Below are 57,645 nucleotides of genomic sequence, written 5' to 3'. Positions count from 1 at the left end.
TGGAGGGGGTGCGGTGTCCAAGGGTTTTCACGGGGTTGGAGGGGGTGCGGTGTCCAGGGGTTTTCATGGGGTTGGAGGGGAAAGCTTGGGATGAGGCTTGATAGTTAGGGAGGAGCAGCCAGTGAGAAGTCAGGGCGGGAGCTGGGCTAGCTGTCTTCCAGTGGGGACAGGCTTGGCTGGGAGCAAAGGTGGGCCCAGCCGGGTGTGGTGCGTCAGATGGGGGGAGGGGAGGAGGGGAGCTGGAGACCTGGGAGGTCACCCTGCCTGCCTGTTGCTTGGGGCTGCAGCGTAAGGGGTGGAATTGGACAGCAGGAAGAACTGGGCTGAGAACTGGAAGGTCGCCTGTGAAGCTGCTTCTGAGAGTCTTAGAACACAGGGAAGGGCGGCTGGGGTGTGTGTGCTCACGATCCTGGCCTTACCCGAGGAAACTTCCAGTCGGAATGGGAGTTTGAATCCCCGCATGTGATCTCTGTTGGACTTGTAGGAGGGCAACTTGACCCAGCTGCTAGACTTGGTTTTCTCCAGAAATTCTTGGTACAGGCTCAGCAGGTCCGAGCACCAGCTGGCATTGGGAAGGGCATAATCCTTCAAGTCTGTCTTCTCTGAGCATAATTTTGAGACCTGGGCAGGAAAAATCAGAAGGACGAGACAGCGTCCTGGAGAGGGGCTGCTGCCTGGGCTCGGGACCTCTACACAGCTGTTCCTGGGTGCTGGGGGTTCTCAATCCCTTCTGCCAGAGGAGAATTGACCCAAGGGAAAGGGCCCATCTTCCCTGCAGGGGGTTTGAGGACCCCTGTGGGTGGCAGGACACAGGGGCTCTAAATAGCAAAGGAAGGGCAGGCAGTAAGTGGGGCCGGAGATGATGGGCATGTTGCTCAGTGCGGTGTGTTACCCTTGTCCTGCTTAAAACCTGTGAGCAGTTCTGTAAAGCCGACAACTGCTCATATCAGCCTCGCTGTACAGATGGGGAAACTGAGGGAATATGGCCAAGATTGGTAAGCACGTGACTGTGAGAGCTGGTGGTTGCACCATGCTGTCTCCTCTGCAGGGCAGGGTCACAGTTGTGGAGGACCACTCTAGTCACCCTGCCTCAGGGACGACTCCAGCTCTGCCCGCTGCTGTGGGCCTACCTGGGCAGGGTGGCACCTTTGAAACACATGTGGCTCCCACAGAGGTGTGGTGCCGCGTATGGGGCACAGACTATGTGCCCGTTTGTGTGACATAAGGAAGTCCTCTGTAGCGTCACCTGCTTGCACAGCAGTCACAACTGTGGGCAGCATGCAAGCTGCTTGCCAATACCACAGAGAGGGTCCTCCGTCAGGGGATACCCCAGCTTTGCTGCAATAGTCTGAGTCCCATAGGAGGAAAGCGATTTGTTGGTGGCCACACAAGGCTCAGAGCAGGATGCAGGTCTCCTGGTGGTTTTAGTTCAGAATCAGGGCCGCTTGGTATCCCAAGGCACCTTCCCTTTGCCAAATCAAATAGCTTCTCCAAATACTCTCCACCTACCCTGGCCATGGGCTGGGAAGAGGAGATCTGGGGTGCTCCTTAAGCCCTAGGCTCTTGGGAAAAGGCTGCGCATCTGGCTGAGCTGGGAACTCACTCACCGGAGAGTCTGTGGAGGATCCAAATGCTGAGGCAGGGTTGAGTCTGGGCAGGACACGGGGGGCCCCAAGAAGGCCTCTGTGGTGGCCAAGTCTTGCCATCACCTGGAAGCCTCTCCTTATCATGGCCAAGTGCAAGGATCTGGCCCTGCTTGGACGGAGGGTCTCGGCTGACTCCTAAGGAGTGCTTCAGCTGCACTTGGGGCCGCTTCTCTCCCTTCTGCCGCAGGCTTTCTTTCAGAGAGCTAGGCAAGGCTAGGTTAGCGTGCTGTGACACCTGTGTATGTTCACTGCCTTTCACTGGGCCCAGGACCCCACCCAGTGCTTGAGGAGGGGCAGATGTTGTTGGGCACGAAAAGGCAGCAGGACTGACTTGAGTTGCGAAAGGAGTGGGAGTGAAAAAGCACGTAAGCAAGGAGTGTGGGTACACAGAGCCTTGGAGAGTTGCCTGCGGGTCCGAGGGAAAATCCAAGAGTATTTCCAGAAAGGTAAGGAAAGCTCATTTCCTGATTGGAGGATGCTGGTGGAGTGTTTGCGGCATATGCTCTGCAGTGCACACCTGACTGAAAACTCTGGTATGATTTTGAGACTCAGAAAACCAACTCACAGCCTTAGACGCCTCCTTTTTCTTTTTTTTTTTTTGAGATGCAGTTTTGCTTTTGTCACCAGGCTGGAGTGCAATGTCAAAATCTCGGCTCACTGCAAACTCTGCCTCCTGGGTTCAAGCGATTCTCCTGCCTCAGCCTCCGGGGTAGTTGGGATTGCAGGCGCACACCACCACGCCCAGGTAATTTTTGTATTTTTTTTTTTTAGTAGAGATGGGGTTTCACCATGTTGGCCAGGCTGGTCTCAAACTCCTGACCTCAGGTGATCCTCCCACCTTGGCCTCCCAAAGTGCTGGGATTACAGACATGAGCAACTATGCCTGGCCTGAACCAGTTTTTTTTTTTTTTTTTTTAAATCTATTCAGGCTCTTGGCCTAAGCAAAGATATTTGAATGGGTTGCCACCTCCAGATAAGTAGGAGCTCCAGCAGCAGTCATGTTCAGCCCTGGGCTGCAGCTGTTGCTATAGCTGGTACCTTGTGCCTGTGGCTTGCCCAGGCCTCCCTGGCACTTGGTGTCCCTTGATTTCCTGGGTCCATCCTTGATCTGGAAGGACAGACTTGAGGAGAATATAGGATAGAAAAGAAAGACCGTAAGAAGGATAGGAGAACTGGAGAGGAGCCAGAGGAAAGGCAAGTGGGGGGCAGGAGGGGCTCCTCAGGTGGCCCTGACAGCTGAAAGCTGGTCCCAGCAAGGTGGCCCCAGGACGAAAGAGCTGTCCTCCTAGGAAGAGTCAGTAGGGCCGGGCGCAGTGGCTCACGCCTGTAATCCCAGCACTTTGGGAGGCCAAGACGGGCAGATCACCTGAGGTCGGGAGTTTGAGACCAGCCTGACCAACATGGAGAAACCCCATCTCTACTAAAAATACAAAATTAGCCAGGGAAGGTGGCACATGCCTATAGTCCCAGCTACTTAGGCAGGAGAACGGCTTGAACCCGGGAGGCAGAGGTTGCAGTGAGCTGAGACTGCACCATTGCACTGGCAACAAGAGCAAAACTCCATCACACACACACACACACAAAGTCAGTAGGTGGCTGGATGCAGTGGCTCATGCCTATAATTCCAGGATTTTGGGAAGCTGAAATGGGCGGATCGCTTGAGCCCAGGAGTTCAAGACCAGCCTGGACAATACAGTGAGACCCTGATTCTACAAAAAAGAAAAAAATTAGCTGGGCATGGTGATGTGCACCTGTGGTCCCAGCTACTCAGGTGGCTGAGGGAGGAGGATCACTTTAGCCCAGGGGTTTGAGGCTACAGTGAGCCCAGATTGTGCCAGGGCACTGCAGCCTGGGTGACAGAGTGAGACCCTGTCTCAATTAAAAGAAAACAAAGTCAGTAGTTGAACCTGGGAAAGGAAATCGCTGTTTCACTGGCTGAGAGCCGCTTGGGAGCTGGGCGTCCTCCAGCCACTTCCCCATGTGATCCCAGTGGGGTCTGAATCTCTTGTTGCCTCCTATGTTGGTTGTTTGACGATCTCTGATTAAATTGACTTTCAAATATTTACATAATTATGATTATGTCACTTTTGCTCTCAGCCCTGCCACATACTACAGTTACATTTGTTCCCTGTATAACTCTGTTTTCTTGAGTGGATAATCACCAAGGTTCAGCTGGATGATGTGGTCCAGGGGAAAACAGGGGAAGGGAAGGAGCTGGCGAGTGGTCGAGGTCAACGTTCACTTCCTTGCTAGGAGGGAAGAGTGTCCAGCAGGGAGAAAATAAAAGAGACGAGGCTCTGGTGCTGTCTGTGATACTGCAGAGCATCTCTGGTTGGATCAAGGGCATGACAGATGAAAGGAATTAGGATATCTGAGAAGAACATCCATGGCTGATGGTACAACCATGGGCGTGGCCCCGAATTAGGCTGGCCGGAGGAGAGTGAAGGAGGTTTCCAAGGCCATCTAGGAAGAGAAAGATTAGGATTATTGAGAAAGTGCTCCTTTCCCCCTTTCCAGCTCTTCCTTCCACCATTCCACACATCTTGTGGATACTTTCTGCAGCACGGAGCCCTTCCTGGATATGGGCCAGTTGTCAGCTCTCCAGGGAGGTGGAAAGGTGCCCAGCTAATACTTTGAATGGGTTTTGTGACAACATGAACTTCAGCCCTAGCCCTTCTCTTCCTGTATAAATTTAGCTCAGAGAAAATAAAGAAAATTCAGCCCAGAGACAAGAAAGCCTCTCTTCAGGCCTGGGGTCTCTGGAGAAACAATCAGGAAAAGGAGGAAGCCAGTGCCCATTAAGTGTAGCTGAGAACTCCTGCTGAGTTTTGGTTTAGCTTACTGCTGGCCTGGTTCATTTCCAGCTTGGGATCCATGGGTGGACGTTGAGTTCGGAAGCTTCTCTTCCTGGGGTACGACCTGTGCCCAGAAGCCAGTCCTATGCCTGATCTGCCCATGGTCCACAACAGAACCAGCACGTGATACGCGGGCAAACATGTAACAGTCTTATGTGGGACTGGGGTAGGTCGGGGGAGCTCTGATTTGTAGCATTTGCCCATTTCTGCAGTGTAAACACTCCCATGGTGGCTGATTTCTAGCTGTCAATATGAAGTCACTGTGCAGTTAAGGGGAGGTGAGCCCAGTCAGCTTTTGTAAACCAGTAGGAGCCGGCTCCAGCATAGCACTGGGCGAGGAATCTCTTTGGCTCGGAGTGAAAGAGCAGGCGTAACCAAGGCCTTGGTGGGTTCAACACGTCAGCTCTTGGTCCCAGATTTAAACTCACTTGTACTTCTCTATCTTTTGGAGTTTCCTTCCCTTGGAAGGCTGACTATGGAGTACCCAGTCTCCCCAGCTTGTCCTCTTTGTTGCCCCCTCAAACAAATTCACAGGACATGTTTTGTTCAAAGACATTTATTGTTAACCACTAAGAGGAAACAGGAAGATGATTAACATTCCCAGAAATCTCCCAAAGTCCTCCATGTCATGGGTGGCCCTGGGGGCCCTTCTCAGATCACGCTGGACATGTGCTGAGCTCCCCTGATGTGGACTGACTGGCCCCCTGCGGGATGGTGGGACTCCCGACACTTTGGAATGGTGCTGTCTGGGCTGATTCCCATCTGGCCAATCTGGATGAGGAAAGACCTTTTCTAGACATCAGATCCCACCTGAAGATTCAGCCCCGCGGGCTTACCATGGGCAACTTCTGGAGGGCAACTCCTGCTGAGGCTGCCCTGCCCTCAGGAGAGCCGAGTTCCTTGACTTGCAGAGCTAAGGGTCAGAGGCAAGCTGGGCAGGAGGAGCTGTGCCTAATAGGGGTGGTGGGCAGACCCAAGGGGTCTTGGGGGCAACTCTGGCCTCACCCCATGTGGGAGTTACCTTGATATAGGCCCAGTTGCCGATACCTCTGCTTTTTCAAGAAAAGGTGGTGCCAATCTAGACTTGTATGTGAAAACTCCTAACCTTTAGATGCTGCAATAGTAACTTATAAAAATACTGCCTGAAGGAAACCAAATGCCTCTGACTAGATCCTGTCCTGTGAGTTGCCGGTCCCGCCCCCTGGTTCTCAGCTCATTCCCAGGCCCTCCAGGAGTCTGCTGCTTATCTGCCCCAGATCTAGTCTCTGACGCTTTCCAGATTAGCCAGTTTTTCCTGGTTCCCTCTGGGAAGGACCTTCTTGAGATTCATTTTACACCCTGGACACCCAGAGAGGACTCTGAAAAGGAAAGTAATTGTTACATGTTGAAACGAATAAATCGGCTGGCTCTATGGGCCTCAGGCTTTGTCCAGCTTGGGGAAGGGAACAAACCCACCCTCAGACAGTCCAGGGCAGGTGAGGACTCTCTGCAACCAGGAAAAAGATTGTCTTGACAAGACATGGGGCACAGGATGGGAGCTAAAAGAAATTATGCAGCCGGGGAAAATTTCTCTTTCATTAACTCAGAGTCAACGTTGTCCTCTTCACCATCATTTTGCCATTCTCCTCATGAAAATCCACTCAGGTTACCATTGAAACTAAGAAGCAAAATAAAATAACTAATTTTATTTTATTACGTAATACAATGAAATAATGTAATCTACTCTTACATTATGACCCTTCATAGGGATATTTATATTTTATTTTATTTATTTAGTGTAACAGAGATGGGGGCCTCACAATGTTGCCCAGGCTGATCCTTAAACTCCTAGCTCAAGCAATTCTCCCCCCTCAGCCTCCCAAAGTGCTGGGATTGCAGGCCACTGAGCCCAGCCAGAATATGTACATTTTAAAAGAGAAGGAGAACTTTATCAATTTCTTTTTTTTTTTTTTCTCCTAGAGATAGGATCTCACTCTGTGACTAAGGCTAGAGTGCGGTGATGTGATTATGGTTCACTGCAGCCTTGATCTCCTGGACTTGATAGATTCTCCTGCCTCAGCCTCCCGAGTAGCTGGGACCACAGGTGCATGCCACCACGTTCAGCTAATTTAAAAAATTACTTGTAGAGATAAGATCCCACTGCGTTGCCCAGGCTGGTCTCGAACTCCTGGGCTCAAGCAAGCCTCCCGCCTTGGCCTCCTGAAATGTTGGGATTATAGGCGTAAGCCACCATGCCTGGCCTAAAACTTTATCAATTTCTTGATCAGGGTATTATTCTTTATAAATACAAAGTTTTCAAAATCCCAAATTGGAAACTCTGGCCTTGTGTGCAGTGATAAAATAAATATCCCTTCCACCTCTGCCTTCTCCAGGATCCCTCTCCACTTACACCATTGCACCTTTACACACTTCTGTGTTAGTCATCACAGAGGGGTAGTGAATCCTGATGCTGGAAGTTTGGAATCTGAAGTCAGGAGGACCCAGAAGCAAATCCCAGGTTTGCCTCAGCTTCTGCATCTATAAAACGGGAATAATAAGAGTACCTCCTTCGTAGAGTAGCTAGCTGTGTGATTTTCGGAATTTGCCTAAGCCTCACAAAGTTTGCTCACATGTAAATTGAGGCTATCAATAGTATCCAAGGAGTAAAGAAGGTGACACAAATAATGGGCTTACACAATGCCTGGCAAATTGTAACTGAGTAATAGCTATCACTTTTTTTCTCCACAATTAATTACTTATATTGCAGTAGGTCTGAATGGTTCAAGAGAAGCAGTATGGGCCAATTCGTCTATTTTTTTCGATCACAGATGCATACTGCCTCTTGATAAACAGCCTCTGTATGTCTTCTTTAATGCTGATTCTCCTGAGTAGGGTAAAAGTAAATCTATTGCACATATGCTCATGAAAAGGTTCTTTTTTTTTGGCCGGTGTGGTGGCTCATGCCTGTAATCCAAGCACTTTGGAGGCCGAGGTGAGCGGATCACCTGAGGTTGGGACTTCAGCCTAACATGGTGAAACCCCGTCTTCATTAAAAAAAAAAAAAAAAAAAAGGGGTTCTTTTTTTTTTTTTCTTTTAAAGATGGGGTTTCACCATGTTGGTCAGGCTGGTCTTGAACTCCTGACCTCAGGTGATCCACCCACCTTGGCCTCCCAAAGTGCTAGGATTATAGGCGTGAGCCACCATGCCCGGCCTGAAAAGGTTCTTTAAGGCCAGTGTAAATTGCTGCCCCCAGAAGTTGACACTCCTGTTTTTTGTCTCTCCCCTTCTGCACTGGGCCAGACTGCTGTGCTCTGGAAGCACAAACCTGAAGACTGGGGAGGGTTGGCAGGAGGCGAGTGAACTGCCACAGCTCAAGGTTGGGCACATGTTCCAGGGCAGCCAGTAGGGACCTTCATTTTCATTAAAGTCATTCATAACTGTGCATACACTATTTGGGGTGTGAATGCTGGTCTAACAGAAGGTGCCCCAAGTTTAATACATGAGCTGCAAAGCCACCTCCAACCTGCGCAGGCAGGCAACGTGTCATATCTTTCCCTGCCCCAGGGTTGCTCCTCCTGGCCTCCTGGGGACAGCCTAAGAAGCTGGGAGCCTCCAGGGCCAAGGGGGCAGCCCCAGCTCGTCACATGGAAAACAGGGTGGGAGGCTGCTGAGGGGCCATGTTGATGCTGGTGCTGCTGTCACCTCTGCCATGTCTCCAGTGGTTCACTGTGATGACTGAGGCATGTCTCCCACTGAGCCTGTCTTTCTTCCACGCTGATGGCCACCCAAGCACACCCTTGCTTCCATGATGACAGCCACCACTGCTTTCTCAGAATGGGCTGAGAAGAAGTTCCTCTCTCAAGAGTGAGGCTCACCTCTGGGTGCTCCCACCAGGTGGGCCTGGGTTCCCACTGCTACGACACTTCACAGGCAGACACAGTTCTTCAGTTGTGCCCACACGCGGCCGCTCCTTGCAGTTCAGACTCCTCCACCCAAAGGGGCTGAATGGGGCCCACGTCGGGTTGAGCCACTTCGTGGCCCTGATTCTACAAACCCCTTCCCCTTCCAATTCGTGTCCACTGCTCCGGCCTCTTTCTGAAGAAGCCCTCCTCCTTCCTGCTGCAGCTCCCTCATGCCACCTAGGTACTTCTAGACATGTTCCAAAAACTTTGAATCTCTTCTCTTTGCCATCTTTTTTCCTCCTGTGGAGCTGCTGCCATGAAGGTCAAACTGTGCAGTTTCAGCGGGTACAAGATCTATCTCAGACACGGAGGCGCCATGCCAGGACCTACAGGAAGGTTTTCCAGTTTCTTTTTTTTGTTGTTGTTGAGATGGAGTCTTGCTGTGTCTCCCAGGCTGGAGCGCCGTGGCGGACCTTGGCTCACTGCAACCTCCGCCTCCTGGGTTCAAGCAATTCTCTGGCCTCAGCCTCCCAAGTAGCTGGGACTATGGGCGCACGCCAACACGCCCGGCTTATTTTTTGTACTATTTTAGTAGAGACAGGGTTTCACAGTGTTGCCCAGGCTGGTTTCGAACTCCTGAGCTCAGGCAATATGCCCGTCTCAGCCTCCCAAAGTGCTGGGGATTACAGGTGCGAGCCACCGCACCTGTCGGTTTTCCACTTTCTTAATGCAAAATGGAAGTCGCGGTTTCTTTTCAAGAGGAATCCTCAGCAGATAAACTGGGCTGTCCTCGACAGAAGGAAGCACAAAAAGGGACAGTCGGAAGAAATTCAAGAGAAAAGAACCTGCCGAGCAATCAAATTCCAGAGGGACATTACTGGTGCATCTCTTGCTGATATAATGGCCAAGAAGAATCAGAAACATGGAGTTAGAAAGGCTCAACGAGAAAAAGCTCTGAGGGCTGCTAAGGAAGCAAAAAAGGCTAAGCAGGCATCCCGGAAGACCGCGGCAGCTGCTGCTAAGGCACCCACGAAGGCAGCACCTAAGCAAAGGATTGTGAAGCCTGTGAAAGTTTCAGCTCCCCAAGTTAGTGGAAAACGCTGAGCTGGCAGATTAGATCTTTAAATAAAGATTGGACTATTCAAAACAAAACTAAACAAAACAATCAGTTTGAATCTTGGTCCCTTCCCTATCAGAAAGATCGTAGGATTCTTGTTCAAATTCTTCCCCCTCCACCTCTGCAATTCCTTTCTAGGCTCCACTACTGGTAGCTAAAGGGTGTGTGTGTGTGTACGGGTGGAAAGAAATGCGACTTGGGTCCACCTCGCCCTCAGCCTGCCTCATGAGATTCCAGGAGACAGAAACGAGCATAAGTTCCTCAGAAATGGCTAAATCTCTCGGGAAAATGTTTTGACGTATTTAGTCACTAGGCATGTCTCTGTTGATTATTTGTTGAGTTTATCTCTTCTGTAGGCTTGTAAGTTCCCTGACCACAGCTATGCTTATTTAATATTTTTTTTGTTCATTTGTTTGTTGTTGTTTTTGAGACAGGGTTTCTCTGTCACCCAGGTTGGAGTGCAGTGGTCTGAGCATAGCTCACTGCAGCCTCCATCTCCTGGGACCAAGCCATCCTCCTCCCTCAGGCTCCCAAGTAGCTGAGACCACAGGCACGCCCCACCATGCCCAGCTAATTTTTCTGAATTTTAGTAGAGATGAGGGCCCACTATGTGGCCCAGGCTGGTCTCAAAATCCTGAGCTCAAGCTATCTGCCTGTAGTCTCACCTACTCAGGAGGCTGAGGTAGGAGGATCATTTGAGCCTGAGAGGTTGAGGCTGCAGTGAGCTGTGATTGTACCACTGCACTCCAGCCTGGGCAACAAAGCGTGACCTTGTCTCAGATACATACGTATATACATACATACGGGGGAGCTTTTTGCTCGTTAGCTTGTTAAAAAAAATAGAGAATTAAGTAAGATTCAGGTCATAGTACTAAAATATTTTAGAGAGTTAAAGATAAGTGCGATGAGTTTGAAAAAGTTCTGCTGGTGAAGGGAATGTTTAGGAAGCACCTGAGAAGGCAGGAATGGAGAAAAAGAAGGAAGTCTTTTCAAGGTCTCTTGGTTGGGTAATTTAAATTTCTCCTAAGCAATAAACACGATCTACAAAACACTTTAAAACAAAATATCACACACATGAGATTGGTAACATTTTCCAGACCACTTAATTTTAACAAATAAAAGTTTTATTTAGTATCAATACAAATAATATTTTTGCTTTCAGTAGAAAAATCTCATAGTATTTAAAGTGAGATCAGTGAAACTGAGCATGTCAGTTGCTGTTTTATCTTTATAATGTGGCTGGGAAAGGGGTCCTGGTAGTTCAAGTGTCAGCTCTGCCATCTTCTTATAGTTTGCTTGTACTTGCATTTTTTTTTTTTTGAGATAGGGTCTCACTCTGTCACCCAGGGTGGGGTGCAGTGGTGTGATCTTGGCTCACTGTAACCTCTACCTTCCAGGTTCAAGTGATTCTCCTGCCTCAGCCTCCCAAGTATTGGCCTGTATTAGTCCATTCTCACACTATTATGAATTGCCTGAGATTGGCTAAATTTACAAAGGAAAGAGGTTCAATTGACTGTCAGTTCTGTATGGCTGGGGAAGACACAGGAAACTTACAATCACGGCAAAAGGGAAGAAAACATGCCCTTCTTCACATGGCAGCAGGAGAGAGAAGTGCTGGGCTAAGGAGGAAAAGCCCCTTATAAAACCATCAGATCTCATGAGAATGCACTCACTACCACGAGAACAGTGGGGGAGCTGTCCCCATGATGTAATCACCTCCCACAAGGTCCTGCCCCCACCGCATGGGGATTACAATTTTGATCACAATTCAAGATTTTGGGCGGGGACACAGCCAAACTGTATCAATCACTAATCCACTTTCTGTCTCTATGGAGTTGCCTAAACATAGTACTGGTTTCTTTCACTTAATGTAATGCTTTTGAGGTTTATCCAAGTTGCAGCATGTATCAGTATGTCATTCCTTTGTATGCCTGAATAATAGTTTGTCATGGGTGCCTGTGTGTGTACCAAAATTTGTTTATCCATTCATTCATTGATGATCATTTGTGTTGTTTCCACATTTTGGCCATCACAAATGCTGCTATAAACATTAGTGTACAAGCTTCTGTGTGGATGTATGTTTTCATTTCTCTTTTATTTATACCTAGCAGTGGAATTGCTGGGTCATATGGCAATTCTATGTCTAACTTTTTGGGGAACTGCCATGCTTTTCCATAGCAGCTGCACCGTTTTATATTCATCTAGCAATGTATGAAGTTTCTATTTTTTTTTTTTGTACATCCTCCTTGAGACTTAGTTTTTAAAAATAAAAAATTATAGACCAGCCTGGCCAACATGGTGAAATGCTGTCTTTACTAAAAATACAAAAAAAAAAAAAAAAATTTAGCCAGGTGTGGTGGCAGGCGCCTGTAATCCCAGCTACTTGGGAGGCTGAGGCAGGAGAATCACTTGAACCTGGGAGGCGGAGGTTGCAGTGAACCCAGATTGCACCATTGCACTCCAACCTAGGCAACAAGAGTGAAACTCCATCTCAAAAAAAAAAAAAATTATAGGCATTTCAGTAGGTGTGAAGTGGTCATTGTGGTTTTGATTTGCATTTTTCTAATGATTAGTGACATTGAGGATCTTTTCATATACTGTTGGCCACTTCCATATCTGTTTAAAATTATTTATTTTTAAAACTTATTTTATTTTTATTTATTTATTTTTAAGACAGGGTTTCACCATGTTGGTCAGGCTGGTCTTGAACTCCTGGCCTCAGGTGATCCACCCGCCTTGGCCTCCCAAAGTGCTGGGATTACAGGCGTGAGCCACCGCGCCTGGCGTCGTTTCCGTATCTTTTTTGGATAAATGTCCATTCAAGTTCTTTGCCCATTTTTAAATTGAGTTCTTTTTGTTATTGAGTTGTAAGAATTCTCTATATATTCTGAATGCTAACACCTTATTGGATATATAATTTGCAAATATTTTCCCCATTATGTAGGGCTTTTTTCACTTTATTGAAAATGTTCTTTAATGCACAAAAGTTTTTAATTTTTATAAAGTTTTGTACCCTGCAACTTTGTGTTAGTTTTTTTGGTGAATTATTTGAGATTTTCTATATAGACACATCATCTGCAAATAGAGATCGATTCACTTCTTCCTAAATTTGCAAGTTGTTTTTGTTTTTCTTGCTTAATTCCTCTGGCTAGGACTTCCCGTACTACTACATTGAATAGCAGTAGTGAAAGTGAAAATCCTTATCTTGTTCCTAATGTTAGGGGAAAGCTTTCTGTCTTTTATCACTGATATCAGCTGTGCATTTTTCTAGATTATGTTCAGGTAGTCCTTTTCTATTCCTAGTTTTCTGGGTGCTTTTTGTCATGAAAGGGTGTTGGATTTTGTCAAGTGCCATTCCTTGCAGCAATTGAGATGATCATGTGGTTTCACTCTCTTTGAAGTATTAATGTGGTGTATTACATTATTTTCTTACATTGAACCTCCTGTGCATTTCTGGGATAAATTCCACTTAGTTGTAGCATATAATCTTTTAAATGTGTTATTGAATTTCGTTTGCTTGTATCTTGTTAAGTATTTTTACGTCTGTACTCATACAGGATATTGATCTGTAGTTTTGCCTTTTTTACCCCTTATGGTATCTTTGCCTGCAGCCCACTTCATTTTAAATCTATAATTGGCGGGGTGCGGTGGCTCACGCCTGTAATCCCAGCACTTTGGGAGGCCAAGGTGGGTGGATCACTTGAGGCCAGAAGTTCGAGACCAGCCTGGCCAACATGGTGAAACCCCTGTCTCTTTAAAAAAAAAAAAAAAAAAAAAAAAAAAAAAAAATTCTTTTAAAAAGAAAATCTATAATTAAGAGAAGGAATAAACCAATTCTTTAATTTTTTTTTTTTTTTCTTGAGACTAGTCTTGCTCTGTCGCCCAGGCTAGAGTGCAGTGGCGTGATCTTGGCTCACTGCAACCTCTGCCTTCTGGGTTCAAGAGATTCTCCTGTCTCAGCCTCCCAAGTAGCTGGGATTACAGGCACCCGCTGCCGTGCCGGGCTAATTTTTGTATTTTTAGTAGAGACGGGGTTTCACCATCTTGGCCAGGCTGGTCTCAAACTCCTGACCTCGTGATCCACCCACCTTGGTCTCCCAAAGTTAAGGAATTATAGGCGTGAGCCACTGCGTCCAGCCACCAATTCTGTAATTCTAAACTGGTCAGAGTAGTGCCAGACCAAGAATACTATCAAGTGAAACTTCAAACTTTCCGGAGACATAAAATTCGTGACTTATTTTGTTACTTAAATTTGAAAGATTGCCGCATTGTCTCCATCACAGAGGATGTTGTATACTTGGCCCTGAAAAATGTTTGACTAGGGTTCCATAATGGTCATGTTTAGGTCAGACAATAATTTGGACTCATAATTCCCCAGAAGAGAAGGTTAAGGGTCCCAAGAAGATAATGGGGCACGGAATATAGGAACGTGTAGGATATGAGCTTCCTTAATATAGAACAAAAGGTTTTTTCTTAACTTCCTGTTTCATTCCATCTTCCCATCAGAGAAAAAAACTTAATCTCACTTTGCATTTAAAAAAATTCTTCCAACAATGTATTTCTGTACGTGACTCTCATTTTATTGTTTCTCAGACATTTAGAAACCTGGGAGAGCAAAAATTCATGGCATAATTGTGTTTACACTGATAGTTTCAAGTTACTCTAACACTAACCAGCATCAATTCCTAATATTCATTCAAAATGTTAGCACTGGTGCGAAGAAAGGAATAGGAGGCCAGGTGAGGTGGCTCACACCTGTAATCCCAGCACTTTGGGAGGCAGAGGTGGGAGGATCACTTAAGCTCAGGAGTTCAAGACCAGCCTGGGCAACATGGCAAACCCTGTCTCTACAAACAATAGAAAAATCAGCCAGGTTCGGTGGTGCACACCTGTAGTCTCAGCTACTTGGGAGGCTGAGGCAGGAGAATTGCTTGAACCTGGGAGGTAGAAGTTGCAGTGAGCCAAGATCATGCCTCTGCGCTCCAGCCTGGTGACAGAGCCAGACCCTGTCTCAAAGGGAAAAAAAAAAAAAAAGTAAAAAGGAAACAGGAAATGAGAATAGTTCCATTAGGTCACACAGCAAGCCAGTGATGGAGTGGAGCTGGCAACAATTCTGATGGCATCTCCTTCCTTCTTCCTGCCCCTTTTGCCATCTTACATACTTGTGAAAATATAACTTGATGAAGGCAAGAGCGCCACGGCATGGTGAAGCCTCAGTCTGCCGCAAAGCAGGAAGCCATTTTTCCCTTACTGGCTATGGGGAACCCTATGTAACGGTGACTGAGCTTTTTCCTTAGTTGCTCTTGTGCAGCATCTCACTCATATGATGTAATGTAACCTGGACACGAGCAAACCACTGTGAGAAATGAAACTGTAAAAGTGGATAGAAAGGGGGCAAAAAAAGTGGATACAAAGTGAGGCAGGCATACTTAACAGGAAGAAAAACTGGTAATGTGGCACTCTTTCAGTTAGGCTCTTTCACTTGGGTGGAGGTCTGGTGTGCCATAGCAGTTCTGCAAGCCCGCCAGAGAAATCCAGCGATGGGAGTACAGTACCTTCACTGTCTAAACTTCCTCCCGACCAGTGAAGTGAACGTAGCTAAATGGGCAGCGCTGGCTCGCTCCTTCAGTCGTATCTTTTAACATGTGAAGTACCGTTCTCATACAAGCCCACTCTTTGAAGTTTCAGGATTTGTTGGAAGACGGAATAGAGGGTGGCTGTTGCCAGACCTGTAACTTGTAGAGTTGTGAGCCCAGCCATCTCCTGGGCTCTTTCTCAGGTTCTCTCAGAGTTTCCGGGAGAAGGAACTGCCAGCTTCACTTCTGTAGTGCCCCTATGCCTACTGGGCCCTTGTTGCAGCTTGGGAACTGGGGGTGGGCACTAGAGACAGACCTTCTAGGACCTGGGTCTTCTTCTGGCTTGGCCACCCCAGGTCAGTCAGCTCTGGCAATGGAGGGCTCCAGCTGATCTTCCGGCTGCGGAAGGATGACTAGGCAGGGTACCACAAGGCTATCCCTAAGTTATTAGGTTGGAAATTGTCAATATTTGATCATTCTGACCTTCAAAATAGTGATTTCATATGGTTCAGCTTAAATTCTTAATAAGGGTAAAGAAAGGAAAGAAACGGAAGCTCAAATAATCGATTGCCTGCATTCGGAAGCTGAATATGTTTTCCAGAACATAGTCTCTCCATTCATTGTTTAGTCTTGTCGAGGCTCTTTTACCAGTTGAATTGTGTCCTCCCAAAAAGGTATGTTGAGATCCTAATCTTCAGTATCTCATAATGTCACTTTATTTGGAAATACAGTTTTTATAGAGGTAATCAAGTTAAAATGAGGTCATTCAGGTGGGCTCATTATGACCAATTTCCTAATAAAGGGGGAGATTTGGACACAGAAATAGGTATGCACAGAGGGAAGACACTGTGGAGACACACAGAGGGAATGCCATGTGAAGACAGAGGACTGGAATGATGCATATAGAAGCCAAGGAACACCTGAGGCTCCCAGAAGCCAGGAGGGAAGCACGGACAGCTACTTCCCCAGCACCTTCAGAAGGATAATGGCCTTAGTCAACACCTTGATTTTGAATTTCTAGCCTCCAGAACTGAGAGACAACGAGTTTTTGTTGGTCTAAACCACCCGGTTTGTACTACTTTGTTATAGCAGCCCCAGGAAATGAACACGGGCTCCTTCCAGTGATGAAAACCTATGCTGTTGGTAAGACACAACAGCACAGCCTGTGCTAAAAATGGCAGTGGTTTAATCTCTAGAATCCTAGACAACAGATTTGAGGTATCAATTCCTATAGGATCTAGTTGTGCTTCCTACTCTGACAAAAAGATTCACGTGTTCAGATACAACAAACCTAGCTTTCTAACTTTGCATACGCACACGCCTGTGTGTACTCCCACCGTGTATTTATTCTTCATGCCTGGTTTTCTAGCATTTTCAAGTTTGCAGTAAAAGTTTCAATACACATTTATTTCTCCAGTCCGCAGCGGAGCAGATGTTACACACGTACAGCAAGAGCCCACTGAAATCTCAGGAGAAGCAGACGCATATCCTAAGGGGACACAAAGAGGGTTTTTTTGTCTTTTTTGAAACGGGGTCTCATTCTGTTGCTCAGGCTGGAGTGTAGTGGCATGATCTCAGCTCACTGCAACCGCCACCTCCTGGGTTCAAGCAATTCTCCTGCCTCAGCCTCCCAAGTAGCTGGAACTATAGGTGCACACTGCCATGCCTGGCTACTTTCTAATTATTTTAGTAGAGACGATGTTTCACCATGTTGCCCAGACTGGTTTTGAACTCCTGAGCTCAGGCAATCCACCCGCCTCGGCCTCCCAAAGTCCTAGGATTATAGGCGTGGGCCACAGCGCCCGGCCTGAGTTGTTGATATGCTCGCAGGAAGTATTTCTGTGTTAAAAAGTTGAGAAGGTGGAAACGGAATCTCCTTCTATTCGGAATGCTGTTTCAGAAGGTCATTGCTGGCAGGCTTCTCCCTACAGGGATTCGGCAGTGACGAAGCAGAGTATTAGGGGGACAACCGCGTCTTTTGGCGGGGAGAGAGCCTTACGCAGGACGGGATGGAGTTCATCAGCAGCTCTTTATGTCAGACTTAGGTTCCAGCTTTACAAATAAGCCTAAACAAACAAAATAACAGCAGATGATTATATGTCAACTAACTTCAATCTGAGGGACTACTTTAAATAGAAAGACATATACAAAAGAAGGATTTGAGAGTCACATTTGTACCTTCGGTCTATCTGTCCACTCTCATTTTTCAGCCAAATCAAGAATCAACTTTTGAAGATCACAATACTGTATTACCTCTCCCTGGGTAACCAGGTTCTCACCGCTTGGCCATTTCATGGTTGATTACTACTTCCATTAGAGATAGAGAAATGCAAAGAACTAAAATTACAAGTGAACCATCTGGCACCTTTATGATATTGAAAGGTTTAGTGAGACAGAAAGTATAAACTGCAGCCTGGAATGGAGTTCTTAAATTGACTGTGGATTTAAATTATTATTTACCACCTGCTCCTTTTATCCATCATTCCTGCAAATGCTTGATACTTAAGAGGAAGTTACTTTCTTAAACAAGATATAAAGATACAAAAAGCATTGGCCATAAAGGGAAAAATCTAATAAATGCAACTAAATTAACATTAAAAGCTTCTGTTCATAAGGAAGATATCTTAAAGCAAATAAAAGACAACTTACACACTAGAAGGATGTATGTGTAACAACTTATATATCCAACGAAAGAATTGTTCTAATATAAAATATATAAAGAACGCTATAAATCAGTCAGAAAATGAGAAAAAAATTGAAAAAAAAAGGTAAACAAACAAAAATTTCACTGAATGGGAAAAAATATAGTCAATAAACACATGAAAAGACACTCAGTCACATAGGTAATCAGAGAAATGCAAATGAAGATCACATCGAGAAGCCATTTTATAACCATTTGACTGGCAAAAATCATGAAGTCTGACTTCACTAATTGCTAGAGAAGATGAGAATCAAAAGAATCTCATATATTGCTGGCGGGAGTTTAATTGGGTACAGCCTTAAAAAACAATGTGGCATTCCTCTGTAAAGCTGCTATACACTCACAATACCCTGCTACCCAGAAATTCTACTCCTAAGTATACGCCAAGCTCTCGCCCATGCACACCACCAGGAGACATGAACAAGAATGTGCACAGCAGCACCATTTGTAATAGTCAGAGGCCTGTCATCGGAAGAGAGACATTCATTGTGGGAAAGTCACACATGGAGTGTTACACGGTAGTTCAAATGAGTGAATACAGCCAACAACATGGATGAAACTCAGTACTCCTGGGAAGTACACAAGTCATGTGTGTACTCATGATTTTCCTGAGACAATCTACACACACATAAGTGTAGACACATTTTTCTTATTTACGGCATCACAACATTTCACAATTTTTTAATGGCACACACATATAATATAGTTCATAGGTGAGCTGTAGTTCTTTAACCCGTCTCCTATTGATGGATAGCTATGTTTTGTCAATCTTTTGCTATTGCAAATAATGTTGCATGAGTGACAAGCACAAATCCTATAGCAGTCTAATACATCGTAATTTTGCACAGTTACTATACCTGTGAGACAAAGTCCTGGAGGTGGGTCAAAGGGCACCTCACTTTGTAAATTTTTTTTTTTTTTTTTTTTTGCAAAAGGTGGCTGTCACCCAGGCTGGACTGCAGAGGCATGAATTCAGCTCACTGCAACTTCCGTCTCCCGGCCTCAAGGGATCCTCCCACCTCAGCCTCCCAAGTAGCTGGGACTACAGGTGCACACTACCATGCCCAGCTAATTTTTGTGTTTTTTGTAGAGATGGGCTCTCGCCACATTGCCAAGGCTGGTCTTGAACTCCTGGGCTCAAGTGATTCTCCCACCTCAGGCTCCCAAAGTGCTGGGATTATAGGCGTAAGCTTCTGCACTGGGCTGTAATTTTGATAGATGTTGGCAATTTGCCCTTTACTAGCAATGTATAAGAATATTTTTTTTGAGATGAATTTTCACTCTTGTTGCCCAGGCTGGAGTACAGTGGTGTGATCTTGGCTCACTGCAACCTCCACCTCCCGGGTTCAAGCGATTCTGTTGCCTTAGCCGCCGAAGTAGCTGGGATTACAGGCATGAGCCATCACGCCTGGCTAATTTTATATTTTTTAGTAGAGATGGCGTTTCTCTTGCCGGGCGCGGTGGCTCAAGCCTGTAATCCCAGCACTTTGGGAGGCCGAGGCGGGTGGATCACGAGGTCAAGAGATCGAGACCATCCTGGTCAACATGGTGAAACCCCGTCTCTACTAAAAATACAAAAAATCAGCTGGGCATGGTGGCGCGTACCTGTAATCCCAGCTACTCAGGAGGCTGAGGCAGGAGAATTGCCTGAACCCAGGAGGCGGAGGTTGCGGTGAGCCGAGATCGCGCCATTGCACTCTAGCCTGGGTAACAAGAGCGAAACTCCGTCTCAAAAAAAAAAAAAAAAAAAAAAAGAGATGGCGTTTCTCCATGTTGGTCAGGCTGGTCTCGAACTCCTGCCCTCAAGTGATCTGCCCATCTTGGCCTTCCAAAGTGCTGGTATTACAGGTGTGAGGCATCACACCTGGCCAAGAATATCTTTAACTTTTTCTTTGCATGACAGGGAATGAAGAATTTTTGGGCATGTATGGGTTATAATACAAAGGCAAAAAACCAAAGCAAACCAAAATACCCCCGTCCCCCACAAAACCCAAACCAACCGATCAACAAAACTGACAACCCAACCCAAACAAACCTGAAGAAGTTCAGACCAGCTACTTACTTGTTGCCTCTGAGTATAGGGTTTTCTCATCAACACTTTGAACACTACAGGAGATAAAAATTTTCCTTCCTTCAACTTTATCAAGTTGGCAATTTATCACAACAACAGAACAAAGAGGGACAGGTCTGCAGAATAAAAAGAAAAAGAAAAAAAATATCAGTTGTTATCAACAGTAAAAGATGATCAAGTGCATGACAAGGGGTAGAAATTTATGACACCTGACAGCAATGAGCACTGACTGCCTTAGACAACACATTCCTCAAGGGCTCTGACACCAGCAGCCTCTCATGTCCCATTTCTCCCAACCACCACTGCTCTCAGGTGGCTATTGGGCTGCAGTCTCTGGATGCCTCTCTGGGCTTGTTTCAAAGGGATCATCAGGAATTCCAGCTCTGTGATGGCAGAGACTATCCTATCTGGAGATCTACTGCAAAGTCCTAAGGGAGCTAAAATCCTTTAAAGAAGTGAAAACAGTTCCAACACATGGTCCCAGGCAGCTTCTCTCATTTCTTCTGTCATATCAACATTTCTCATCCAATTCTGAGTAATGGTCACTATAAAGACACCTGATAGCAACAAATTGCTGGTAACAGCTTACTGCACTAAGCCAGTACCGTCCAATAGAACTTTCTGTGATTATACATATGTTCCATATCTGAGCTGTCCAATATGGTAGTCACATGTGCCTAATGAGCACTTGCAATGTGGGTAGCATAACTGAGAAGCTGAGTCCTTAAATTTATTTAATTTTAATTAATTTATACTTTAAATAGCTACATGTGACTAGCGGCCACAGACGTTTCTGGGAGTCCTGGAGATACATATCACACTGAAAAGGGTATGTCTTTAAAGGTGAAATTTCAGCTGGTAGAAACAGAAGGTAGAGCACAGAAATGTGTTTTGTGCCCCTGTGGTACCACCAAGTGGATGACAGAACTACTCCAGGCAGAAAGGAAGTTATCGCTGTGATGATCTCTCTGCCCAGTTTTCCTTTCAATGGCCTTTTAATACTTCCACTCCCATTAGCTTTTCCTTTGCTCTTTTGCTGAGCCAATTCAAGGTTTACCAAGACCCAGAGAACATTAGGTGTTCTCATCTGCCTAGGATCTCCCTTTTTTACTAACATGACTCTTTTCATTTATCCACCCCCTACCCTCCCTTCATTCTCTCTTTCATACACTCATGTACCCCTTTTGTCACAGAACCACCTCTCCCTCATTCTTAGCCCATGTAGGTTGACTGGCATTGAATGATGATCCCCCCACTCCACATACACATAGTGATTGGTTGTGGGGGTGAGCACACTCTAAAACAGCGAATCCTGGACTTGTGCTGGAGACCTTGGGGCTGGGTTCTTTTCCTCTGAGGCACTAGGGTTGCTAGACACAAGCCTGGCTGGTCTGGCCATTGTGCCACTACACTGGGAAAGGCTATGCGAGGATGAAGCAGATCTAGAAGGAAGTGTGGCTGAGATTCCTAATGACATTGCTGAATATGCACCCAGCCACACCTGACTTCTCAACCATACAAGCCAATATATTCCCTTTTTTGCTTAAGCTAGTGAGAGTTGAGTTGGCCTTGCAGCAGAAAGTCCTAGATTAGTATAGAGACTAACAGAAAATGTTTCAGAAAATACAAAATAATGTAACAACTATAATGTATAATTTTCGAAATGTAACTAATATTTAGGCACAGATCAGTTTGATTGGCATAGGAAACTGGCTTTAGCTCGTTTTCCTCAGTCTAGGTTTGCTAGACAACTTAATTAGATTTGTATTAGAGGCAGAAAAGTGGTAACAAAGATAAAAGCAACATTTAAAAAGAAAAACCATATATTTGTATGTTTATATATGTCTATATACACGCACCCACACATATACATACACAATAGAAAGGCATAACAAAGCCAAAAGATAACTCTTTGAAAAGACTAATAATCTCTGGCAAGATAGATCAAGACAATGAGAGAGAGCATACATAAATACTATTGTGGCCAAAAAGGATATAGATTTAGCCGAAATTTTTAATAATTGAGAATTTGTGAATATTATGAATAACTTTATGTCAATTCATTTGAAAATACAGATGAAATGGAAAAAATTTCAAAAATGTTATTAAAACTAAGAATAATAATCCCAGCACTTTGGGAGGCCGAGGTGGGCAGATCACGAGGTCAAGAGATCGAGACCATCCTGGCCAACATGGTGAAACCCTGTCTCTAGTAAAAATACAAAAATTAGCTGGGCATGGTGGCACGCGCCTGTAGTCCCAGCTACTCGGGAGGTTGAGGCAGGAGAATTGCTTGAACCCAGGAGGTGGAGGTTGCAGTGGGCCAAGATCGTGCCACTGCACTCCAGCCTGGTGCTAGGTGACGGAGTGAGACTCTGTCTCAAAAAAAAAAAACCAAAAAAACAAAACTAAGAATAAAATGATTAGAAAGCCTGAATAGTTCAATAAAGAAGACACTGAGGCTCTAAGAGGAAGAAGTAGTCACACTCTGGAAGGGGTCTGGGTCTCTCAATCACTTCGTGAGGGCAGGAGAACAACATGGGACTATTAGGTAAACCAAAAAAGCCTACAGGTTTAGGATAGTGAAATGTAGGAGTTACACTAGCTAGTGTTACTCTAATTTACTATGGATTTTTTTTTTGAAGTGATTTTATTTTTTGCCTCAAATTTAATGTGGCCACAGAACTTTGCTTCTAAGATTCTGATTCTGAGGCTGGGCGCGGTGGCTCATGCCTGTAATCTCAGCACTTTGGGAGGCCAAGGTGGGTGGATCACCTGAGGTCAGGAGTTTGAGACCAGCCTGACCAATGTAGAGAAAACCTGTCTCTACTAAAAATACAAAATTAGCTGGGCGTGGTGGTGCATGCAAGTAATCCCAGCTACTCAGGAGGCTGAGGCAGGAGAATCGCTTGAATCTGGGAGGCAGAGGTTGTGGTGAGCCGAGATCATGCCATTGCACTCCAGCCTGCGTAACAAGAGCAAAATTCTGTCTCAAAAAAAGAAAAAGAAAAATTTATTGAGACTTAATTTATAAACATGATCAATTTTTGAAAATGTGTGCTGGGTAAAAAAAGTATGTTTTTCTGTAATCATTGGATACAGAGTTCTATGTTCGTCTAATAAACCATTCTTGTTATCTTGTGGTGTTTAAATCCTCCATTTTCTAATTGCTTTTTCTTTTTTTGGAGACAGGGTCTCAGTATGTTGCTCAGGCTGCAGTTCAGTGGCTATTTACAGGCGTTATCATAGTGCACTGCAGCCTTGAACCCCTGGACTAAAGTGATCCTCCTACCTTAGCCTCCCAAATAGCTGGGACTATAGATGTGCACCACCTCACTTGGCTCTGATTCTGTTTTTTTTGTCTGCTTGACCTATCAATAATTGAGAACAGGCCAGGCATGGCGGCTCATGCCTGTAATTCGAGTACTTTGGGAGGCTAAGGCAGGTGGATCACGAGGTCAGGAGTTCGAGACCAGCCTGGCCAGCATGGTGAAACCCTGTCTCTACTAAAAATACAAAAAATTAGCTGGGCAAGGTGGTGTGCACCTGTAGTCCCAGCTATTCAGGAGGCTGAGGCAGGAGACTTGCTTGAACCAGGCAGGCAGATGTTGCAGAGAGTCAAGATCGTACCACTGAACTCCAGCCTGGGCAACAGAGCGACTCTGTCTCAAAAAAAAAAAAAAAAAAAGCAAACAATGTGTTGGAATCTCCACTATATAAAGGTGAATTAGTCAATTGCTCCCTATGATTATACCAATTGTATTTAAACTCTTTGACTTTATTAGATGCATATTGATTTAGAATTATTATTACCTACTATTGAACTGAGTATTTTATTATTACAAAGTAGCCTTCTTAGTCCCCAATATTACTTTCGTTACAGCTCATTATTTTTTCTGATACCTGCTTTCTTCTGGTTACCTTTTGCCTAGCATATTTTCCCTTCCTTTCAAACTTTTTGGTGTCACTTAAAAAATATGTCTCATATAGTTTCTAGTTTTTTACATTTAAAATTCAATTTTATAATCTGTCGTTGAACTGATGGTTTGGTCTATTTATAGAGTGCCATTACTGATTTATTTAGAATTATTTCTATCATCTTATTTTGGCTTTTTATTTGACTTGCTTTTTCTAACCCTTTTTCTCCTTGCTTTTTTAGAGATTGAGTTTTACTACTTGTTTGATCTTGTACTGTTTTAGACATTAGTTACATACTCATTTTAATCATTCTCCCCACTGAAAAATATGATGTATAAATATTAACTCTGTTCATCTCCTCCCAAACTACATGCTATTGTTGTCCAGTATTTTAGCTGTCCTTTTGTTAGTCACTATGGCTTATTTATTGTAAATTTTTACTTTTTATTCCTTTTAGAGATGGGTTCTCAATCTGTCCCCCAGGCTGGAGTGCGGTGGCGCAATCACAGCACACTGCAACCTTGAACTCCTAGGCTCTAGTGATCTTCCTGATCAACTTCCCAAGTAGCTAGGACTACAGGCATGAGCCATTGCAACATGCCAATTCTCAGAATTTAGACATCATTATTACTTATAAAGTCTATTTAGATTTCATTTATCTACATGTTTACCAATTCATTTGCTCATGATTCTTCCTTTCATTTTCCTGCCTGTTGGGATTGCTTTCCTTCTTTCTGAAGTTCACCATTTAGGAGTTCCCTGGGTGTTGTCCTGCTGTTCCGTAATTTCTCTCCATTTGTTTGAATGAAAGCACCTTCATTTTGCCCTGATTTTTGAACTTCAGCTTTAGTTTAGACTGACATTTTCTTTTGGCAGGTGTTTTATTGTCTTCTGGCTTCTGCTGTTGCTGTTGAGAGGTTGACTGCCAGTATAATGGTGCCCTCATGCTTCTAAAAACCAAGATTGCTCTGTAATGGCTGCTCCAGCCTGGCTCTGCTTTTAGGATCTCTTTGTCTTAAGTATTCTCCAATTTCTCTTTAATGTCTCTAGATATACTTTTAAAATCTAGCTTGATATATATTGCTTTCTATATTGTCAATTTGTGATTTTCTTTAGTTCTCAAATATGCTCACCCATTATTTCCTTAAATACTGAATCTCTGATTATTCTATTTTTCTAGGACTCTAATTAGAGCATATTTGATCTTTTTATTTGTCTACTATAGCTTCAGCTACATTTTCCATTTCCTTTTTTCTCTGTGCTGGATTCAGGGTAATTTCTCTCTCTTTCTGCTAAACCTAGATCTGAAAATAATAATTAAAAAGCTTCATTTAACATATTAAGTTGCTAGCTCTAAATACATTAACTCTGATCCTCTAAATATATCTTTAAGAAAAGTATTATTGTCTTTGGTTAATGGATGAGGAAACTGAGGCCCAGAGAGGTTAGGTAATTTGCTGAAGCTATATGGCTATTTTGTGGGACACGTGGGATTAAAATCTCCATTGGTCTGATACAAAGTTCCATTTCCCATTTTGCATTTCAGCTTGTTCCATCTGCCAAATGACTTAGTTGAGGTGGGCATGTTGATCTACTGATGGGATATATCTCAATACTAAACTGGAACAATCGAGCTGGTAACTAATTTAGTGTATTTACTAATACAACTACCACCACCATCACTGAGCATATGGATCTGACGAATGAACACCTGATTAAATTTCAGTGGAAGGGGAAAATAACTTGTAGGGAGAAATGATTTACTGGGCTGTGAGATTATAAAAATCATGAGAGTTTGTTTTATTTTGCTTTGAAGCTACCACAAAGAACTACCTGAGACTGGGTAATTTACAAAGAAAAGAGGTTTAATTGACTCACAGTTCTGCATGGCTAGGGAGGCTTTAAGAAACTTATAATCATGGAAAAAGTGATGGGGAAGGGGAAGCAAAGCATATCTTACATGAAGGCAGGTGTGGGGAGGGGTTATGCCAAATGCTTTTATTTATTTATTTTTGAGATGGAGTCTGACTCTGTTGCCCAGGCTGAAGTGCAGTGGCACATTCTCAGCTCACTGCAACTCCCAGGTTTAAGTGATTGTCCTGCCTCAGCCTCCTGAGCAGTTGGGATTACAGGCATGCGCTGCCACGCTTGAGTAATTTTTTTGTATTTTTAGTAGAGACAGGGTTTCACCCCGTTGGTCAGGCTGGTCTCGAACTCCTGACCTCAGGTGATCCACCCACTTTCGTCTCCCAAAGTGCTGGGATTACAGGCGTGGGCCACTGTGCCTGGCCTGCCAAACACTTTTAAACCATCATATCTTCTGAGAACTCACTATCACTAGAACAGCTTGGGGGAAACCACCCCCATGATCCAGTCACCTCTCACCAGGTCCCTCCCTCAACACATGGGGATTACAACTCTAGATGAGATTTGGGTGAGGACACAAAGCCAAACCATATCAGAGTTACAAAACGTCTAACTAAATTTTTACTAAGAACAAAGGATTTAATTGTGCTTTTTAATTTTTTTTTTTGAGATGGAGTCTTCCTTGCTCTGTCACCCAGGCTGGAGTGCAGTGGTGCAATCTCAGCTCACTGCTACCCCCACCTCCCAGGTTCAAGGATTACAGGCTGTTGCGTGAGCAACAGCGTCCAGCCTCATCTTTTATTTCTTTTAATATCTCATACTTTATCTGTTTATATTGTGTATTTGATTATCATGGTTTGATACCTGTTTATATTGTGTAGTTGATTATCATATTTTATTTGTTTATATTGTGTATTTGATTATCTAAAAATCCCTGAGGGTCTAAATTTTATTTATTGTTTCTGTTGACAGTCACCCTTGGTCCTTTCTTTCCTTGTGTATTTGGTACAGGATCTACTTGTTTTGAAGGAGGAATGTCCTTTAGCATTTCTTTTTTCTTTTTTTTTTTTTTGAGACGGAGTTTCACTCATGTTACCCAGGCTGGAGTGCAATGGCGCGATCTCGGCTCACCGCAACCTCCGCCTCCTGGGTTCAGGCAATTCTCCTGCCTCAGCCTCCTGAGTAGCTGGGATTACAGGCACGCACCACCATGCCCAGCCAATTTTTTGTATTTTTAGTAGAGATGGGGTTTCACCATGTTGACCAGGATGGTCTCGATCTCCTGACCTCGTGATCCACCCGCCTCGGCCTCCCAAAGTGCTGGGATTACAAGCTTGAGCCACCGCGCCCGGCCCTTTAGCATTTCTTGTTTGCCATGTTGCATGAAGAAATCAGAACTGGAGCTTCCCAACTCATGTGTCATGAGTGGGTCATTGGCATGCTGAGATACTTACCCTTTCGGCTGGCTAGTCATCACTAGTTATGAACTACTTTCTCTATTTATCTTAATGTGCTAGGCACAAGGAAATAAACCCAATGGGATATTTGGATGAGAGGGCTGGAAATTATTTGAAATCATTAAGGAATAATCTTGCTTCTTAAAAGAAGCAGAGTAGATTAAGGCATCTGATAATTAACTGACACTTCGAATTATCTTCAATTAAAATTTAATCCCAGACTTTTACCTGTATGTAGCTTCCTGAAGGGCCATCAAGTAATCACATTAAATTTAATATTATTATTACTATTATTATGAACCCAAATAACTGTATACAAAAAACCAGAGCCTGATAAATATTAAATTCTAAACTACTTATATAATCCAACATTTTATTCTGGTCTTTAGTCGTCAACTAACAGAAGAGAATGGAGGCTGTGTGTTGTCATTAGGAGCATCAGCTGGTGTCATAAGATGTGAGTGCTAATCCTGACTAAATTGCTTCTACCCATATAACTTCAGGTAAAACTTGTTTTCAGGATGTTTTCCAACTGTGGGGAGCAAATGAACAGCAATGCAAGTGACTTTTGTGGATGATTTCTCGGGCAGGAAAAGGACTAGGCATAGAGTCTGGCAGGTTCTGCTTCCCATTTTGCATTTGAGTATGTGCTTAAGACACAAGCATTTTTTGAGCTAAATGGCAATCTAAATACTTCATTTGAGCCTGTTTTCAAAGTAACCTTTTACATTTATTTTTTAGGAAGCATGTTGTACTTCATTATTCAACTTTATTTGAACATGGAAAAATATTTTTAAAAACATGGAACATAGAAAAATATTAAAAACTTAATTTTAATATATTCCTTATCATGTTAAGAAAACCCAGATTTCTAGAATTTAATTTATAGTCATAACTAATATGAAATATTGACCATCTGTAAATACGTCAACTTTCCCCAAATTCATCTCTAAAATAAATGTAATTGCTATTAAAATCATTAAAAGGAGGTACCTGGATGTTCTCACTCATAAGGAGGTGTTAAATAATGAGAACACATGGACACAAGGAGGAGAACATCACACACTGGGGTCTGTCCGGGAGTGGGGGGCAAGGGGAGGGATAGCAGGGGGTAGAGCAATAGGGGAGGGATAGCATTAGGAGAAATACCTAAGGTAGATGACGGGGTGATGGCTGCAACAAACCGTCATGGCATGTGTATAGCTATGCAACAAACCTGCACGTTCTGCATATGTACCCCAGAACTTAAAGTATAATAAAAATAAATAAATAAATAAAAGGAGGTACTACAACAGTCTGGGTTTAGAGGTTAAAAATCTAAGGCACAACTACGAATAGAAAGAAACTTTCTCAACATAATAAAGGCTATTTATGAAAACCCTACAACTAACATCATGCTAAATGGTAAAAGGCTAAAACCTTTTCCTTTAAGATCAGGAACAAGACAAGGATGCCCACTCTTGCCACTTTTATTCTACTTGGTACTAGAAATCCTAGCCAGAGTAATTAGGCAAGAAAAAAGAAATCAAAGGTATTCAAATTGCAGAGGAAGAAGTAAGTATAAGGATCTGTTTACAAATGACATCACTTTATATACAGAAAATCCTAAAGATTCTACAAAAACCTGTTAGAATGAATAAACAAATTCAGCAAACTTGTAAGATGTAAAATCAACACATAAAAATCAGTTGCACTTCTATACACAAACAATGACTAATCTAAAAAGGAAATTAAGTAAACAATTATGGCCAGGCGCAGTGACTCTGTAATCCCAGCACTTTGGGAGGCCAAGGCAGGCAGATCACTTGAGGCCAGGAGTTCAAGACCAGCCTGGCCAACATAGTGAAACCCTGTCTCTACTAAAAATACAAAAAATTAGCCAGGCATGGTGGTGTGCGCCTGTAATCCCAGCTACTTGGGAGGCTGAGGCGTGAGAAAAGCTTGAACCTGGGAAGTAGATGTTGCAGTGAGCTGAGATCATGCCACTGCACTCCATCCTGGGTGACAGAGTGAGACTGTCTGAAAAATAGAAACAATCAAAAAGAATAAAATACTTAGGAATACACTTAACCAAAGAGGCAAAAGTCTTGTACACTGAAAACTACAAAACATTTTTGAAAAAAATTTAAGACGTAAATGTTAAGACATCTGTGCTTGTGGATTGAAAAGACTTGGTGTTGTGTGTGCGGTTCTTTTTACAGTTGGGGTCTAGTTCGGATACCCACCCTAGAGTGCAGTAGCATGACCCCAGCTCACTGTAGCCTCTAACTCCTGAGCTCAAGCAATCCTCTCAAGAAGCTAGGATTACAGACGTGCACTGTTGGGGCCAGCTAAATTTTTTAAAATTAATTTCGTTATGTAGTACGTGTTGGTGCTCCACCCAGAGCCCCTTGGATCCTTTTTTCACTTGTTTTGGTTATTTTTCCTAAAGTCTGCTTTGCTCAAACAGAGACCCTTAGAAATACCTGTAAATTTATGATCCCTGGGATGTCCCTGATCCCATGACTGATACATGCGAGAGTATGAAGACTCTAGCTGCCTTGTCTGAGACAAGAGACAATTCTGAGGCATAAATTTCATGCCAGAGCTCCTTTGTATGATTCAGCTAAAGCTATGCTTTGGTGGACTTTGAGAGTTCAGCCTTGGTTGACTTCTTCAACGTCCCTGTCCTTCTTCTCCCACTCCCTTGCTAGTTTCCTCTGGGAGCATTTCTTTAATAATCACTTGAACACAAATCATGGTCTCAAGATCTGCAACTGGGAACCTGACTTAACAACACCTAAGGAGAAACAGAGAATTAGTATGAATTTACCTTTTATAATTGATGTTGAGATTGGCAGTCATGACAACTCCCCCAGTGATTACCGCACACGTACCAGTAGTAGTATCAACAATGGTTGCAATGGCGCCTCCATGAAGGAATCTAGTTACAACAGGAGGGGAGGAGAAATGATTTCAGAAGTTCTGAAGATAGAGAGCCTCTCGAAAGAGAAAAATTATCCAAGCATCTTCACACAATACACTTATGAAAGGTCCACTTAACCCATGTTCAGTGTACTGAATGACAAACACTATGTCCCCAACTTTATTTTGTTCACAGCATAATAATATAAAGTATTTGTAATAAAACCAGAACTTAATAGTAACCAGATCACAAGCAAGCAAAAAGCTAAAATATAATTTAGAAAATTTGTATTATGTTTTGATTATTAGTCAGGTATGGTGTCATGTGCCTGCAGTCCTGGTAACTTGGGAGGCCGGGGTGGGAGGATCACTTGAGCCCAGGAGTTCGAGGCTGCAGTGAGCTATGATCATTCCCTTGAACTTCAGCCTGGGCAACAGAACAAGACCTTGTCTCACAAAACAAAACAAACTATACATATTCATTGTTTAGAAATTTAGGTAATAGAAATAAGAAGAAAAAAGAAAAAAGAAAAAAAAATTTGAGACCATAATATTACCCACCTAGTCAGTGACAAGCCACTGTTAACACATTAATGATATGCTCTCAAATTATACTCTATTGCCCTGTGTCCTATAATATTATACATCTTCTTTAATATATTAAATATTTAATCATATAGTAGTATAAACATCTTTCTATGTCAATATATATCTACATGACCATTTAAAAGTCTTCATTGTAGTCCATGAACAGGACACATGGGGGTACTGTAAGATAAAAGTCTTTTAGATCCACACTTTTAGGCTATCATTCTTACCCAGGTGCTCCTTCCAGGTGAGGGCCTCCTTGAAACAAGCAAACCATCCTTTTCTCAACATCACTGTAGAACATTACGTATTCAAAGCCTAGGCCTTCATCAAAGCTTCTGGTGAAGAGCTGGGCCTTTGACGTTTGTTCTTCTTTCATGTGCTTTGGGTCTATAGAAAATGAGGTGGATGGCAAATCAGAAACAAGGGTAAGAGAAATGCCATGGCAGAGCCAAGTACCTGGACCTTGCTAGAACCACCTGTCAATGATTGATTAAAACGTCCACAGGGTGCAAAATTGAAAGGAATGGGAGGGTCTCAACAAAACAGAATATAGGATCTTTGCCCCTGTGAAATTAACAGTCCAACTAGGGACAGAGTAAACAGATATGAAATCAAAACAAAGTATCCACACATGGCAATCAGGAATATAGGATACAAATGCTAACAACATACTGAAAAAAACAGTATAGTATAGACAGAAATCCTTCTTGGAAGAACTGTGGTTTCAATGCAGTTTACAGAAAATAAAAAATGTAACAGAAAGGAGGTTTCCTTGGCAGACATGAGTTTACCCTATCGGTTATAGTGAATCAGCAATGGGTCAGTTGAGCCCAATACTCATGTGACTGTGACTCTAAGCCCCGCAAACTGGCAGCTAGAGCCATTGGGGTTCATGAAATAAGATTCTGGTTTGTAACTAGCCTTTTTTTTGAGACGGAGTTTTGCTCTTGTTGCCCAGGCTGAAGTGCAATGGCACAATCCTGGCTCACTGCAACCTCCACCTCCCGGGTTCAAGCAATTCTCCTGCTTCAGCCTCCCGAGTAGCTGGGATTACAGGCATGCACTACCACACCTGGCTAACTTTGTATTTTTAGTAGAGAAGGGGTTTCTCCATATCAGTCAGGCTGGTCTCAAACTACTGACCTCAGGTAATCCTCCTGCCTTGGCCTCCCAAAGTGCTGGGATTACAGGAATGAGCCACCACGCCCGGCCAGTAGCCAGGCTTTAAAAAGAAATAGAATACTTACATAACAGAACCACATATTCTGGGTAAGTACTAGTCCACTTGTTTAGATACAGTTGTTTTCCTCTTATACAATTGTGAGCAAGTTGGAGGAACTGGACTGAGTCAAAATATAGGTCACTTCAAAAGACTGAAAGCTATTGCTCTCAAGGAATGGTGCATTTATCCTTTCACATCTATTTTAAAATTTAATCTCCCGGCCGGGCGTGGTGGCTCACGCTTGTAATCCCAGCACTTTGGGAGGCCGAGGCGGGTGGTCACGAGGTCAAGAGATCGAGACCATCCTGGTCAACATGGTGAAACCCCGTCTCTACTAAAACTACAAAACATTAGCTGGGCATGGTGGTGCGTGCCTGTAATCCCAGCTACTCAGGAGGCTGAGGCAGGAGAATTGCCTGAACCCAGGAGGCGGAGGTTGCGGTGAGCCGAGATCGCGCCATTGCACTCCAGCCTGGGTAACAAGAGCGAAACTCCGTCTCCAAAAAAAAAAAATTTAATCTCCCATACTCACCTTTCTCTCACAGCTCATCATGATTTGCCATACATAAAACTAAGTTTCTTTTATCTGTATTGAGTTTACAGTTACAAACTTGGAAAAGGATACAGATGAGAAGATCCAGAAGTAGGGAGGGGGACAGGAAGGATGAATTTTACTGAGGTCCTGAGCATCCCGGGGCAGGCACCCTGTCTTTCAGACTTTGTATACCCAACAAATGGCACAGATGTGCACATGCTGCATACACTTAAGCAGTTGTTGAGTGAATTGATGGTTTAGAAGGCCATCAATTGGGGATCAGTATTATGGTATTGTGGAAAGAATCTTGGCCTGTGAGTTGGGAAAATTAAATTCTTGGCCTACCTCTGGCCTATAACTCACTCTTTTGCCCCATACTTTATCCTTACAATGAGGAGATAAAACAAAATGAGCTCTAAGATCTCTTTCAACTCTGACATTCCAGGACTTCAGGATAAGATAGGTATCAAGTGCTTCTAATGTTTTTACTTAAGAGTTCAAGGGCCGGGCGCGGTGGCTCAAGCCTGTAATCCCAGCACTTTGGGAGGCCGAGGCGGGTGGATCACGAGGTCAAGAGATCGAGACCATCCTGGTCAACATGGTGAAACCCCGTCTCTACTAAAGCTACAAAAAATTAGCTGGGCATGGTGGCGCGTGCCTGTAATCCCAGCTACTCAGGAGGCTGAGGCAGGAGAATTGCCTGAATCCAGGAGGCGGAGGTTGCGGTGAGCCGAGATCACGCCATTGCACTCCAGCCTGGGTAACAACAGCGAAACTCCGTCTCAAAAAAAAAAAAAAAAAAGAGTTCAAAATTTCTGGTCTAGATTTCCAAACCTTGTGCTTACTTTATAAAAATGAGAAAAAATAAGGTCTGGGTTGAGTCAAAATGTAGGTCACTTCAAAATAGGGACTGAACAAGAGGGTGCATTTGTCCTTTGTGATGGTGAAAGAAGTTTGTTGGAAATGCAGAATCTCAGGCTCTACCTCTGACCTCCTGAAGCAGAACTTGCATTTTAACATGATTCCTAGGTGCTACATACTCTTTTTTAAGTCTGAAAGGCACTAGTATTTTAAGGCATGGGACAGCACTGAAAATAGCAGTGGAGTAACATGATGAGATTTGCATTTTGAATCATTCTGACAGGTGAGTGGAAGAAGGGCTTTGAGGAGGATAAGAATGGAGGCAGGAGATGAGACTACAAAAATCACAATCACCAAGCTTATCTGCTGAATGGGGTGATTTTCTCTAGCAATGCTTAGCTTCATGAAAGCCTGTGCAAAGAAATGATGGCAGGCGGTTGGATTCATCTAGGGCTGGGGTTTTCCTAGGTTGTGGGCTACAGAAGTTCAGAGAGATGAGGGCTATGGGACAATGAGAAAGTATAGGACTCAATGAACTCAGAAGGTCTAAATGAAATAACTATTGTTTCTGAGGGGCCTTTCAACAAATAAGCTGCTGAAAGGAAAAATGTTGTCATCAGAAAATAGGATGTTTCAATGTTGCATTTGGAGGCTGTGTACTTTCTGAAGATAAGGCTCCCATGAGATGTTCATGGGAGTGTGTGGCTGGAGTTGGGGGAAAAGAAAAGCTCAGAGGTGATGAGGAAGCACATAAACTGAGGAGCCACTGTGTGGATCCTCCAGTTGCTGACAACGGTGAACGGTTAGGTAGAGAGGAAGACAGCAGATTAGCTGCTGAAATACTCAACACTGAGGGAGAGGCTGGCATACGACAGCAACAAGGGGAAGAGGAGGAGGGTGACAAAGTTAGATGGTATAATCTCAAAGAAACAGGGCTTTTTTTTTTTGAGAAAGAATCTTGCTCTTTTACCCAGGCTGGTCTCAAACTCCTGGCCTCAAGTGATCCGCCTATTGTAGCCTCCCAGAAAGGTGGTACAGATGTGAGCCGCCACTGCGCCCAGTTCAGAGGGCTTTTTAAGATGAGGGGAAGTAATGGTTTGAAAGCAAGTGTGGGTAGCAAAGAGGACCTCAAACTCCTTTTGATTCTGAGAGGGTCAAAGTTTAGTCAAGACCAAATGAGGGTTGGATGAAGAAATGAGCAAAAAACCATGTAGGAATGGAACCCTGGAAAACATTGACATTTAAGGAGCAAGTAGAAGGAAGAGGGAAGATTGGTCTGAAAGGTTTATGAAAGCCAAGAGAAAATGTCTCAATAAGAATGAGACCACCAGGGAGGTCTAGTACAATAAGTGCTGAAGAATGCCCACTGAATTTGGCACTTTGGTCACTAGTGGCTTCAATGAAGACATTTCAGTAGAGCTGTTAGGGTAGAAGCCAGATTACGCTGGGGTAAGGACAGTCAGTTGTGTGATGTGCTAATAGTTGGAATATAATTAGTAATTCAAACTACAAATATTTCCTCTTCATTTATAACACAGAATAATTCTTCACTCTAGATATATCAGAGATTCTGCAAAGAAACCTAAGAACTCTGTAATTTTTCTTGATTAGTTTTATTTTTGTTTTATTCATTATTCATTCCTTCAGCAAATACTAAAGTATCCACCATGAGGAAATTGAGGCACAGAAAGGTAAAGTACCTTGCTCAAAGTTGCACAGCTTTAAATTGTGGAACCAGAATTTGAACCCAGGCACTAAATTTCAACCATTAAATTAAGAAGTTGTCAACTTTTGGATGGCCTCTAAAGCCAAGAGACTGCATGAGATTACCAATGGAGTGTGGAGAAGAAAGGAGTACTAAGGACTGAGACTTGGGGGAACCCTAATATTAGGGGTTTGAGGATGGGGAGGAACCATCACAAGAAATTGAAAAGGAGGGACCAGTGGAGTGGAGAATGTGGTGTCCTGGAAATTATGTTCAAGTAGAAAGGAGTCACCAGCTGTGCCAAAAGCTGAGAGGTGAGTGGACTCAGCAACATGAAGGTCACTGGCTCCCTTGACAAGAGCTGTTTGAGGGAGGGGGTTCAAGGCAGACTGGGCATGGTGGCTCATGCCTGTAATCCCAGCATTTTGGGAGGCCGAGGTGGGTGGATCACTTGAGGTTAGGAGGTCAAGACCAGCCTGGGCAACATGACGAGACTCCGTCTCTACAAAAATACAACAAATAGCCGGGTGTGGTAGCACGTGTCTATAGTCCCAGCTACTCAGGATGCTGAGGTGGGAGGACTGCTTGAGTCCAGGAGGCGGAGGTTGTAGTGAACTGAGATCATGTCACCGCACTCCAGCCTTGGTGAAAGGGAAAGACTCTGTCTCAGGAAAAAAATAAAAAACAAAAAAAAGAAAAAAAGTCCAGGCGTGGAGGCTCACACCTGTAATCCCAGCACTTTGGGAGGCCGAGGTGGGCGGATCACTTGAGGTTGGGAGTTCGAAGCCAGCCTGGCCAACCTGGTGAAACCCCATCTCTACAAAAAATAGAAAAATTAGCCGGGTGTGGTGGTATGTGCCTGTAATCCCAGCTACTTGGGAGGTTGAGGCGGGAGAATCACTTGAACCTGGGAGGCGAAGGTTGCAGTGAGCTGAGATCATGCCACTGTACTCCAGCCTGGACAACAAAACCAACCCCCCGCCAAAAAAAAAAAAAAACCCAAACAACAACAACAACAAAAAAACCAGAGCGAGACTGGAAAGAGAAATACAGTCGTGGCATGTTTGTATGCTGATAACAAACATCTGAGATGGATGTCCTTCAAGTAAAATGGAATGCAGCTTGGTGTCCCTAAGAGTGTGTACAGTTCACTCACAGCAAGAAGCAGCAGAACGTCAGGCACAGATGCAGGGGGGAGAATATGTGAGGCAGTGGGAGACTGGTCTCTTCCGACTGCTTTTATTTCTTCTTAGTGAATCAGGAAGTGAGACCAACTGATGGTGAGAAGGGAAAAGAAAGTATTAGAGGCATAAGAAGAAAGAAAAAGGCAGAAAATAGTCATTCAGGAACGCAAGAGAGTGAATAAACTGGGGAAACATGAAGTATGGTTTCATGTTTCAGGCAACATTAAGGGCCTTCTTTTTCTTTTTGGTGGGGGGGTGAATGGAGTCTTACTCTGTTGGTCAGGCTGGAATGCAGTGGTGTGATCTTGGCTCACTGCAACCTCTGCCTCCTGGGTTCAAGTGATTCTCCTGCTTCAGTCTCTCAAGTAGCTGGGATTACAGGTGCCTGCCACCATGCCCAACTAATTTTTTTTTGTATTTTTAGTAGAGAAGGAGTTTCATCATGTTGGCCAGGCCGGTCTTGAACCCCTGACCTCAAGTGTTCTGCCCTCCTCAGTCTCCCAAAGTATTGGGATTATAGGCGTGAGCCACTGTGCCTGGCCCAAAGGCCTTCTTAAAGGTCATTTTTAAAAAACCAACCACTACCTAAAGATGTGTTTGGATGATTAAAAGATAATAAGTAACTCAGAAATATCTGTGTACGATTCAATATACTATAATGATAGATACCTGTTATTACATATTTGTCAAAACCCACAGAAAATATAACACCAAGAGTAAACCCTAAAACAAACTATGGACCTTAATTAAGAATAATATATCAGCCGGGCGCGGTGGCTCAAGCCTGTAATCCCAGCACTTTGGGAGGCCGAGGCGGGTGGATCACCAGGTCAAGAGATCGAGACCATACTGGTCAACATGGTGAAACCCCGTCTCTACTAAAAATACAAAAAATTAGCTGGGCATGGTGGCGCGTGCCTGTAATCCCAGCTACTCAGCAGGTTGAGGCAGGAGAATTGCCTGAACCCAGGAGGCGGAGGTTGCGGTGAGCCGAGAACGCCCCCCCACACTCCACCCGCGAGGAAAAGAGAAAAAAACCTCCTTAAAAAAAAAAAAAAAAAAAAAAAAAAAAAGAATAATATATCAATAGTGGCTCATCAATTATAACAAATCTACCACAGTAATGCAAAATGTTAATAATAGGAGAAATTAGGGGTGGGGAGGAGATGAAGGGTATATGGGAACTCTCTGTACTTTGGGCTCATTTTTCTCTAAAATCATAACACTAAAAAAAAAGTAGTAAAAATACACAGAAGGATAGCAAGTGCCATGTGTGTGTTTTGGGTGTTGGCCTTGGGGATTTAGATACCGGGGGATGAGGGTGTAACCCAAGTGCTCTGAGCTTCTTAGGGTGATAGAATCAGATACGGGATAAAGGGTGAAATGAGATTAGATGACAGCCGCAAGACAGAGAGGTGTTGAGGTTGTAGGAGGGAGAAGCTCTCTGGGGCCCTTTCTTCTCTCCTGCTAATGGTGATAAGAATGCCAGGGCAGTCTTATCCTTGACAATAGGCTTCATGCTCTCCTACAATCTGAAATATTTATTGCCATTTTTTAGTCTATTAAACTGGCGACTACAGAACTATAATCCTGCATTACACTCTTTCTTTTTTCAGGTAGTAACTAGTACTTCAATCTGTTCTTAGTTTTATATTTGATGCTCAGATATATTAATGGGAAAGTGGCTGTTTCTACCAAGAAAATGGGTTTGGAAGTCCTTAACCCTTAGAGCACATCCACGTTTATATGAAGACAAACGTTTCCAGGAGCCATCTTCACATTTCTTTGTAAACTGGTCAAAGAGAAGTCTTAGGTCCTTGTTCCAGCTGGGGTTGGGGACAGCATAGTCCTTATGAAAGACTTCCTCAGAAGAAAATGACCTCTAAAAGACAGAAGAGAAAGAAGAGTAAGTAATGGAAGGTGCATTCTATTTCATAACATATTCTCTCAATTTCTAAGACTATCTTGTTGCTTTTCTTCTCCCCAGAAGCCTGTCACTTCAAAATGGAAGGGAATTTCAGGGATCACCTGGTCCAAACTCCTTGGGAAAATGAGAGATTGAGAGAGGGAAAATGATTTGCACAACATCACCCAGTGAGCTATTGGCCAAGCCAGCGTTATGCTCAGGTCTGCTGAATTCATTCTTTTTTCCAAACTTTAAACAAGCACAGGTGAGCCCAGCACACTGGAGATGGAGGTAAAGAACAGACATTATCTTCCATGTAAAAAGTGCTTCCAGGCTCTGCACAGGAAGTTAGAGGATAAGGAAGAAGTATTAGAATAAGGAGTTCAGGAGGGGGTCCTTTGACCTGAATATTGATTAGACAAGCAGAAATTAGCCAGCTGGAAAGAGTATTACAGGCAAACAAACAAACAAAAACACTGTGTGGGATACAGTTTGGATGTGTGTCCCCACTCAAATCTCATACTGAAATGTAATCTTCAGTGTTGGTGGTGGGCCCTGGTGGGAGGTGACTGGATCATGGGGGTGAATTTCTCATGAATGGTTTAGTACCATCTCCCTAGGGATCCATCAGGAGTGGGGCCAAAGGAGCAGGGAGTAAAACTTCACAGGGAGAGGGAATTCTCTAGCTGAACTTTGTAACAATTTGAACCAGGGAGCTGGTTCAAATTGTTACAAAGTTCAGCTAAGCCAGAACTTGGGGAGGGTGTGAATCCGGTTTATAGACTTCACAGTGGAGGAAGAACTAAAGCCCTTTTCTTTCCCAACTGGGAGATGGAAAGCCTCCAAGAAGTTTCCAAGCCCATCTTGCCCTCCACTTGGAAACAGACTTTGGCTGTTGGGGGGGGGGGGGGGGGGGCACTGTGGGAGTGAGACCGGCCCTTTAGTTTGCACAGGAGCTGGGTGAGGCCTGTGACTGACGGCTTTTCCCAACTTCCCTGACAACTTGCATGACTCAGCAGAGGCAGCCATAATTCTCCCAGGTACACAACTCCAGTGACCCAGGAATCTTGCCTCCATCCCCCTCTGTAGCTGCATGTGATGGTCATTCCCTACCCACCCTGGTGGCAGAACACAAGGGGCATATAATCTTGGGAGTTCTAGGGCCCCATCCACCACTGGTCCCTCTCCATACTACTATAGCTGATGCTTTCTGGAAAGCGCCAACTCTTGGAGGAGGCCAACCAGCACAAAAGTAGATCATTAAACCATCAAAGCTAAGAACCCTCACGGAGTCCACTGTACCCTCTGCCACCTCCACCACCAGAACAGGCACTGGTATCCATGGCTGAGAGACCCATAGATGGTTCACATCACAGGACTCTGCAGACAATTCCCAATACCAGCCCAGAGCTGGGTAGACTCGCTGCGTGGCTAGACCCAGAAGAGAGACAACAATCACTGCGGTTCGGCTCACAGGAAGCCACATCCACAGGAAAAGGGGAGAGTACTATGTCCAGGGAACACCCTGTGGGACACAAAAATCTTAACAGTTTTCAGCCCTGGACCTTCCCTTTGACAGAGCCTACTTACCCAAATGAGAAAGAACCAGAAAACCAACCCTGGTAATATGACAAAACAAAGCTCATCAACACCCCCCCCAAATCACACTAGGTCACCAGCGATGGATACAAACCAAGAAGAAATCTCTGACTTGCCTGAAAAAGAATTCAGGAGGTTAGTTATTAAGCTAACCAGGGAGGTACCAATGCAAGGAAATCCAAAAAATGATACAAGAAGCGAAGGTGGAAATTTTCAAGGAAATAGCTTAAAGAAAAAAAAAAAACAAACCAATAATAAATTCAGGAAATTTTGGACACACTTTCAGAAATGGAAAATGCTCTGGAAAGTCTCAGCAATAGAATTGAACAAGTAGAAGAAAGAAATTCAGAGCTCGAAGACAGGGTCTTCAAATTAACCTAATCCAACAAAAAGAAAGAAGAAAGAAGAAGAAAATATGAACAAAGCCTCTGAGAAGTCTGGGATTTTGTTAAATGACCAAACCTAAGAATACTCAGTGTTCCCGAGGAAGAGGATAATTCTAAAAAATTGGAAAACATATTTGGGGGAATAATCAAGGAAAGCTTCCCTGGCCTTGCTAAATACCTAGACATGAAACTATAAGATGCATAAAGAACACCTGGGAAATTCATCACAAAAAGATCTGCACCTACGCACACTGTCATCAGGTTATCCAAAGTTAAGACAAAGGAAAGAATCTTAAGAGCTATGAGACAGAAGCACCAGGTAATCTATAAAGCAAAATCTATCAGATTAACAGCAGATTTCTCAGCAGAAGCCCTACAAGCCAGAAGGGACTGGGGCTCTATCTTCAGCCTCTTCAAACAAAATTATTATCAGTCAAGAAATTGCAGCCAGTGAAACTAAGTATCATATATGAAGGAAAGATATGTTGTATTTGACCGGAGCGTAGAAAGTTATCACAAGACAAAAGTATGCCAGATTGCAGGGTCATTTATTATGCCGGCGACCACAGAGGACTCACGTCTCTCCAACCTGTGGTGGCAACAGGAGGGTGCCACGATTTTTTATACCCGAAAAACCACCTTGGGAGTGGGGGTGAGGGGCGGGGATGGGGATGAAAAGGCTTCAGACATTCCGAGGGCTAGTGGATTCTGTAAATTATCTCCTGGGCAGAGATTATGTAAATAATCTCCGGACATTCCAAGGGCCAGGGGACTTTTGCCATTCCGTTTGTTACTTAAGTGGTTTACAGAAGTCAAGATAAACATTTGTTTACACATTATCTGGTTAAGGTGGAAATCACAGACCTTAGTTACTTATTACAAGCCACAGGAGCCAGGATGGAACTAGCTTGGGCTGCTTAGTCTGGCAATTGCTGGTAAGCAAAGGCTAGCAATTCTGGCAGTTACTGATAAGAAAAGGTAAGCAACTTTACATAGTTTTGAAGAACAAACTAGCAGTTCTATGTACAGAGGCCAAGGACAGTAGTTATTGTAAGGAGAATGGGGCAGCCATTTCAACTTATCTAAAAACAGTTTTGCATTTTATAAAATAGTTTTGCTCCGGTTCTGGCTCTAGGCCAGCACAGTATCACAGATACAGTCTACTTCAGACAAACAAATGCAAAGAGAATTCACCATTACCAAGCCACCACTATAAGAACTGTGAAAAAGAGCCGTAAATCTTGAAACAAATCCTGGAAACACATCAAAACAGAACCTCTTTAAAGCATAAATCACATAGGTCCTATAAAACAAAAATGCAAGTTAAAAAGCACAAACAAGGCTGGGCACGGTAGCTCACACCTGTAATCCCAGCACTTTGAGAGGCTGAGGCAGGCGGATTGCCTGAGCTAGTTCTCCACCAGCCCAGGCAACACAGTGAAACCCTGTCTCTACTAAAACAGAAAAAATTAGCTGGGTATGGCAGAGTATGCCTGTGGTCCCAGCTATTCAGGTTGAGGGAGGAGAATTGCCTGTAAGGAGGGAGACCTAGGCATTTGGGATTCCCTCTCCCTCTGTCATCCACTGTGCATCTCAATAAAAGACAGAGCAGGCCACTTGGTGCCTCCTAAATCTCCTTCCTGAAAACAACAGGCTAGGCCTTGGGGAAACTCTCCAGAAGGCACTATTTTTACTTAAAACAAAATCAAACCAGAAACCTTTTCACATGTAAGTCCTAAAACTATAAACCGGAACCCTTTCATATGTGATTCCTGAAACTGTAAACAGAGACCTTTTCACATGTGAGTCCTAAAACTATGAACCTCAGATTCTTCCATGTGTAACATCTAAAGTATAGGCCTATATGAAAGCTGAACCTCCCTTTGTTAGCCGAGCTTGGCTGTTAGGTACGTAGGCCACCTGGCTCCCAGCTGAAATAAATTCCTTCCTCCTGTATTCAGTGTCCGAAAGATCCTTTCCCGCAGCCGCTCCTGCTACACCTGAACCCGGGAGGTGGAGGTTGCAGTGAGCCAAGATTGTGCCACTGCACTCCAGCCTGGGTGACACAGCGAGACTCCATGTACAAAAAAAAAAAAAAAAAAGCAAAAACAAAAAAACCCCCAAAGAACATAGGTGACAAAGAGCATGATGAATGCAGTGGTACCTCACATTTCAATACTAGCATTGAATGTAAATAGCTTAAATGCTCCACTTAAAAGATACAGAACCACAGAATGGATAAGAACTCACAAACAACTATATGCTGCCTTCAGGAGACTCACCTAACACATAAGGACTCAAATAAAGTAAAGGGGTGGAAAAAGGCATTTCATGCAAATGGACACCAAAAGCAAGCAGGGATAGGTAGCTATTCTTATATCAGACAAAACAAACTTTAATGCAACGTGGTTAAAAAAGACAAAGAGGGACATTATATAATGGTAAAAGGCCTTGTCCAAAAAGAAAATATTATAATCTTAAACATGTATGCATCTAATAGTGGAACTCCCAAATTTATAAAACAATTACTAATTGGCCTAAGAAATGACATAGCTTTTCTCCGCTGTGAGCTTCCAAGATAACAAAGAAAAGAACAATGGCCGTGCCAAAAAGGGCCGCGGCCATGTTCAGCCTATTCGCTGCACGAACTGTGCCCGATGCGTGTCCAAGGATAAGGCCATTAAGAAATTCGTCATTTGAAACATAGTGGAGGCCGCAGCAGTCAGGGATATTTCTGAAGCGAGCGTCTTTGATGCCTATGTACTTCCCAAACTCTACGTGAAGCTACATTACTGTGTGAGTTGTGCAATTCACAGAAAAGTAGTCAGGAATCGATCTGGTGAAGCCCGCAAGGACCGAACACCCCCACCCCGATTTAGACCTGTGGGTGCTACCCCACGACCCCCACCAAAACCCATGTAAGGAACTGAGTAAAAGATTGAAGACAACTATTCTCTGGAGAAAAATAAAACGGAAATTGTACTTGAAAAAAAAAAAAAAAGAAATGACATAGCAACACAATAACAGTGGGGGACTTCAATACTCCACTGACAGCACCAGACAAGTCAGCAAGACAGAAAGTCAACAAAGAAATAATGGACTTAAATTATACCTTGGAATAAATGGACTTAACAGATATACACAGAACATTTCACCCAACAATCACAGAATACACATTCTATTCAACGGCACATAAACAGAATTAAAATTTTTGTATTTTTAGTAGAGACAGGGTTTTACCATGTTAGCCAGGATGGTCTCGATCTCCTGACCTTGCGATCCGCCCGCCTGAGCTTCCCAAAGTGCTAGGATTACAGGTGTGAGCCACCATGCCCAGCCAAATATTTTTTTAAAGGGAAGATAAAAGCTATGGTATCTTTTAGTTCATGTGACTTTAATCTTTGAAAAATAAAAACAGCCTTAAAGATTACTGGTAAAATGCAGATGTTGTCAAAATATAAATAGGTGGACTAAATTATGCAGGTCAGTTACTAGGTTTGCTAAGCATTTTAAGGTTATAAACTGCTTTTTGGGTTTTGAGAATTGTACAACTTGGTAAGGCCTGGGACATATAAAACTAACCATGCCCTTAATTATGCTGGACGGAGTCAAACCTTGGCTGCACAGAGCACATAATTAAAACAACTTACCAGGTTTTACATTAAAGTTAAAAATTGCCAGGAGTTATCCACATGACATGTAATTGAGACTACTTGAATTGTTTTAAATTAGGTAAGATAAAGCTGGCTGGGTGCAGTGGCTCATGCCTTTAATCCCAGAACTTAGGTCAGGAGTTCAAGACTAGCCTGGACAACATGTCGAAAACCCATTGGCAACACAGTGAGACTTCATCTCAAAAAATAAAAAAAAAAGATAAGGGCCGGGTATGGTGGCTTATGCCTGTAATCCCAGCATTTTGGGAGGCCAAGGCAGGCAGATCATGAAGTCAGAGTTCGAGACCATCCTGGCCAACATGGTGAAACCCTGTATCTACTAAAAATACAAAAAAATGAGCCAGGTGTGGTGGCGGGCACCTGTAGTCCCAGCTACTCAGGAGGCTGAGGCAGGAGAATCACTTGAACCTGGGAGGCAGAGGTGGCAGTGAGCCAAGATTGCGCCACTACACTCCAGCCTGGGTGACAGAGCGAGACTCTATCTCAAAAAAAAAAACAAACATACAAAAAAATGAAAGTCTTTTCTCTCCCTTGTTGGAGGACTCAATTTCACAGGTTTGCCTTAGCATTTAGCTTATGATAAGGAGTCCGTGTGACCCCCCAAGACACATTTTTATCCTAAATTCAATTCCAAGTTTCGGGTCAAAGCCCTAGGAAAGAAAACTGGATTTAAGGGCTCCAGAGGCAGACGATAACAGAAGTTAAATGGCACAGCACAAGCGAACATGGCTAATTCCTGCCGATTAAACCAAACCTCCCGTTTAATGGATAAAGGTTGTGCTAATATCCATGGTATAAATGAAGCTTAAGGAACTCCAAGGTTACTGACAGTAGCAGTGATAGAGTCATAGGTGAAAGCAGATAATCCCTATTCTCCAGGCCCTCCCTGTTTTATGGGTGGCACCCTGTCACAGTTGTCGGGACTTGGGGATACAAGGACGGAGGAAAGAAAGAGGAATGCCTCACTTTCCCTCCCTCACGTACTGCAGGTATTTGCTAGGAAGAGACACTTGCTCCCCTTGTTCTAGATGAGTAGCCATCCATCTTCAGACTGTACCCCTTTCGAATGCATCCCGAACCCCTGGGATTCCTTTGAAAAACAGCTTCTTTTTCCTTTCTCCTCCTCTGTCCTCTCTTCACTGATAGGTAATTGTGTCTCTGTACTATGGGATACTGCCCTCAGATGCATCTTCCAAACTGGGAAGAGTTAATTTCCCAGACCTTAAACTGGTTGGCATAGGATTAGGCTCAGGGAAAGGGAACCCAGAAGCCTGACACGCTGGCAAAGGTTTGTTTTTTTTAAACTAATCGGGTTTTGTACTCCTTCTCCCTTTACAAACTGGTAAAAGCCCTCGGGATTTCTGAGTTGTCCTGACCCTCGCCGTGTTTTGTTTTGATATGTCTTCTAATAACCCAGTTTGTCTCTTCTTCCCTTCAAGCCATCAAACTCCAAACAGTCATGCAATCGGAGCTTTGGATGTTGGCCCCTTTTGCCGGGGACCCTCAGATAGGCCTGAGAGAGCTCTGATGGCCTTTTCTCAAAAACATCGTCCCCTGGAAGCAGGAAGCAGTTAAGACCAGTCTTCACCCTTATCCTTATCCTAAAGGCAGGTAAATGTACTTCTTTAGAGGGGGAATGAGACAGCCAAGTATAAAGGGGTCCCCAGGGAATCTCCAAGGGGCCTGCACAGCAGGAAAACGGGGAGGAGCCATGGAAGCTCGTGCTGTTTGCAGAGGGAAGGGGCCTGGCCTCTAGAGTCCTGCGTGGTGGGGCAGAAGCCAGCTAGCAGGCTTTCCTCTCACTCTGCTCAAAGTTTTTCTCTTTTTCCTTTTTCACCCAATGAATTCCAGTTTTCTCACCCTTCTATGTGTCCGTGAACCTAATCTTTCCCGGTCACGTAACAAGAACCTGGTTTGTAGCTGAACTGGGAAGACAGTCCTACAACAGTAGGCCTTGTTAAGAAAAGTTATGTCTTGGCCGGGCGCGGTGGCTCACGCCTGTAATCCCAGCACTTTGGGAGGCCGAGGCGGGTGGATCACGAGGTCAAGAGATCGAGACCATCCTGGTCAACATGGTGAAACCCCGTCTCTACTAAAAAACTACAAAAAATTAGCTGGGCATGGTGGTGCATGCCTGTAATCCCAGCTACTAAGGAGGCTGAGGCAGGAGAATTGCCTGAACCCAGGAGGCGGAGGTTGCGGTGAGCCGAGATCGCGCCATTGCACTCCAGCCTGGGTAACAATAGTGAAACTCTGTCTCAAAAAAAAAAAAAAAAAAGAAAAGTTATGTCTCTTTAAATGTGTCTTCTTTTAAGAGTAAGTTACTGAACATTAAAAAGCATGATTTGTAAAGCCTGTAAATACTAATATTCTCAGCACAGATTACAAGGCACCAACATATAATTAAAAAAATGAACTCACTTTGTAAGACTACCATATTTTTTTCCCAATGTGCAAGATGGTACAGGATTAGTGACTAATCTGCATTCATTGTTCTTTAAAAGAAAGCTACAGTAGCTTAATATAAACACTATACTCATCTAAATTAATATGTCTTTCAGTTCTTGTCAATACAGAGCTGTTCCCTCCTCTTTGTTTCCTTAGTAGTTCATTACAGCACATAGTACATACACATTTTAATTTTGCAATTTCACTCCTGTTAAATAAAATTCATAGGAGGCCATTGGCTTTGCCTGAGCTTCTATACCAGGCCTAACAGACCAAAGCAAAATGGAGTTATTTATGCTGAAGTTCCACAACTTGAAGTGGGAATTAAGTTGCATATCTGATCTTTTAAGGAGAGTGAGAGAGACAACAGCCAAATTCCCAAACAAGCCAGTTTCAGACAGCGTGATAAACGTGCCTCCTCTGCTTTAACCTTTACAAGGAAAGTAACTTTGAAACCAGTTTAGCCCCTTTTTGTCTCTAAAGCCAACCTCCTCTGCTCAGTGCATCAGAGGTCATTGATCATTGACCACTGAGATCAGAGGTCAGTGCTCAGTGATCGTTCTATTTTACAGGAGAAAGTGTTGTTTGATTCTGGATTGCAAATAAAAGCCAATTAAGATCTGTAAACTAAATTTGTAATCTTATTTTATGACAGTTCTGGCCAACATGGACAAAGGGACTGCAGGGACATTGCTGACAACTCCTGAGATCCCTTGAGGTGTGCAAGAGACACTGCTCATGTCTTTTGAGGCTCCCGTCTGCTTCAAAGAGTCCAAAGATTATACAACCATGATCAGACTTTCTTTTTTTTTTTTCTTTTTTTGAGACAGACTCTTGCCCTGTCGCCCAGGCTGGAGTGCAATGGTGCAATCTTGGCTCACTGCAACCTCCATATCCTGGGTTCAAGCGATTCTCCTGCCCCAGCCTCCCAAGTAGCTGGGATTACAGGCATGTGCCACCACACCTGGCTATTTTTTTGTATCTTCAGTAGACACAGGGTTTCACATGTTGGACATGGTCTCGAACTCCTGACCTTGTGATCTGCCTGCCTTGGCCTCCCAAAGTCCTGGGATTACAGTTGTGAGCCACCTGCCCGGCTTAGACTTTGCTCTTTTTGCATTGATCCCCTTGATCATTTTGGCTTCTAATTCCAGGATTAGTTTGTGCTATGAGAGGAAACATGAGCTTGGGGTGGGGACCAAGGATTAGTTTGTGCTATGTGATGGCATATGACCTTTTGGGGTTTGCAGTGGCTTGGTGAGTCACTGTCAAGAGTGACAGTCTTAACAGAAACATAACTTGGTCCCCTAGGGAGGTCTCAGGTGTCTGACCGGGTCAGACAGAAACTGGCAATAAATGGCAATTATTGCAGGGGGTGTAAACTCTGGCTTTCAGAAATTCACAGGGATTTTATGTCTATTATCTTAATTTCTTTTTCTTGTATGCGTAGGTAGGGAAAAATCATTGGCTGATTTGGTTAAGGTTATCTCAGTGCCAAAACCAGAATGTGACTGGTGGGCATGAGTCAGGCACTTGAAAGCATCAGAATGCTTGCCACCAAAAAAACAGACTCTTGGGCTAGGATAACCAAGTCATGGAAATGGGTCAGCTTCAAGAAAACTTCCGTGCAAGGAGGGAACATGTGAAGGCATTACATGACTCAACCCTGTGGCATTTCCTTTTTTTTTTTTGAGAAATGTCACCTCTGTTGCCTAGGCTTGGAGTGCAGTGGTGTGATCACAGTTCACTGAAGCCTCAACCTCCTGGGCTCAAGAGATCCTCCTACCTCAGCCTCCCAAGTAGCTGGGATCGCATTCATGTGCCGCTATGTCCAGCTAATTTTTTGTAGAGACGAGGTCTCCCTTTATGTCTATAAAGCCAGCCTCCTCGGCTCAGCTCATCCTCACATTCTACTTTATAGAATGAGGAGTTGCTTGATTCTACAATCGCAAATAAAAGCCAATTAAGATCTTTAAAGTAAATGTGTTATAATTTCGTCTTTTGACACCCTGTTCTCCAACACTAGATTGTGAGCTTCTTAAGAGAAAGGATTGTTTCTTTCTTACCTGTACATAGTCAGTGGCCAGTAATGCCTGACATAGTGTTGGGGCTTAATCGGTATTAATTGAATACATCAATAAAGCACAAAATAGAGATACGTAAACAGGTAACATTTAATACTATTTTAGGCATTGAGTTAAACAGTTTGCTTGCATTACATCATGTAATTTAACAACCTTTGAAGGTGAAGAAGCTGGCTTAGGAGAGGGTATTAATGATTATCTGACATCCAGAAGCATCCTACTCACTTCTAGTGTTGGCTGTTTTGTTTCTCAGAAACAAGACAAGTCAGAGACAATCAGGATTAAACCATTGGAAGAGATGGTGCTCTTCTGGGATCTGCAATGGTTAGGAGCCGGACTGCCTAGGTTCAGACTGTGTGACCCTGCTGAACCTTTATTAGTATCAGTCGTAGCAGCAGTGGTCCTTTCCCTGCTGAATTGAACAGAGCCCAGCATCCTGCACTCTGCTTCAAAACTGAGTCGAGTATACATATTTCAAAACATCATGTTGTACACGATAAACATACAATTTTATCCGTCAATTAAAAATAAATTAGGAAAAAAAACAAACAGGCAGAGCGTGGTGACTCACGCCTGTAATCCCAGTGCTTTGTGAGGTTCCGGCAGGAGGACCGCTAGAACCCACAAGGTTAGAGTGACCGCCACTGCACTCCAGCCTGGGTGACAGAGCTAAACCCTGTCTCTCTCTCTTTTTTTTTTTTTGAGACGAAGTCTCGCTCTTTAGCCCAAGCTGGAGGCCACCTCCACCTCCCAGGTTCAAGCGATTGTCCTGCCTCAACCTCCCTTGTAGTTGGGATTACAGGCAGGCGCCACCACGCCCGGCTAATTTTGTATTTTTAGTAGAGACGGGGTTTCTCATGTTGGTCAGGTTGGTCTCGAACTCCTGACCTCAGGTAATCCGCCCGCCTCGGCCTCCCAAAGTGTTGGGATTACATGGATGAGCCGCCGCGTCCGGCCGACCTTGTCTCTTAAAACACACAAAAAAACTAAAAAACAAACCAAAAACAAAAAACCGGGGTCACTTTCCCGTCCGGTTTCTTAAGGTGTGAATTTCAGAACTGGGTATTCCCAGGCCCCAGCCGCTTATTCCGCCGTGTGGTGCGGGAGTGAGATTTATTCTGAGGTCAGCTGGTTGGGGTATGGATAAATAACTGAAGGCTCTCTTACCGCAGGCGTGTTTCTGACTGTGGGTACTGCTCCCGCCCCACGCCCGAGAATGTCCAGACTCATCGGCGCGGCTCGCGGCTCGCTGCCTGGCGCGCGCCAGCCCTCTGGCAGCCAGCGCGGGGCCCCGAGCGTGCGCAGGCGCGCGGCGCAGCTCCTCAGCATGGCTCCGAGACGCGCGCGCGAGCAGGACGCCTTTGGCCTAGCCACCAACGGCGCACGGTCCCTCCACCGCAAGACCGCTCGCCCAAGTTAACCACTGAGTTAGGCGCGGCGCAGAGCATGGCAAGGAGGCTGTGCGTACGGTAGGGGGCGGGATGTGCGGCTGGCGGGGCCCCGGGCAGCGCACGACTGTGAGCCAATCCCCTGGTTCCGGCCTTTTCCTTCCGGAAGACCTCCCGCTGCTGCCAAGCGCCGGGCCCCTTCCGGGGTCTCTCAAAGGCGAGGGGAGCGCGGCTTGAGCGGATGCCGGGTACCGTTTTGGGCCTCTCAGCCCCTCAGTCCGCGCGCCAACTGGAGGCTTCGCGGTCATTCTTCCCGTGTGGCCCAGGCGAACGCAGTGCTCCGCGTTATCCCTCCCACGGAAGACAAGTCGCTCGGGCGGGTAGGAGCACAAGCTAGGAGTGGTATGAATGAAGTGTTTTCTAGAAGGGCGTGGACAAGTCTCTGGGACGCGGTTGATAGTGCTGGTTTATAGAGGGCCGTCTGGACACAAAAGGCATTGATACGATTGAAAAGCTGCTTTCCTTCTCGGTCACAAGCCATGATGAATTGGTGACTCAGACGCTTTGGAAAAAAATTGAAATAAATAAATAAATAAATAAAAGCTGCTTTCCTTGCCAACAGCCCCATACCCTCCCCAGGAGCGCGCTGGCCCCTTGGAAGACTTTTTCGTTATGTAAACTCAGAGTTTAATTACATTACAAACGAAGGTAATGGATACTAAAAGGGTAATGGGTACTTACCAACATGGTGAAACCCCGTCTCTACTAAAAATACAAAAATTAGCCAGGCATGGTGGCACACTGCTGTAATCCCAGCTACTCAGGAGGCTGGGCCAGGAGAATAGCTTGAACCCAGGAGGTGGAGGTTGCAGTGAGCCAAGATTGTGCCACTGCACTCCCATCGGCGGGCTACAGAATGAGACTCCGTCTCAAAAAGAAAAAAAGAGACACAGTTGACATGAAATGCATGTATTTAAAATGTATAATTGGATGTTTTGATACAAGTTTACACCTATGCAACCATCACTGTAATCAAGGTAACGAGCATATCTGTTACCCACAAGTTTGCTCATGTCCTTTTGTAAACCCTCCCTTCTATTCTACAGAGCTTTCTGTCACTGTATATTAATTTGCATTTTCTAGAGTATTATATAAATGGAATTATATAGCATGTACTTTTTGTGATCTGAATTTTTTTAATTCACTGTAACTATTTTGAGATTCAGGTTTTGCTTATGTCAAGAATTTGTTTTTTAAAGTTGCCATGTAGTATTCCATTGTATGGATGTACCACAATTTTTCCATTCACCCATGGATGACCTTTTGGGTTATTTCCAGTTTTTGTGGATTACAAATATAGCTGCCATGAGTACAAGTCTTTGTATGGATATATGCTTTCTTTTCTCTTAGATAGGTAAGAGTGGAATGGTTGGATCATGTGGTAGATGTATGTTTAACTTTTTAAGGAACTGCCAAACTGTTTTCCAAAGTAGTTGTATCATTTTACCAGTAGTGTATAAGGATTTCAGTTCCTCCATATCCTTGCCAACCTTTGGTATGGTCAATCTTTTATATTTTAGCCATTGTAACTAGATGTGTGTAAGTATTTTATTGTGTTTTTTTTTTTTAATTATGGCCTTATTTTTAATCTGTGTATCTTTTTCATTGAAATGTCTATTCAAATATTGTGTCCATTTAAAAAAATGAAGTATTTGTATTCTTATTATTGCACTTTATGTGTTTCTGTCTGATAACTGTTTCACATCTAAATTTTAAATTAAATTTTGAATCTTGAATTTATGTGAAAATTGAATGACAATACAATGCTGGATGCTTTAATATTTCTTGCTGAATTTTTCTTGGATTTGTTTCATAGATCTCACTCTTGGAAAGGATGTTTTCTTGAATTGTTATCCATGGGGCAAGGCACCAAAATGAGTCTCCGGGTGGGTGAACGGTCCATCATCCTTTCAGTAGTGGGAGAAGGGTGACTGTGAAGGAGGAGGTTGAAAAAAGGAACCTCAGGCTCATTTTCAGGTAGATGCAATTCATCTGCATCATTAGTATTTTAATATAATGTATAGAGTTACTGCGTGTGTGTGTGTGTGTGTGTGTGTGTGTGTGTGTGTGTGTGTGTGTGTGTTTTAACCATCGTATAATATGTCCATATAATGTTGTATGGTTCTTGAAGTCATTTTAATCACATGGGGGAGAGGGAGATTTCTACTTGGGGGTGCCAGGTAGATGGTATTGTCGTTTACTACCTGTCTTATGCTCTAGCCATACAGGTCTCCTTTCAGCTCCTGGAGTGCCCCAGGCTTTTTCCTGCCCCAGGGCCTTCTTGGGTGTTGTTGCTCTGCTTGCAAAGCTCTTTCCCCTACTCTTTTTTTCTTTCTTTCTTTCTTTTTTTTTTTTTTGAGATGGAGCATCGCTCTGTTGCCCAGGCTGGAGTGCCTTGGTGCGGTCTCAGCTCACTGCAACCTCCACCTCCCAGGTTCAAGCGATTCTCCTGCTTCAGCCTCCTGAGTAGCTTGGATTATAGGCGCCTGCCACCACACCCGGCTAATTTTTTGTATTTTTAGTAGAGATGGGGTTTCACCATGTTGGCCAGGCTGGGCTTGAACTCCTGACCTTGTGATCCGCCCACCTCAGCCTCCCAAAGTGCTGGGATTACTGGCATGAGCCACCATGCCTGGCGCCCCCTCCTCTTTACATAACTAACTCCTAAGTTTTTGGTGTCAGCATAATTGCCACTTTCTTAGGGAGGCCTTCTCTGAACAAAGTGCTTACTAGATTTCAGATAGTATGCTAAGTGCTTTATATACATGATTTTATTTAATCTGAATTAGGTCCTCATTAAATTCTCTCAGAGTGCTGAAACTTTTCCTTTAGAGCAATTTTTATAGTTTATAGTTAAATATTATGTGCTACCTGTCTGTCTGAGGAGATTAAAAGCTTTTTCCATGTCTCTTTTTGTATACCCATGCATCCTCAGTCATGGGCAGATCTTAGACACTCAAACATAATTGTTGAATGAACTAATGAGTGGGGAACATTTGGAAGGAGGGCTGGGATCTTTACTCTTTCAACTTTTTCTCTCTAGTTATCTTGTCAATTCCCATGGTTTAAATACCTTTTATATGCTGATAAATCCTAACTTTTTATCTCTCGTTCAAAGTTCTCTTCATTTAGTCATCAGGATAATCATGTGAGATTACCATTATTATCCATTTACAGCTGAAACACATGGAGAAAATGATATATTCCCATGCCATCATCAAATGTAGGGTTTCATGGATGTTATGATGCATTCTTAAGAAAGTTCTTCTATATCATTCTCATTACAGAGTGCTGCAGCACCGTAAGACAGGGTAAAAAAAAATTAAAAAAATACAGAGTGCTAGGTTGGTCTTTTTCAACATTGCCTTGTTGAATTCAGAGTTAAGGGCATCTGTAAAGACACCTGGATTGACAGACCAACCAAGCTGTTGCATGAAGATTCTGGTAATGAGTGAGATGGGATGAACTGAATAAGCAGAAATCTTTACAGAATTCTAACTTTAAAAAGCTTATTTTTGCCTTGGTATACTGTGAATAATAAAAAAGCACCATTTATAAATACTTACAAATGCTTAATACAGATTTTGAGTCACCAACATGTGACTAAAAGAACAAACCCACTTCTGTAGTTGTGGGATTACCGTAGGCCATACTTCTTTAGTGCTGTATGAAACCATTTGGAGTTTACACTAATCCAAATATCTTAAGAGTCTCAAAAAGAAAACCTACAGTAGATGAATAATGAAACTGTCCCTTTGCAAGTTCCTGAATCCCTGAGCAGGTACAAGCTAAGTCTTGAAGGACAAATTGGAGTTGGCCCAGCAAATGGGACCAGAAAGGACATTGCAGGTTCCATGTCAAAGTACAGCATGGAATCACCTGGCAAGTTCAGGAAGGTACTGAGAGTTTCTGTGGAGTTTGGGCATCCAGTAAGAGGAGGTTGTGGTGAAAGATGAGTCTGGAAAGGCTGGGTCTTCAAGATCCCAAAGGACTCTGTTCTCCTGTATGTGCTTAGAGATTTCTCTGGAGGCAATGAAGAGCTACTGGAAGACTGTTAGTAGAGGACTGGAATTTCTGACTTACATTTTAGAATGATCATGATAGAGGTTATGGGGAAATTGCACTGGAATCAAGGATACACTTGAGTACTTTGTGGGCGTTGATAGAGTGAGGGGATTTGGTAATGAATGAGGCCAAGGGCATGGCAGAAAAGGAGGATGAGGCTGTCATCCAGGTTTCTTGGGCGACCAATAGTGGAGGTACTCTTTAGAAAGGGAAAAAGAGGAGTATTTTTGGGGGTACAGGGAAGAAAAGTGAGTTCTTTTCTAGATATCTTGTGTTGAAGGTACTGCAGAGATAATAGAATAGTTTGGAACTTAAAGACCTGAAAATGTCCTTTGTTTAGAACACAGAATGTATTAGAGACATCAGTAAGAGCAGTTGAGGTGGAGGGGCGAGGCTAGAGGAGTGAGTGGGAGGTAAACATACAAACAGTAGACTGACAACTCTTCAGACCTCTTATGGTGAGAAGAGAGGACAGCAGCCAGAGGTGAAGAAAGGAATGTTTTTAAAGAAACAGGCTGCTTCTTTCTCTTTCTTTCTTTTCTTTCATTCTCTCTTTCTTTCTCTCTCTCTTTGTGTCTCTCTCTCTCTTTTCTTTTCTTTTTTTTTTTTGAGATGGAGCCTTACACTGTTGCCCAGGCTCGTGTGCAGGGGTGCGATCTCGGCTTCCCGTAACCTCCGCCTCCTAGGTTCAAGCGATTCTCCTGCCTTAGCCTCCTGAGTAGCTAGGATTATAGGCTCCTGCCACCACACCCAGCTAATTTTTTCTATTTTTAGTAGAGATGGGGTTGCTGTATGTTAGCCAGGCTGGTCTTGAACTCTTGACCTTGTGATCCGCCCACCTTGGCCTCCCAAAGTGCTGGGATTACAGGTGTGAGCCACTGCGCCTGGCCTCTTTTTTAAAAAAATGCATGGGAGTGACTGTAAAGAGCATAAGAAAACCTATACTACACCTGTTATTAGGTTGTACTCCTATTCATTGTTTTCAGGTTTTTGTTGTCTACCTGTATACCGGACTGGATCCCGATTTCTAGTTTCATCCAGTTTCTGGCTATAATTTTCCAGCTAAGAACAAGAACTGCTGTGTTCCTAAAGCCCCACAGCTGAAGCTAGACAACTCGATGTAAATTTTAAGGGACAAGTCTCATGCCCAATGTGTGGACCACATCAAGAGTTCACCAAACTGCCCGATGCCATAACCAGAGACATTGAAACCACGAACTGATATGAGTTGTTAACTTTATCATGGGGAGTTTTTCTCAAGACTATCAGAATGGCTGAGTGTGATGGCTCATGCCTGTAGTCCTAACACTTTGGGAGGCTGAAGCAGGTGGATTGCTGAGCCCAGGAGTTTGAGACCAGCCTGGGCAATATGACGAAAGCTTGTCTCTACAAAAAATACAATAATTAACCAGGCATGGTGGCGCATGCCTGTAGTCCTGGCTACTCAAAAGGCTGAGGTGGGAGGATGGCTTCAGCCCAAGAGGTGGAGATTGCAGTGAGCTGAGATCATGCCATTGCCACTACACTCCAGCCTGGGTGACAGAGCTAGACCCTGTCTCCAAAAAACAAACAAAACTGCATAATATGACTCTTATTTTCCTTAATTTATCCTTGCTTATGCGTATCTTTTTTGTCTGGCAGAATAATGCTACAGTTAGAATTTCACAATCAGTAGCTTCTGTGGGTAACTTGCAAATGGTCACTCCATACTTTAGCTCAGTCATGAGGTGATAGATCTTCTGTTAGCTGAACAAGAAGGAATTGTTGCAGTTGCTAACACTTTTTGTTGCACAAGGATAAATACATCAGGTATCAGAGAGACTGGGATGAAAAAATTAACAGACTGGCTACTTGGTTAAGATGGATGCACTCCTCATCTGACTCATTCTTCAATTTATTCTATTTTAGTTGGTTTGTTTCATGAGGACCCTAGCGAAGGAGCATACTCCAGACTCTTAATATTATCCTCCTGAGAGTAATAATAGTAGTCTTTCTGTTGCACTGTATGCTCTCAAAATGTTTTAAATGTTTGTGGCCATAATCCCAGCACTTTGGGAGGCCAAGGTGGGCGGATCACCTGAGGTCAGGAGTTCGAGACCAGCCTGGCCAACGTGGCAAAAACCCGTCTCTACAAAAAATACCAAAATTAGCTGGGTGTGGTGGTGCATGTCTGTCGTCTCAGCTACTTGGGAGACTGAGGCAGGAGAATCACTTGAACCTGGGAGGCAGAGGTTGCAGTGAACTGAGATCGCGCCACGCACCCTAGCCTGGGCGGCAGAGTGAGACACTGTCTCAAAAAAACAAGTTTTAAATATTTGCATGCAGCCATCTGCTGAATGTCAAATAGTCTGTCTTTTGCTGGAATAACAAAAAACTCAAATAAATGCACGATGATGTGGACACCGTACCCTATGAATGATGTGTTGAGACTGGAAACCTAAAATGATGGTAACTGAGACTAGTGCCAATGCCCTTAGTTTTGGTCAGGTTCTCACTTGAGCCTTGACCAAAAGGGGAAAATTGTTAAATAAAAATTGTAGGAGGCCATTGTTTTGGACTAAGCTCCTGCACTAGGCCCCAGCGATGAGAGTAAAAATCAAACTGAAGTCAGTCATACTGACTGTCTTCTGAAGTTTTATGTAACTAAACCAAAAGGAAGTTGTTATTTGACCTTCCTGGAAATCAGGAGAGAGAGAGAACAGCCTAATTTCCCAAACAGGCATGATAATAAAGTTTCGTCTGCCCTAGTCATTACCAAAAAATGTACACTGACGTTAACCAATTAGTTATTTCTCCATTGTTCTGCTTTCTCTTCCCACCTTAGAAGGAAAGTAACTGTGAAATGACTTATCTGCTCTTTGTTCTTTACTTTTGTTTTCTTCAGCCCTTCTCTGTCTGTAAAACCAATCTCCTCTGCTCAGCTGGTCAGAACACTCGTTCTGTTTTATAGAATGAGGTTTTGTCATATTCTATTATTGCAAATAAAGCCAATTGAGATCTTTAAACTGCATCTTTTGTAATTGTATCCTTTGATACCCCCATTAAGCATTTTCCACATCTAGCCTCTGCCTGTTTCAACATGCCCAAACCGCTTTCGCACAAAACAAGAATCATGACAGCAGAAACCCTCACACCTGTACTTCTCATCCATTGCTACCCCTCTCTTTCCACTAAAGACAAAGTTCCCCTGAAACCCCAAACCAACCTACATTTAAAATGCCCTTTTCGTTCTGGCCCCAGATACTACTGAATTGTCATTCACAACTGCCAACATTAGTTACTCTTTTACATTCTGGTATAAAGCTTGGGTTTAAATTGGACTCTGTCCCTTCCTGGCTGAGGGACTTGTTTTTCCAAAGGAACAGTTCCTCAGTTCTCTGACACCAACTAGGTGTTCTACAATTGAATTAAAATCTGACACTAACTACACTGGGTTAGCACAGACCCCATGCTAACCTGGCACCGAATCCCTCAAGACTGCTGTCACTTCAGACACCACAAATGGGATTCCCAGACTACCTGCACATCTGCCTGGCCAACTACAAATTCTGGAGTTCCCATGACCCCTTCCCTCTTTAGTAATTCCATATGTGACCTGAAAGACTAAAATAGATGCCCTTTTATCAATTAAGATGGACCCAAAGTTTAAAGAAACAAAGTTACCTATGGGTCAGGGTTCAGGGCCTGGCTGGCATGGCACATTTTGAAGTTCCTGAGTAAACTCCCATCTGGCCGGGTGCAGTGGCTCACACCTGTAATCCCAGCACTCTGGGAGGCCGAGGCTGGTGGATTACCTGAGGTCAGGAGTTCGAGACCAGCCTGGCCAACATGGTGAAACCCTGTCTGTACTAAAAATACAAAAACTTAGCTGAATGTGATAGTGGTCACCTGTAATTCCAGCTATTCGGTAGGTTGAGGCAAGAGAATCTCTTGAATCCAGGAGG

The 57,645-nt window shown here is 43.8% G+C and overlaps 2 protein-coding genes, 1 long non-coding RNA gene and 1 pseudogene across 4 annotated transcripts in view; 2 read left to right on the top strand and 2 right to left on the bottom strand.

The window, feature by feature from the left end:
- Positions 1 to 1,976, bottom strand: part of THEM5 (thioesterase superfamily member 5) — an 8,916-nt gene extending 6,940 nt beyond the window's left edge. The window contains 2 exon segments of the mRNA XM_032267544.1: positions 420 to 621; positions 1,608 to 1,976. Coding sequence (XP_032123435.1) covers positions 420 to 621; positions 1,608 to 1,730 — 325 coding nt within the window. The 5' untranslated portion in view covers positions 1,731 to 1,976.
- Positions 1,977 to 16,154: 14,178 nt separating this feature from the next.
- On the bottom strand, positions 16,155 to 49,683 carry THEM4 (thioesterase superfamily member 4). 2 transcript variants are annotated; one of them, XM_032267561.1, is made up of 6 exons: positions 49,421 to 49,624; positions 37,787 to 37,975; positions 30,812 to 30,971; positions 29,902 to 30,012; positions 19,840 to 19,964; positions 16,155 to 17,142 (listed from the first exon to the last, which is right to left on the bottom strand). In XM_032267561.1, exons 1-6 carry the CDS (start codon positions 49,515 to 49,517, stop codon positions 17,096 to 17,098), a joined length of 729 nt encoding a protein of 242 aa, XP_032123452.1. In that variant the 5' UTR covers positions 49,518 to 49,624; the 3' UTR covers positions 16,155 to 17,095. The 2 variants fall into 2 exon arrangements, with proteins under 2 accessions (XP_032123452.1, XP_032123451.1); XM_032267560.1 differs by having other exon boundaries at positions 16,463 to 16,565; positions 49,421 to 49,683.
- On the top strand, positions 40,536 to 43,177 carry LOC116542459 (annotated as a pseudogene).
- Positions 49,684 to 49,723: 40 nt separating the features above from the next.
- On the top strand, positions 49,724 to 51,614 carry LOC116542552. Its single transcript, XR_004265259.1, has 2 exons — positions 49,724 to 50,284; positions 51,453 to 51,614. It is a non-coding gene; the product is annotated as an uncharacterized LOC116542552 (long non-coding RNA).
- The last annotated feature ends 6,031 nt before the right edge of the window (positions 51,615 to 57,645 follow it).

This window comes from Sapajus apella, unplaced genomic scaffold (genome assembly GCF_009761245.1).
Source record: "Sapajus apella isolate SASKATOON/1434 unplaced genomic scaffold, GSC_monkey_1.0 scaffold169, whole genome shotgun sequence".
In the NCBI taxonomy this organism is placed as follows: domain Eukaryota; kingdom Metazoa; phylum Chordata; class Mammalia; order Primates; family Cebidae; genus Sapajus; species Sapajus apella.
This window is presented reverse-complemented; position numbering and strand designations above follow the sequence as displayed.

Bases quoted from the DNA above. Each gene is read 5' to 3' on its own strand.
- THEM4 (XM_032267560.1), bottom strand. From the start codon at position 49,517: ATGCTGAGGAGCTGCGCCGCGCGCCTGCGCACGCTCGGGGCCCCGCGC. The intron at 37,976-49,420 runs CGATGAGTCTGG...CTTCTGTCTTTT, and splicing joins CAGCGAGCCGCGAGCCGCGC to AGAGGTCATTTTCTTCTGAG. The intron at 16,566-19,839 runs GTAAGTAGCTGG...GTGTCCCCTTAG, and splicing joins CCTATACTCAGAGGCAACAA to GATATGCGTCTGCTTCTCCT.